Raw genomic sequence first — 72,089 nt, forward strand, 5'->3', positions numbered from 1 at the left:
TTTGTGTGATATGCTTGTTTCCAAAATATATAGCTACAGTACCTTTACATCAGCATGAACACAGTTGTTCATTTTACTCCATATTCAATCTTATTTATGTCTGGCTTTTGATGAAGAGTTACAGTCACTCATTACAATTATGTCATTGTAAATTTCGTTAGTTGTTTGCCGAATCAGGTATCCGCAAACAAAGAAAACGTGTGAGAGCTATCCATAAATAATTTAATGGACAAAATTATTGCTGGTTTATTCGTTCTGTGATTTTAGATAAATATTGACTAATCTAGCTTAAGGAATTATCGCATGGGGATCTAGCTTAAGGATTTATCGCAAGGGGACACCAGAAGATTAAGTGTATGCCATTATCAAGCAAATATTACACACGGTCATTAGTTTAACTAATACCAATCAAGGATTATATTTATATAGGTATCCATTCTTTAATATTAGTTCCAATGATGTTTTTAAGCATTATCGGATCATACTTCCTATATGTAACCGGTACAAGTTTCTGTGCCAACTGTGGTCACTATCTTGACCCAGATCGATCTTTTTTCTGTAATACAGATTACTCAATAATATAACCGTTTGCATCTTCATAATAGGGTTACAGAATGAACACTTTTACAGGGGGTAGCTAGAAGGTGTGATGGGAGGATACCTTTTTCAGGGCAATGGAGGATGGTGATCAACTTGATGTATGTTTCAGCACAACTAATCATTAAAACCGAGGTCATAGGCTTACTGTGGATGATTTACAAAGGATGTCTATCATGTTTATGACATATCATTTTTGATATCACAAATAGAAAGAATTTGTATTTTGATCAAAAGAATTATAATAAACAAACTCAAACCTATCTTAAAAATTTTGATTATTTCTGATAACTACTGAATGGGTTGGCACAATTCATCAATTTTTAGTGATTTGTAAATGCTCCCATTACCTGTAAAACCATAAATATGCGCCAACTCTTGTGGACTGCACGGACGACTTAGCTGCTGTGGGCGTATGTTTCGTTGCCTGGCAACCTATCTTTATTATATTCATATATTCATTTCTCATCAAACTATAAACAATTTAGATTTAACATTAACTGATAGTATCTTAAAAATATATATATATATATATATATATATATATATATATATATATATATATATATATACCTTTCATTAAACATCAGACTATTTCTTAACAGTATTTACATTTGTGGGCCGAGAAAAATGACAATATATTTTCAATGAATTTACATAATTTTAACACATGTAGTTCGTTACCCTTAACATGCAATAACTCATTCATTTTACGTGTGGATGGAAATTGGAAATAATATCTCTTTACATATTGAGACCTGTAGTCCGCAAAAAATGGACACTCTAACAAATAATGTAATTCGTCTCCTACGACGGACGTATATTTAGTCTACATAGATGACATTTCCTTTCCCGTCTTGGTATATTGGTATATGATAAAGGCAATCTATGAATTCTACATCGCAATTTTGGGGGCAGATTTAACATGTAATCTTCTAATTCAAACTGTTTCTTAAATATTCTATAATTGATCCATTTACTACTTTCTGATTTTTTGGTATTCCAATTCTGCACAAACTCATCTTTTAGCTTTTCTAATAACGTTTGCTTCAACCATTTGCGATTAACATTTTGACCCTGTTGGTGCCATATTAAAGACCAGCATTATCTAGGATCGTTATTAATCCAACCAAAATTATTATATGCAGTACTAATAAACAACATGCTGTATGTAAACTTGTTAGGGGTTCCAGTGATAATTTTATGCCAGTATGAAACCATTTTACGTATATATCGATCGGAAAGACCCCAAGTTCGCCATATACCATTACATTAGGAGTAGAGTATTTTTACGCCTAAAACTAGTTTACAAAATTTCAATTGTGATCTCTGTAATAAAGTTATATCTCATTACCCCACACCTCGCTTCCAATCAAATCTGCTTTTTTGACATTCAAGTTAGAATATCGAAAAACAAATCGACATTCGCCAATTAAAAAAAAACAAGGAGAAAGAGCATTCTTTATATGAATCCACTGCTTAGGCATCCTCATTTATGATATCTTTAGTTCGTTTTAGAAAATGTATTTAATCAAATGTGTTTTGGCGACATTCTGTAGATATACATCCATCTAATCTGCTTTTTTGAGATTCAAGTTTAAATATCAAAAAACGAGTAGCTCGTTTTTCGACATTCGCCAATATCAAAAACCAAGGAGAAAGAGCATTTTTATACACCCACATTTTTATGTGGACGTATATTGTCGTCGCCCCTGTCCGTCCGTCCGTCCGTCCGTCCGTCCGTCGGTCCGCCCGTCCGTCCGTCCGTCCACATTAATTGTTTGTGAACAGTCTACAGGTCACAATTTTTATCCGATTTCAGTGAAACTTGAAATATAGGTTTATCATGCTAAGATCTCGGTTCCTTTCGATATTGGCATGTATCGGACTGTAACTTCATGGATTATGGCCCCTGATTGTACGAAAAATCACGTTTTTAGCTTGTGAACACTGTAGAGGTCACAATTTTTATCCGATTTGGTTTAAACTTAAAATGTATGCATGTAACCCAAAGATCTCGGTTTCTTTCGATATACGCGCATATCGGAACGTAACTTCCTGAATTATGGCCCCTAATTGTACGAAAAATCGCGTTTTTAGCTTGTGGACCCTATAGAGGTCATAATTTTTATCTGATTTAAAAAAAACCCGTTAAACCCTAAGGACGGCTGAGTTCGAATTTCGTGAAAATCGGCCCAAAACTGACAGACAAACTGGCCGCCGTTCGTTCTCAAATAGCGTAATAATATGGTATATCAAGGTTGTGGACCCTATAGAGGTCACAATATTTATCCGATTTTGTTGAAACTTAAAATGTAAGTTTATAACCCAAAGATCGCGGTTTCTTTCGATATTCGCGCATATCGGACCTTAACTTATAGAATTATGGCCCCTCATTGTACGAAAAATTGCGTTTTTAGCTTGTGGACCCTATAGAGGTCATAATTTTTATCCGATTTAAAAAACCGTTTAATTATATCACCGTTACACCCTAAGGACGGCTGAGTTCGAATTTCGTGAAAATCGGCCCAAAACTGACAGACAAAATGGCCAACGTTCGTTCTCAAATAGCGTAAAAATATGGTATATCAAGGTTGTGGACCCTATAGAGGTCACAATTTTTATCCGATTTTGTTGAAACTTGAAATGTAAGTTTATAACCCAAAGATCTCAGTTCCTTTCAATATTTGCGCATATTGAATTGTAATTTCCTGAATTATGGCCCTTGATTGTAGGAAAAATCACTTTCTTTTTAGCTTGTTCTCTATCCATCTCTCGAAAATGTGGGCGTATCCTGCCTTGCAGCCGCTGGTTTTATGTGAATCCACTGCTCAGACATCCTTATTTATATCTTTAGTACGTTTTAGGAAACTTATTTAATCAAATGTATTTCGGAAACATTTTGTAGATATTCATCCATTATATCTGCTTTTTCGAGATTCAAGTCTGAATATCGAAAAACGTTGAGATTCACCAATATAAAATAAAACAAGGAGACATCAAATCTGCTTTTTTGAGATCCAAGTTTGAATATTTTCGACATTCGCCAGTATCAAAAATCAAGGAGAAAGGGCATTTTTTATGTGAATCCACTGCTTAGGCATCCTCATTTATGATATCTTTAGTTCGTTTTAGGTAACTTATTTACTCAAATGTGTTTTAGAACAAAGATTTAATCAAATGTGTTTTGGAGATATTCTGTAGATATACATCCATTATATATGCTTTTTCGAGATTCAAGTCTAAATATCGAAGAGCGAGTAACTTGTTTTTCGACATTCGCCAATATCAAAACACAAGGAGAAAAATCATTTTTTTATGCGAATCAACTGCTCAGACATCGTCATTGATGATATCTTTACTTCGTTTTACAAAACGTATTTAATCAAATGTGTTTTGGAGACATTCTGTAGATATACATCCATTAAATCTGCTTTTTCCAGATTCAAGTTTGAATATTGAAAAACGAGTAGCTTGTTGTTCGACGTTCGCCAATATCAAACAACAAGCAGAAAGAGCTTTTTTTATGTGAATATCTTTATAATATCTTTAGTTCGTTTTAGAAAACATATTTAAACAAATGTGTTTTGGAAGTATTCTGTAGATATACGTCCATCAAATCTGCTTTTTTGTGATTCAAGTTTGAATCTCTCGTTTTTCGAGATTTGCCAATATCGAAAAACGAGAAAGTTGTTTTTCGTTATTCGCCAATATCGAAAAACGAAAATCGAGCTAACTTCACACTGCAACAATTTTTATACGTCCACATTTTCATTGTCGTCGTCCTTGGAGGTCCGGACGTCCGTCCGTTTACATTTTGTTTGTGGACACTGTGATCCGATTTTGTCGAAACTTGAAATATAAGTTCATCTTCAAAAGATCTCAATTCCTTTCGGTATAAGGATGCATCGGACAATAACTTTATGGATTATGGACCCTGATTGTACGAAAAATCACGTTTTTAGATTGTGGACGCTCCTGAAGTTACATTTTTTTTTAGCAGATTTTAAAAAGCTTCTAATGTATCACCGTTAGATCCTAATGACGGTTGAGTTTATAACCCAAAGATCTAGGCCTGCAGCCAAAATTTCTAGCTTGCTTAGAAACACAATTCCGCTACAAGGTCCTCCCTAATAAACAAACTATAGGAAAGCTTATAACACCAGGAACACAAATCCAGAGAATTCCAAGCAAAATGTTTGCACTAAATCGATTTAGGGCCAGATGGATATTGTGATAATTTTCAAGTAAATGCTATATTTATACTAACAATTGTGAAGTTGACATAACATTGGCGAAAACACCCAATGCTTTCATCCTTGGCAAAGAATATGCTATTGGTTAAATTTTGATTTAAACCAAAATGCAGAAACCATAATGGACAAGGGAACATACAGAATTTTGGAAATCCATTAGGAGGCAGACCACCATTAGTTCGTCTATTTATAGCAATTCTCTCTCTCTCTCTCTCTCTCTCTCTCTCTCTTTTCTCCCCTTTTGCATGCCAATTTTTGTTGATTTTTTGGTCTAGTATGGACGAAGAGGGTTTGAATAAACATTTTCTGCCAGGTTTTGGTAAATATTCATGATTTTGAGGCGGAAGGATAACAGGGTTATCAGGTTGGCTACGGCGATATATACGGTAACTAGTTTCATGTTTTTAGTATGCTTCTTCAAGTTTGTGTATCTCAAAATTTTGGTGGTCAACCTCATACAAATTTTAGTGCAAAGACATGACCATTTGTTCCTCTGTCTGTAGTGAAAAGCATTCAGCCCAACGAAAATTTGGGGAAAAGTTGGAGGTGGGCAAAGAGGCCAGAATTAACATTGAAGTCAATGGGGAAATTCATGGTGGTCTGCCTCCATTAAAGTTAATAGGAGTTATCTCCCTTTCTGTCAAATGTCTGCAATTGATAACAATATTTCAGGTGCGTGTTGACTGCTGATGTTGTAGGACGCACAAGACCATGCGTGAGCACACAAGCCCAATATTTATATCGTTAATGGGGTCTCAGGGGACTGCAAGGGTTGGTGAGCGGGTGTTTACCCAGAAATTATGGGCGGGGCGCCTAGTCTGATGAGCAAGGAGATGTGTTTGACATTGGTTGAGCAATATGTCTCTGAAGTAATGGAGACCAGACTCTGTCCGTAGTTTTGTAAATCGCATTGAAACCACGTGATTTTTTCCACTAAAACATAAACCCACGCCCACATACCCATTCAATTAGACCCTACATTATTTTTACTACAGGTAGCTGTAAACCTCTAGTTCAGATATTTAAAGATACATTATGGGAGATTCGGTAACGAGATGGCAGTTCTCACTATAATAGTTAAAAACTAGATAATCTAAAGGCAATTTGGTGAAAATTTCATTCAAATTGATTCACTATGAACCGAGAACTGAGCGACTGAAATTCCCATAAGCCTCGGCCATCATTACTAAAGTCAGTACGATAAACAGCATAGTCTCGATTATCCATTTAATCGTTTAATAGAGAAGGAAAGTTATGCAGTAAATCGGCTTACAATCCACTAAAGATCGCAGGCTAGCGCTGCCATCTAGAGTTGATTATGGCCTGGATAGGTTAATTAATGTCTAATTAATAATATAGATAACATTTCAGGCCTAAAGAAAGACCTGAAATAGGCAGATTTAGCTCTTGCATAATGCATGTTTAAGGCCGAATTACAAACATTTAAACTGAAACCGTATCAGTTATGATTGTGTGATTTGCTAACAAATATACATATAAGACAAAAACTAATTATTTAGTGAAGTAAAACAATTATTGAAAATCAAAATTACATATTTTTACTCTTCACTTTAAATGTCATCAAAGTTAGTTGTTATCATCATCACTGTCACTACATGTATAAACACCAAATTCGGTTTCTTTAATTCTTTAACAGTCTTTTTGTTTCATTTTCACATTTACTACACTTACACAGATTGGATATGTACATGTATAAGACAACCCCGGTGTGTTTTTGCCCTGTCAGTGGTATGGGATGGGGGGTGGGCTGGAAGGACAATACCCAGTCGTTCGGATGAGAGGGAAAACAATAGTTTAAACAAGATTTGATTCAACAAACTGAATCGGATTGAACAACAGGTAAGGGGCTGCATGGGTGTAGGGGGCCAATCTCAGTTGTGAGTTGGGAGGGGGCTGAGGAGCCTATTTGCCCGAAAAATTTCTTTGTCGCCGAATTTTCTGAATGAATCAATCATTAACTAGACGCTGTCCATCATAGCCCCCCCCCCACTTCCTACACCACTGACAAGGGAAACAACGATGGAAAGTTTGGGGAACTGTCTAGGTCAACACGGGGATCAAACCCCGGACCTCCTGATTAGTGATCCACGGACAAGGGGAACCACGCTGGACTAGGGTTAAACCCTGGGCCGCCCGGTAAGTGAGCCAGTCCTTTAATGAGTCACCGCGGCCCCATTGCACACGGATGATGACACTTGCATACTAGCTGTATACGTATAATGCCCACCCACTCACCCCAACAACTATAATATATGACGTATGCTCATCTTCATTATTTATACGGGTTAGTGTAGCACAGTAAGACATTAAACTCCATTTTAGTCCGGTGGCTGAAGGGGGGGGGGGGGAATCGCCACCCGAGCTGTGCATTTATGAGGCCAAGTTTTTTCTAGACCAGTTTTTTGCGTTGTTTCCGAATCTGTGTGGGGATCGGGCGTTTGAGGGGGCGTTTTCGAGATATATGGGGTCCAATGTCTACAATTGGGGGACATAAATGATTATCATGTTATATATTAATAAAACATAAATTTCTAGGACTGTCCATCTATAAAGAAGTGTGTATGATGCCCTTGGACAACTGTTTTAATTTGTGGCGAAGTGGGGTGTTGTGGTTGCAGGTTTGCGTGTGTGGAGGGGGGGGGGGGTAAAATTGGCGAGAAATGAGCTCACGTTGATTTAAATGATGATTTTCTCAGAACTTGATGAAACATCTGTAAATATGTTTATAAGACTCCCATTGTGTGTGGGGGTGGGCGCCGGGGTGGGTGCCCGAAGTGGGGGGGGGGGGGGCAACATGTGTTTTTGTGGAAAGAAATCGTTTGGTTCAAAATTGACCTTACAAGTTTAAAAGTGGTTTCTCGTTGGCCTTTTCGTTCAGTACCTATTTCGTCATTCAATATATTAAATTATAAAGGTACTTCTCAAGAGATCTGGAAATGTAAATTAAAAACACATTAAATCAGAGACATGTTTAGATATTAGTTTATTCTTAGTCTTTATCAGAAGATTCAAAATCAGGGGTCATAATATGAGCGGGATAAATATCTTCTTGGTTGCTGACCAACAGCTCGCATATATCATTTGCATATGCTTCAGATTCCAGCCATGCAGCAAAAGACCACTACGGCAAGGTGGTAATAAAGAAAGGTCTGTTATTTTTTTCACCCAGAAAATCTTTCTTCTAGAGTCATCTACTGATGTATGTCGCCTTCCGCGATATTGTCTACCTTTGCCCGTTTCATTATCGATCAGAATGTGTATATTTGGATCATTGTTTGCGAGGAGAATGATTGGGATGTCTATTTCGCCCAAGCAAGACCGCAAAATAAAATTTGTTTCAGCGCCTCCATTAATTTACAATGCGAAGAGGAGTAGGTGAGCTATTTTGGTGTCCTCTTGGTTTGTTTCAGTTCTAGAATATTCTCGACACCTTCAATACTAATCTTGATATATTTTTTTTTATCCAATCAAGATTAGTATGGAAGTGTCAAGAATATCTTGGCCTCATGCTTTCAGTGGTAACTAGTTTCTAACAATTTTAAAGAGCTGGGACAAACAAATGATTGCTGGTTTAGAAACAAATGTTTGTACCATGTACGACGAAAGGCGACTTGCGTCAAAAGATGACACTAGAAGAAAGATTTCTGGAGGAATTTTAATTGTGATGAAAAATATCAAACCTTTCTTTTTTTATTACCATCTTGCCTGAGTAGTCTTTTGCTGCACATTAAACGCAACACTTATGTTGCAACAATATGGAGACAGGATGCAAAACCAATGATTGAACAAGATGATCCTGCGATACAAGGCTGGAATGAAGATTTACAATGTGAATGGATATCTGAAGCATATCCAAAGGATATATGCGAGGTGTTGATTAGCCATCCAGAAGATATCTATCCTGCTCATATTATGAACTTTGATTTTGAATCTTCTGACGAAGACTAAGAATAAACTAATATGTAAACATGTCTCTGATTACATTTCCAGATCTCTTGAAAAGTACCATTATAATTTAATATTTGGAATAACGAACTTTGTACTCAACGAAAAGGCAAACTGGTTAAAAGACAAATGTATATTTCTTTTGGTTATTCTTATACTTTCGATGACCTACACTACATGAAGATATGGCCAGTTGTACTGGGAGGTCGCGTCAGGAGTCATACGAGCGGCTTTTGACCCTATGACATCAGACATTGATTAATCAATCAGCGTTGACGTTTCTGGGGGTTTACCCACAGTTCCGTGCAGAGCACGCCAAGAATTGGGCCATACTATATACCGGAAAACACAGGAAAACACCGGAAAACAACCGGAAAACACCAGAAAAACACTAAATACCGGAAAACATCCTAAATACCGGAAAACATCCTAAATAGCGGAAAACACCCTAAATAGGTAACCCGGAGCCTGGTCCTCTGTGTGCGGTTTTGGACCAGGTGAGCGCCGATGAAGGAAGGTCAAGGTCATTACGATTTTCGTTTTACAAATACCCCCCCCCCCCCCAAAAAAAAAGAAAAAAAAATTCCGATTTTTTTCTCCAAAATTTTGTTGATGCCTATTATGTTTTGAATGTTTTAACAGACGCAATCAGTCTACCTCCATCATTGACCATATTTTATTTTGTATTTTAATTTTAGTTTTCAGTAAATTTCAGTAGATTTCAGTGTTTCAGTATTTCAGTAGATTAAACACTGCCCTCGGAGGGCCCCATTATATGTCGGTTGCGCCGGTCTCCTGATTCTTACCAGTAACGCTGGCATCAGGGTGGTACGAATTAGTGGAAGGCACGACTAGGCCAACTCCTCCCTAGGTAACAAAAAATCGCATCATAAAACAGCAAGTATTATCAAAAGCGAGTTAATAAATCTCTGAATAGTTCGAGTTGAAGTTCCAGGTTTAACCGCCATGTGTCCTCATCACCAAACGAAATGGATGCCACGCAATTCTCGGACAGGCTGTAATCTAAAAAGTGTCTACCCTTTCCAAGAGCTATCCATCTCGTTGGAAGGGCTAAAAATCTACTTGTTTCTGAGCTTACTTTCATTCCAGGGTCAAATATAATCACTTGAACCATAATAATATTCAACATATTCCATCATATTCCGAGGGCCGCACACAGGTTTTTTTTCTGGATTACTTTTCGAGCTTTTTTCCCCGACTTGTTGACTAGTTTTCCTTGAGAAAACCCCAACTTTCGCCCAATTGTCCATGAGAAAACTACATATTCTATCTTACTGCATTGACGGGAAGTGGTAAGCTGGACGTCTGTGAAAAGGGTTGATCGATAAATGTTCAAGGAAGCAATTGTTGTTTTTGTTTGTGAAATAGAGGACTCTAGCCGATGGGGCTACTTTCCCCCCCCCGAGAACCTTAGGCAACCAATTTGTTTTATGTACTACTATCGTAATAAAACATTACTATGTTAACCACTTCCTGGTGGCTGAAGACTTACACCGAATGCGTCTTCGGATAAAAATGTCCCCGAGAAAATGTTTTTCAGACAATCGATATTCGAGATGTCTTCTGTTTCACAAATTATGCTGCACTGTGTAAGAACTTGCATCCTTTGATCTGAAGATTGTAGAAGGAAAAGTATCATTTGCACTATTTCAAAGTAAACCTGCATTTTCGTATATCATCCCGTAATTTGTGATTAATGACAATGACTGTGGAAATAATATGGGTTGAGGAACGGAAGATCTATGTTCGTCACGTGACTGGACAATTCCACCCCCGTCCCACCCTGACGATGATCCCTCCCAGAACGGCCGGGCGCGGCGCGCTCTCGGGCACAGTTTACTCTTTTAAGTTTTCCGGTAGCTATTTAGTAACCCGGTGTTTGGTCCTGGTGTGTGGTTTTGGACCAGGTGAGCGCTGATGAAATAAGTTCATTAACATACAAGCGAGCGATCGCCTACGGTCAAAGAAAAATTTCTTTTCAGATTTTTTTTAACAATTTCTTCTCCCAAATTTCTCTCAAAAAACAATTCAAATTCTTTTTCCAGTATTTTTCTCTGTAAAATTATTTTCTACGGACTGTTTTTTTTTGTTAAACCAATTTTTCGGAAAAATTCGAATTTTTTTTTGGAAAAAAAAAAAAAGGAATTTTTTTGGGGGTGGGGGGCTATTTGTAAAACGAACATGGTAATGACCTTGACCTTCCTTCATCGGCGCTCACTTGGTCCAAAACCGCACACAGAGGACCAGGCTCCGGGTTACCTATTTAGGGTGTTTTCCGGTATTTAGTGTTTTCCGGTATTTTCCGGTATTCAGTATAAAATGTTGTTTTCCGGTGTTTTCCGGTTGTTTTCCGGTGTTTTCCGGTTGTTTTCCGGTATATAGTATTGCCGCCAAAAATTCGCCGTAATAGACCGCTTCATTGGCCAATTTTGAACCAAGTGGTTTCTGTCCCCAGAATTACACCCGCTCACCCCGCCCCCCCCCCCCATATAATGGGAATCTTGCACCCATATATAGAGGTGTGCAGTGGAATTAAAAAGCAATGTTTTTACCAATCTCAAAGAAAATCATCATTCTCCGCCAATTTTACCACCCCCACCCTCCATACACGCTCACCTGCTACCCCCACCCCACCTCCCCACAAATCAAAACAGTTGTCCAAGGGCATCGTACACACTTCTTTAAAGATGGACAGTCTTGGAAATTTATGTTTTATTAATATATAGCATGATAATCATTTATGTCAACATAATGACATTGCCCCCCCAATTGTAGATAGACATTGGACGAACTATATCTTAAAAACGCCCCCTCAAACGCCTGATCACCACCCAGATTCGGAATCTACACAAAAGACTGGTCTAGAAAAACTTGGTCTCATAAATTCACAGCTCGGGTGGCGATCCCCCCCACCCTTCAGCCACCGGTCTATTTGGAGGTGGTTTAATTTTAACCAATAGCATATTCTTTGCATAGGATCAAGGCATTGGGTGTTTTCGCCAATATTTAATTTTGTGTCAACTTTACAACTGTTAGTATAAATATAGCATTTACTTCATAATAATCACAATTTTCATCTACCCCGAAATCGAGTTATTACAAACTTTTTGCTTGGAACTCCCCGGATTTGTGTTCCTGGTGTTATAAGCTTTCCATAAATGTATAGTTTGTTTATTTAGGGAGGGCCTTGTATGGGAACTTTAGGCTAGAAATTTTGGCTGCAGGCCTATCTAGGCTCCTTTCGATATCCGCGCATATCGAACCGTAACTTCCTGGATTTTAACCCTTGATTGTATGAAAAATCGTGGTTTTAGTTTGTAGTCCCTCTTGAGGTCACAGTTTTTAATCGATTTTAAAAACTGTTCGAACCTATTGAATTCCGTGAAAATCGGACTGAAATTGTCTGACAAAATGACTTGTTCTCTGTCCACCTCTTACAAAATGCGGGCGTATCTTGCATGACTGAAGTAACAATTTAAATTAAAAGATCCTAGAAAAGCTTTGTGACGAATTGGAGAAGGAACTTTTCCTGATAAATATGACAATAATAATAACATTTTACATTTCAGGTAGAAGTGTTTCACCACCAGCCAAGTTTTCCACAATTAAATATAGCCATTTTAGGTCGATCGAATCACTTTATTGGATCATGTATTTCTTCATTTTCTTCTTTCGTTAGTCGAGACAGAAAGAAACACAACCTGCCATCATCCTACTGGGGTTATACCCAATCACATGATATACATTCAGAACTGTAATATGACAATATTTCTATTTTACTCGGCGTTTTGGTAATTATTCAAAGTATGATTTTTTCTGAATAAGAAAAATGTGAAAATTCAGTGGTTCAAACCTGATGAGAAAGGAATATTCATAGTGGTAGAGTGGTTCATACTCTAAAATTTTTACAACAAATAGACAATATTTCAGGTTTATTTTAACATTATATGATAAGACTTACCATAAAAACTTCATTCATCGACAATGAAGTCTGACCACGTTGGATTTTTGAGGATATAACCATTTGGAATTTTTTTTTTATATAAATGGCTCAAAATCTGACAGAGTTATGTTCCTTGGTCACATTAAAATTATAACCCACGCCCCTGTAACGAATATTCCTTTATCACAATCGGAAATCAACGTTTATTTCCTTATGAGAAGTAACGGAATACACTCAATGAAGCGATTGAATTTGACATCTGTACGCATGCGCAAACGTTTAGTCATTTTAACAATACACCCACGCCTCCAAATGCCTTAATATTAACTGTTTATAATGCTACAGTGGCGATTAAAATACACGTTTAGCTGGATATGAAAAGTAGTTTTATTTCTGTATACCCACAGACATCCGTCTGTTTATAATGGAGAGCGAGAGAGAGAGAGAGAGAGAGAGAGAGAGAGAGACTTTATTTTAGTCCCATAGATAAATAAATATATTATGCAGTATTGTTTGTTATGACCCCCCCCCCCCCCCCAACACATTGCCTGATAAAGTACAAGGAAAATATTCTATAATTATTACGAATACAATGAAGATAGAGCTTCGGGGAGATTTGATGGGGATTTGAATTCGAATAGTGGGGAGGTGTAATTTTTAATTTCGAAAATAACCGATTTACAAAACGGTCCAGCTTTTTCGCCGAGATCTGCCAGCGGTTATTGCATGTGTGCCGAATTTAGAATCAAATTTATCGACGCGCTCACATATTATTCTTTGGACTGTACATTCTGATGGAATGTAATTAGATTTCAGTCCGCAGCTATCAAATATGCAGGTTATAACCGCTGCTACGTTATCATTCGAAAAGTTTAGATTGTTTAAGTTCCATGACCAAGCTACGGCATTCTGAGGTGTATCTTTGATTTTCGACATCATATAAAATTACTTCGTTCTTCTTAAAAGGTTTGGACTACCAACCAGTTTTTTTTACCTGATATTTTTTTTTATTTTCATTATTAGCATCGACAGATGTCTGAGTCTTTCTATTGATTAAATTAATTTCACTAGTGTCTGCTGATGGGAGCCTCATTCGCTATCCCAGGAAAAAATGGGGTGTCAAGAAAATCGTCGTTTGATTTTATAGATTTTTTGGACTCGGCAGCATTTTTACCAAACTTCCTAATCTTTGTCTTTAGTCTGACCTGTTTATTTTGAATGTCTTTGTCACACAGTCGTCATGTAAAGCAGTTATAATAGACCGATGCTCCGTAGTTTTCGGGAATTTATTAACAATGCCTAGTAGTTTAGTTACAGTGCTCAAATCAGGGGTACTTGTCCAATCCAATGCTGGATAACAAATCATCGGTGGACGCCAACTTGCAGGACTCAGTCTCAGATCTAGAAAAAAAGTCCGTCGATCAACACTTAAGGCCACAAAATAATTAAATAAGATACTATGAAAATAATCTACACCAAGTTACTGAAAAGTGTCTGGTAAATAAAGACTACAAATAAAAATTTTGTTTAGGTTATTTTCCAGTCTCAAATAGTTTTGCTTATTTACAGTAGAGCTAGAAAATATGTATTTTCTAAACCCACGAGAGTGGCACGTAAACGAAGGTTGTAACCACTAAATAAAAGTAAGTCCTAAAGTGTTGCAATGAGCTTATCTTGCCGCGCTCATGAGTTTGAAAGTTAGAAAAGAAACGAAGCTATTGCAGCTAGCTCTGTACCGAAATCGCCAAAATCAAAAATTAAATCCACGAATGCAATCGAAATTTCTGCCCGGGTTTGCTATTAAATAACCACGAAAGTCGAAGCGCGTAATGAGTGTATTTTAATTCGGCTTTATATACCAATACATGTTCGTGGAAAGCTATTTGTGATGTAGATTTGCTGCGACCCCCGAATCTACTTGCGCGGTATTAAGCTTTGCCCACTTCAGAAAATCTCCTCGATGATGCAGTCAGGCAGATAACTGGGTCAGTTTTTATAAAGACAATCATTTGAGGCCGTAAACCAGTGCAAGATTTACCTACATGCATAGGCTTAGCCATCCTCGGTTACCCAGTGTACTCATTCCGTTCTACTCCACTATACTCTGGGTTAATCTATGGGGGAGACACGTTTTCAAGTTATCCGCCCTTGATGAGTGTGCTATTTTTATCGACCAATCCCATAAATTGTTATTTGAAAAGGAAGTTGGCAAAGGGAAGTAACTCTCATCGGACAATGTTAGGAATTGGCCTATTCTAAATGCGTAATTATTAACAACCAATTACATATTATGTTAATGAAGACCAGGCGTTCATATAATAATGTAGGGTCATTAGTTTCATTTTATGTCCACGTGATATCGTAGACATGTTATTGTGAATTTGTTCGTTTCTAGAGTTGTGCGTCCACTTCCACCTGAGGTGATATGGTAGACAATTACTGTGAATCAAATTGCCAAGTATAAGTTCAATAAACATAACAGAATGACATATTTCAGACAAAGAACGAATAGTAATAATAATAACAAAAGTCAAACATATAGATGTTATACATATTGTAATACAATATCATTTGGGATCTAAATTTTATTATTGTATTTTGAATTCATATTTTAATTTATATTTTTCATTTGTAACTCATTTTGGACATGTGACAGATTAATTGTAAAATTTAATCTGCATCAGGTGTGAGGGTTATGGCATAGTATTATGTAAGATATAATGGGTTGTCAAACTCATTTGCTCGGTTTGTCTTTAGACAAGTATATGATGTAAGATTTAAGCTTAACAAGTATTCTTAACAAGTATTCTTAACAAGTATTAACACCTATTGTCTTGTGTAAGATGTGTGATTCTTAATAATTAGTTTTCATTGTTCTGATTACCGACGCTTATTTACTCGGCTTGCTATAAAAACAGACACTAAGTCATTAGCCTTCCATTGTTCTAAATCAACTATAGAGTCCCAGCTGTCAATCAGTCTCTATGTGCCTACGAGTTATCCAATAAGCTTAATTGTTTATATAACATGTAAACCAATCAGGATTGTCTGTCGAGATCACGTGACAGATACCCCTGCATGTTACAAAAGGGCATACTTTGAGAGGAGAGGGCTTGTCTACGATATCACCTTAGGTGGAAGTGGACGTAAAACTCCAGAAACAAACGCACGAACGAGGAGAGGGCAGAGGGGTCCTGTGAGGCCTAGGAAGCAGCTATAGATAGACGTTACTATACCCCACCAAATGATGTTCATATGTAGAATTGTACCTGTAAATATGTTATCCAGTATTAAAATATCTTTTTAATAAATAAGAGTTATGTATTGTATCACAATATTTGAAATCAACAACACATACTACAGATTTTGATAATTAAATATAAATAAATTAGAAATATATACATTATTTACATAAATCATTCAGTAAATGGACATGAATATGGTTATCTACCCTTATAAAAACGAAGGCGAAACGATTGGTTTCTAAACTGTTTTCTGATTGGTTGGTAGACTGTAGCTACATTATAGGCCAGGGCAGATAATTTGAAACCGTGTAAAACCTATGGATTAACCCAGGGAGTAGAACAGAATGAGTACACTGGGTAACCGAGGATGAGGCTTAGCATGTTTATAACCCAAAGATCTTGCTTGGTTCCTTTCGATATTTGCGCATATCGGACCGTAACTTCCTGGATAATGGCTCCTTGTTGTACGAAGAATCACGTTTTTAGCTTTAAATTTATCACCGTTACACTTTAATGACAGTAGAGTTCCGATTTCGTGAAAATCGGACCAAAACTGCCACAGAAAATGGCGGCTCCTTGTACGCAAATGGTGTAAAAGTATGTCACACCAAGGTTGTGGGTCCTCTAGAAGTCATAATTGTTATCAGATTTTGCTGAAATTTAAAATATATGTTTATGTCCCAAAAAAGTTCGGTTCCTTTCGCTAGTTACGCATATCAGACCGTAACTTCCTGGATTATGGCCCATGATTGTACGAAAAATCGTGTTTTTTAGCTTGTGGATTCTCTAGAGGTTACAGGTTTTTATTATCCGATTTTAAAAACCGTTTAAATATATCGACATTCCACCATAATGGAGTCTGGATTCAATTTTCGGGAAAATCGAAACGAAGCTGCCCGACAAAATTGTGTAAAATTATGTAATACGAAGGTTATGGTCCCTTCGGAGGTCACAATTTTTATCCAATTTTGATGAAACTTAAAATAAGTCTTTATATCTCAAAGATCTCAGTCCTTTGCGCATTTCAGACCATAACATTCTGGATTTTTGCCCCTGATTGTACGAAAAATCGCTTTTGTTTTCAGCTTGTTCGCTATCCACCTCTGGCAAAATGTGGGCGTATCTTGCCTGGCAACCGCTGGTTATCCGATTTTAAAAACCGTTAAAATAAATCACCACTATGACGGTTGAGGTAGAATTTCGTAAAAATCAAACCTAAACTTTTCGACAAAATGGCCCCTCCCTTGTACTTCACATGTTGGATGTGGGGAGTTTTTCCACATCTAGCCAGCGACTCATAGAACTGCATGGTACTACATATTTGATTTGGTGCACGCGACCAAACGTCCGAGTACCCTGGACGAAATCTGGAAGAAAACCCGTAGAAACCAGTAACCCAAAAATCTGGTGGAAAAAAAAATTGGTGCAAATATTCTCAAATGGGTAAATACATTTTAATACCATTACCAAATGACGTGACGCCAAATTGAATGACAACGTTATTTTGGCAAAAAGTTGTCTGAAGACACTGCCTATATCTACCTCAAATGATAATGAAATCATCTATATTTTGCATACTGTATTAACAATAGAATTAACTTTTTAATGATACCAAACATGTCAACTTTATTTTTATTGATGACACGGAATACCCTTGGGAAGTTTACCCATTTTGTTTAGTGAAAATACCACGACGTCCAAATGCGTACCGTCTTTCCGTTGAGCAGTCACCTAAAAATAGCTCGGGTTGTCTCATTTTGCGTCAGAATGAGATCATTTGGCAGCCAATGAGACGAGGATTCCCGCAAGACAACGCAACTTCCGTACGGAAATTGATTCTGCTATGTTGATTGACTGTGGGTTAGAGGCTACATGAGATGCGCGCGCAGCTAACTGATCATTAGCGTGCAGCTTTTTGAATGGAAAGGACGTGTTCCTTTCTTCTCACAAATAATTTGAATTTTTTCAAGTTTTTGAATCGTTTTAGGTTGCCACTGGCTCTCTTTAACGCTATTAAATATTGATTGATCCACGTGGTCGACTCTCCTACATGGATTCCAACTCCAACATGGTCAAGCCCATCAACTTCAAGGGGAAAACGAAAACGGCAGAATTTGACTTGGCTTCTAATATTTTTGATAAATCAAAGGCAAAGAGGGCTAGAAATGGGGTAAAATCCCCGAATGACACACAAACCGCTTCTGAAGGGGGGAAATTATCCTCAACCTCTCGAGATTCAAGTCCCACACTCGGCAAATCTCGACAGATTCCGGTACCCTACATCTAATCTCGGCTGTATGACAGTAAGTGATATGTGCCTACGCCCATACATTTGCGATGCGGCTACCGGTTTACTTTAAACAGGAAAACGTGTCGCTTTTACAAAATTGCGTCTTTTGTAGAGTGTATATACCTAAATGAGCAGAGATATTGTCTCAAGGCTGCTGGTTTGATCAAATTCCCTGGTAATTCCCCAAACCCAATACCAAACGTGACGTTTGTTGATATAATACACTCTCCACAGAAATCTCCATGGGGGCAGCCATTTTTCATTCGGAACCTTTCAAATAGTTCAGATATGGCGGAAATGGTCACACAGCCGAGATTAGATGCGTAGAATCTGTCGAGGTTTGCCGAATGTCAAGTCCCAGTCAAGTTGGGATAGCGAAGAACGCTATGTGTAGTTCTATGAATAGCAACAAAACGGTTACTAGGCCTAGTGAGGCTAGTGTTGGCCATAGAGCTATATATAGAAACTAGAGTCCGCACTGATCACGTGACAGCGTGCTGACATGGGGCCTTGTCCGCCATGTTAGTTCCGGGGAGTTGACGCTGACGACCATTAGATCTTTTAAATCGTGTTTTATAATCAATATGCCAGAAAGTTGCTGCTGTTTTGGCTGCTCAAACACCCGAAAAGCGGTAGTGGAATAGCGTTTCACAGGTTAGATTGATTTATCAACTGTACCTATCAAAAATCGGTCTATTCTTCTACTTCTAGCACTGGGTTAGGGTCAAGCTCATTCCAATGTAAACGTCAATAGGCCTACTCAATAACAATCGAATTAATGTCATTAATTTGATGTGAAGACCTAATCTAAAAGTCATTTTAAAATAAAAGAAACCCTTTTTAACTACTAAATCTTTATAAGAAACTTAAAATTATAATAAATTTTCATGTCATAATATTTTTCTAAACACAAACAAGTTCGCCTAATGAAGAATGAAATGGGGTTTAACGTCCTAGCGGGATAATGAAGACGGTCATACACCATACAGTGTGCTCTAAGGGGAATTTTGCCCGGACAGCAATTGAATTCCAACAGGCAAGGGTTCTTTACGTGCACGCCAAGGTGTAGGCCTACACAGGACCTCGGTTTTTCGTCCCATCCGAACGAGACGCTGTCTCTGCAATGCTCCCCGAAAACAAACACACTCATTACTCAACCGCAACCTCACACAATGGGCGCCTACCACCCCCCCCCCCCGCACACACACACACACACACAATTTGACACATTTAACACCTTTTTTAAAAAAAATATAATATTAAATTATACAGCCACCATATCTTCTAACTCGTAGGCCTATGTGTCATAGAGTCAACTGGCGGGGTTTCGATTCCCCGGTTGTACGTGACAAGGAGTAGGGTCGCCTGTCCAACCTCGTGGGTTTTCTCCAGGTCCTCCGGTTTACTCTCACTGCTAAAGACCCCTACGCGCAAGCGAATTATTGAAATAAAAAAATTAAACCAGGGCAATTCCACGGTAACGGACGTACATTTTGAACTCGCCATATTTTTATTACTTCCAATATTTTCTAACCATGAATAATTAACTGTTTGAGTTTTATATAGCATTAAAGACATATGATTTCAGTATCAATTGACATATAATTTAATTTGTTCATGAACACTGGAAATAAATATTGGCTCTTCAAAGTATAGGTACGGACATACAGAAATGAACAGCCACCATGATTTGCCTGCATGAACATAGTTTCAAAACTCTGTGAATTGTCTTGTGGAATTTAAAAGTTGTAATCCTTTTAAGAAAAGGCACTAATACTACATGTTTACTGCATAATCACTTCTCACATTTGGATTCTTGTAACCCAGTAAATTAGAAATTATTGTGGTAACGGACGTACATATTTTCTGGTAGCTGATGTAACCCATTACATTAGATATGTAAACTTACAAATAATCGGACTTATAGATAATAATAATAGTTAACTCATTTGAATTAATGGAGCAGTTACTTTCCTAAAAACATTACTCCTTGAATGAAATATTGTGACCCTAAAATTTTGGCAACGGACGTACATTTTTACCCTAAAATTTTGGTAACGGACGTACATACATCTATGAAACCCTAAGTAATTCAGAGAATTTTGGCAAATGATTTCTTTTTACGGTCATAGTAACAAGAATGAATTAGCTTTAAATATGAGTTTTTGAACAGTTCCATCAATAAATATGAATAAGAGAGATAAAATGGAAATATTTGGTAACATGAAATACTGTGAAAAGTAACGGACGTACATCTATAAAAACCCACGTTATTCTAAGAATTTTTGCAAATCTTTTCTTTTTACAGTCATTATAGTAAGAATGGGTTATTATAGCTTTAGATATGAAGTTTTAAATAATTCCACATAAAAATATGAATGAGAGAAAAAAAAATGTAAATATTTGGTAATGGACATACATTCTCGTAGTGATATTTTTCAATGTTGGTTACCTTCACAAAAATGTATTACTTTTATATTTTAATGTATAAATATCATGTTTATATACATTGTCAGATAACTAATGCCAAATCATTCATTATGAGCCAGAATAATCAAACAAACACAAAGTAAGAAAATACAATAGAATTATAAATTCGACATTTACAACGTAAACCTTGACACAAGACCAAATAAAAAAAAATTGGAAGAGTCTCCACCCAAATTGAGATTTTTCTTCAAAATATGGATTATTTCCCACCATAAGACACTATTTTTGTCCACTTATCAACTAATTAAATTGTTCACCTAATTGTATTACTTTAGCGTGGAATTGCCCACCATATGCCATACGTTAGTCCCGAAATGACCTATTTGTGTCGAGTGGACGTTAAACCCCATTTCATTTCATAAATATTTTTTTCATTCTGCAAACATATTTCCTTTATTGTTGTTGTTGTTCTTAAACTATTCATTTCTCTACAGGCCATTAATTTCTCTTCACTTTTTCAGTTCCACAAATTTCTAAAAATAATTAACAAATAAATAAATACCGGTAAATAGAAATACAACATTTTACGCAGGCTATTAATTTTTCTTCACTTTTTATTCCCTAATTTCCTAAAATAAAATAATTAACAAATAAATAAAAATACCGGTTGGCTACATATAATTCTGCGGGCTATTGATTTCTGTTCACTTTTATTGTAAAAAAAACCCCATTCATTTCTCTACACTCTTTATTAATTAGTTCCATAAATTTCTAAAACAATTTAACAAATTTACTGTATAGGAATAATTATTGTGTACATTGCACTAATTTAAAAGATCAATATTTTAATAAAAATTAAAAGAGAAAGCGAAGGTAAGTACAACTAGGTAGACGTAGAGAAACTGCGGTCGAGATCGCTGACATGTCAAATTAAAATGTTCTATAACCTTTACTGTGGAAAGTGGAGCCCGGAGATAAGTCGGTCCATTGATCTTTATTATTATTTTTATTAAACAATAAAAATTTGGGTGAGAAAATTTAAAAATTTAATATTTGTGCACATTTTAAAACAGTTTGACACAGATTGATTGATGCGATAACATAGTGAACATCCGGGGATTTACGTTCATGTCAAATTAAAATGTTCTATAACCTTTACTGTGGAAAGTGGAGCCCGGAGATAAGTCGGTCCATTGATCTTTATTATTATTTTTATTAAACAATAAAAATTTTGGTGAGAAAATTTAAAAATTTAATATTTGTGCACATTTTAAAACAGTTTGACACAGATTGATTGATGCGATAACATAGTGAACATCCGGGTATTTACGTTCATACTCCCCGGAACTAACATGGCGGCCGTCGCTCCATCCCGGCACAAACCTTTAACGTTGTAGTCATGGGGGTCACGTGATCAGTGCGGACTCGAGTTTCTATAATAACTCTATGGTGTTAGCCAAACTGTCGACGACACCAAATTGAACACTGTTACGACAGAATCAACTACAAAAGCTGTTTTGGACACGGTCCGTACAGAAATGTGTAATTTTCAAAAACAAAGCTTGTCAGAATTAAAGCAGTTCATTTTAGACAGCTTACAATCAGACGATGTACGACAATCAAATGTTGGTCGCTCATCATGTAAACAAGGTCAAGGCTGTGATGTGTATGACAGCGAAAATAGTCGACAAGATGAACTTAAAACACGCAGAAAGCGTAAACACGAACGCAGAGAGATCTTTAAAAATGTTGTTTTCGATTCGGATTTAGATGAGGATGATATTATTCCTTCTGCACAACATGTGCGACATGATAATGACAACGATGATGTCATTGACCAAATTGATGACTTGTTGGCGGACGATAATAGTGTAAAGGGAGATAATCTCGAAATCAACAAAGATGAAACAGAGTCTTTTGAAACTGTTCTTGAACAAGAATACACTATAAAAGAAGTCGTGGGGGCAAACTTAAACCCAAAATTGATTTCTATTGTTAATCAATTGTTTGTAAAGGTACTGCCCGAGGAAAATCTTAAGGAAATAACAGAGAAATATCCTAAGCCAGCAAATATGGAGGTTAACATGCCTTTAGTAAATAAGGAAATTTGGTCGGTGTTGAAAACTAACACGAAAACTACAGACCTGAAGTCTCAGAAAATTCAAAATAAAGTGGTTAAAACTTCTTACTCACTTGCAGAGCTGATTGCTTTTTTAATGGAATTGAAGAAAAAGGCGAAATATTCTCCAGATGACATGTCAAAGGCTATCAGAATGGCAATGGATAGTATGACTATGTTGGCACAGGCAAATCGTGAATTAAATCAAAAGAGAAAAGACACTTTGAGATCAGATTTGTCATATCCCTCTAAATTGTTGTGCAATCCTCCAACTGGATATGTTGAAAATTCTGTTTTCTATTTGGAGAAGAGCTGGGCAAGAAAGTTAAAGAACTGAAGGAAGCTAACAGTGCATCTCAGCCTTCAACCTCAGGGTCTACTTCTGCTTATAAATACGGAAATAACTATAATAATTATCGGTACCAGCCTTACAAAAGAAGTACTAAGGGTTACTCAAATAATGGAAAGCCTTTTTTGTCCCAGGGCTTCCGGAAAACGGGCCAAACAAGATATCAGAAATCTTGGAAAAGCAGCCACTACAAAGACAAAAACCTACATGTAACTCAAACAAAGAGTTAGAATCTGACCTTTTGGTGAGTGAAATTCGGAGTAAGTCTGATTCCTGGGAAAATTTTACTAATATTATATCTGCAAACCTGCCTTTATTAGAATCCTTTTTTCAAGCAGGTCAACTGAAAAAACGAGTAGAATCTTGGAAGAATTTCACAACAGATCGAAATATCCTTCAGATTGTCTGTGGTTTAAATCTGCAATTTGATTTAAAACCTAAGCAAGATTTCATTGAATATCCATACAAATTTCATGAAAATAAAATAAATGCAATTTCATTAGAAATTTCAAAATTTTTAGAAAAGGGTATTATTGAAAAATGTAATCATGTTGAGGGTGAATATATTTCAAATATTTTTACCAGAGATAAGAAAAATGGAAAGCTTAGAATTATTTTAGACCTCAAGGATTTAAATGAAAATATAACATACCATCATTTTAAGATGGAAACTCTTGAAATAGCTCTTAATCTTATTTCAAAAAATTGCTATATGGCCTCAATAGATTTTAAGGAAGCTTATTTTTCGGTTAATGTAGCTATATCAGACAGAAAATATTTGAGATTTATTTGGGATGCTCAATTGTTTCAGTTTACCTGCTTACCAAATGGACTTTCCTTTTTCTAATCTTCGGGCAAAAGGACATATAAATTCGGCATTCATTGATGATAGTTTACTTCTTGGATTCAGTCTTTCTGCTTGTCAGCAAAATGTCATAGACACAGTTAATTTGGCGATTTCTGCTGGGTTTACTATCAATTATGATAAGTCAGTATTTAAACCAGTACAGGTTATTCAATATTTAGGTTTTATCATTAATTCAAAACAAATGACTGTAAAATTAACTCAAGAAAAGACTGTTAAGATACTATCAAACTGTACTTCTATAATAAGTAAAAAACAGGTTACAATTAGAGAGTTTGCAGCTGTAATTGGTCTGCTTGTATCAGCTTTTCCTGGGGTACCCTATGGCAAATTATGCTATAAAAGGTGTGATAACTTTAAATCTAGTGCTTTAAAATCAAAATTTGGGAATTTCGATGCTAAAATAATACTTCCAGATTATTGTATTGAGGATCTAAATTGGTGGATTAATCATATTAAGTGTCAAGAAAAATCTCTAATCATTAAAAATAATGAATTTACTTTACAATCTGATGTTTCTAAAACTGGATATGTCATTGTTTTCAATGGACATGAAACTAAAGGGTTTTGGAATGACCTAGAATCTAACAAACATATTAATGAACTTGAATTGCTTGCAGCAAAATTTGGAGTTTTTACATTTATGAAAGAATTTTAAAATGTCAATATTTTACTTCAAATTGATAACACCACAGCTGTTAGTTACATAAATTTTCAGGGTGGTAGAATTAATCATTTAAATGATATTGTCAGAGACATATGTACTGCTGTTTTGTATTGATCGGAATATTGAAATATCAGCTTCTTATTTACCAGGTATTTTAAATGTGGATGCAGATAGATTAAGTCGTGACGATCCAAATAAAGATAATTTAGAATGGGAATTAGATTCTGACATGTTTAATATGATATGTTGCAATTGGGGTACACCAGAGGTTGATTTATTTGCCTCACATATAAATTATAAATTGTCTAGATATTTTTCTTTTAAACCTGATCCATTTGCAGAAAAAATTGATGCTTTTACGGTGTCATGGAAAAGCATTTCTTTTTATGCATTTCCTCCTTTTGCTGTGATTGGCCGTGTTCTTAAGAAAGTTGAGACAGACCGTGCCACAGAAATATTTATTGTGCCATGGTGGAACACACAAGCATGGTTTAGTAAAATGATCCACATGCCAATTGATTACCCTTTTATTTTACCTAGGGTAGAGAAAAGACTTCATCATCATGCCAAAAATCCAAGGACAGATTTGCCAAAGATGTGTTTGTTAGCAGTGAGGATAACAGGATTTTCTTCTCAAAGTACAATATTTCACAGCAAACTAAAGACATTCTCCAATCATCATGGAGAAAATCAACAATGGTTCAATACAGATCGTATATCGACAAATGGTTTAGGTACTGTAATAAATGGAAAGTGGATGCCTTTCAACCATCTGTAGAAAATATTCTGGAATTCCTAACCTATCTTTTTAAGTCTGGATTGAAATACAGTGCAATTAACACAGCCCGAAGTGCATTGTCTTCATTTATTACAATTAACAATCAACCTGTGGGTTCTTTGCCTATCGTGACAAGATTTTTAAAAGGTGTTTTTAATATTAGACCTGCTTTACCAAGAAATAAGTGTTCATGGGATGTAAATATTGTTCTATCGTACTTAAAAAAAGTTGTCTCCTGTGAAGAAAATCTCGTTAAAACTTCTGACTTTTAAATTAATTATGTTATTTAGTTTGTTATCAGCAAGTCGAATTCAGACTTTGCAGTTATTGGATATAAGAAATATCCGAATGGGAAAAGGTTCAGTTCAGTTTATAATTGGTGATAAATTAAAGCAAACTAGACCCGGATTTCATCAAGAACCTATCAGAATAAAAGCTTATGTTCCTGATAGACGTTTGTGTTTAATGACAGTGTTAAAAGAATATATGGATAGAACAAAAGATATTCGTTCATCTAATCAATTATTTTTAAGCTTCATAAAGCCTTACAAACCAGTTGGCAGGGAAACCATTTCCAGGTGGATTAAGACAGTTTTAAAATCAGCTGGAATTGATATAAAACGATTTGTTCCTTATAGTGTTCGATCAGCAGCATCGAGTGCTGCACTAAGAGCATGTGTTCCTATTCAATCAATAATTAAAACTGCAGGTTGGTCAAGAGATACCACATTCAGAAAATATTATAAAAAAAATTTGTCTGCAGAAGGAATTTTTAGTGCAAAAATTCTGGAAAATTTACATACCGATAATGACTGATTACAAAACTTTAAGCTTGTTTATTCCTTAGATTAAAGATCTAAGATCTGATATAAAATAATTACTACTATGGTTTAATGTGTTTAATAATAAATGCTTAAAAAATTTACAACTGTCTGTGTTTGATTACAACTTTGAAGTCTCATGTAGCCTCTAACCCACAGTCAATCAACATAGCAGAATTTAAAAATTAAACGAAACTTACCTGGAAGTTGAAGTTTGATTGTAATTCTGCTATGTTGTTGACGGGGTTAGAGGTAACATGCCCTCCCTGTTGGGTCACTCCTTAGGCTTGTGCTAGAGTAAAATGTTCCCTAACTTCCCTGTCCCCCTTTTTTCTACATTGTATTATGTTTGGAATCAAACACACTTTAAAGAATGATCAGTTAGCTGCGCGCGCATCTCATGTTACCTCTAACCCCGTCAACAACATAGCAGAATTACAATCAAACTTCAACTTCCAGGTAAGTTTCGTTTAATTTTTAAATTCTACACTAGACGACACATTGAAGAGTCAAAGATTGCGAAGCGAAATTTTACACAGTTTTGGTGCTGCGGCTCGTAATTTTTTTGAAGAGGTATGTATTTTATAATATCTTCTTAATTTATATACACTGAATTAATTAATAAAAAACCTATTAGTCAGTATAAAACGCGATCTAAATAGACCGATGAGCGTCAAAACGGTACTAGTTCTAAGCGGCCTTGTCAAGCGTGTTTTGTCACGTGACGCACTGTCAATAGTTTTATTGAGCAGCCCGCTATTCTTCCGAGTTTTAGATACAAAACGCAATTTATACCCATCATGAAATACATCATTAAAACGTCAATTAAATTATCTATAAGTAGAAATTGGTAAAGTTTTATAAAATTGTTGATGGTTGTAGAACGAACGAGTTGAAGATGTATTTACGGCAAAAGAAATAACACCGATTCGATAACGTCAAATACGTTGTTGTTACGTATAATGTTGTTATTGAACTTATTGTTTGTTTACATATTATTCGCTTTCATTTTCTGCAAATATTTGTAACTGTAACCAATATTGTAACTTAAGTAAAACATTGATGATCATGGAAGAAGGAATTTTAAAAAATTATATTATCAAAAACTTGCAAATGTAGTTTATTATGTACGCGACCTTAGGCATACCTTATAAAAATAATTTTAAAATTTTTTCTCACGAACTAGGCCTAACCTTCATTTAACAGAAAATTATCTTACTAGTTAGATAATAAATTCTACTAAAAAATATAATTATTTAACTAAGTTAATCAATATTTTTCCTTTACACAGATGGTGAAATTAAAAAGGAAAAAACCCAAAGATTACATAGGAAGTTTTGCTGATGCTGTTGGCATTACTTTAATAAATTTAAAAAGTTGTGAGTTTCCTGCAGTTCCTGATCTAATTAATGGTGTGGTTTTAGACCTGTATAGAGAGGTTTGTGAGAAGGAAAGGATAAACAGTCATACAACTTACAACTTTGGACAGGTTGGAGAAAAAAGTTAGCCAACATACTCGACAATGTACACCCAAGTGAAATTCAGAAGTTTATTGAAGATCTGCACAGTAAGCGAGACAATTTGAGACGTAGACGAAAAGATGCAGAAAGGATCCACTTAGATAACTCTAAATTTTGTTTCTCTTCATTAAATTAGGTAACTTACGATATTAATGGTACTGGTGCAGAGGAAACTACTTTTTCTATAGTCAATAACTTGATAGTGAAATTACAAAAAAGAAGAAATACATATCAAAACTTAACAACAAATCTGCAAAATTGAAGAAATCTTTTATCTACCTAAAAATCAAGTATAGACCAAGAAATGTAAATGACCGGGAAGAAAGAAAAAATGACAAACTCAAGAAACTCAAAAAACAAGTATTGAATTTACAAAAAGAAATAAGATCTTTACAAGTAAATAACAGAAAATTACAAACCAAATGCGTATTTTGGAAGAGAAAATACAAAAGAGTTCTATCAAACGAAAGTCAAGAGAAGAGGTTAAACAAGCTCGAACAAGAAATCACATCAATCAACACCCGTTATGCTTTGGAGGAGAGTGAAGTACATGTACCTCCATGTACGTTGACTGAACAGGGGATATTTTCAGATGATTCCCGACGATGCATTCTTGAGCTTTTGTCGTACGAAGTGGCTACAGATAAAATTCCCGGAGTTATTGAAAGTGTCCTGAAACATATTGTCCACACACCAATAGAAAAAAGTAATTTACCTCAAAGACAAACTGTTCTTAATGTTTCTGATGAAGGCCAGTACTTGGTGAAAAAGATGTATGCTGATTTAATAAATTCATCTGAACATTTTGGTATTCACAAAGATGGAACATCGAGAAAAAAAAAAGATTTTGGGAAACTCACTTACACTGTCAAATTCAGATGTGCTGCCCCTTGGCTTTCGACATGTTGCCACTGAAACTGCTCAAATTATAACAAGCACCACTCAAACAGAATTATCGGAAGTTGCATCATGTGGACAGACTGTTGTGACAGATATTGTAAGAAAGCTCTCTTATGTTATGTCTGACAGGGCAGCCAATGAAAAGTTGTCTAATCACCAAATTACAGAGTGGAAAGATGACTTGTTAAAAGAGTATGATGGTGAGGAAGACAGGAGTACAATCTACTCATTTTATTGTATGGTTCATGTTCTTCTGGGCTACCATTCCTATGCAGTGAAACATCTAAACCGTATTCAGAAAGAATTAGAAGATAAGGGAATTAAACTTGGAAGAGACCAGACAGTTTTATACAGACGAGAAATCGCAGGAGTGCGGACTGTTCGATTTATTTCTGATTTATTGGGGCCTGTTCCTGATGAGAAGAATGATTTAAGAGAACGATGGTTAGCATACTGTAGAATCCACAACATCAAGTCTTTAATTGGAAGTTATAAAGACAACAGATTTAATTGTCTCTTTGAAACATCTGCCCAAGTGCTATTCCACAGGAAAGACATACTTAACTTCTTTAGTGATCTTCAAACTACAAACTTGAAGGTAAAGTCGGCAAATCTCGATCTGTTGGATGGTAAAATAGTTGCTATAATAACTTCGTTGGCTTCAGTTTATTTCAAGATCAGTGGTCCATACTGGGATGCTATGACTAGTGGACACTGCAACTACCTCTCATTACATGAGTATGTTCAACCAATGTACCAGAAAATAATGTTATGGGTGAAAGATCCACTGAGCATCTTGAATGTAAATGATGATCCTTTGTTTGAAGATTTTCCTGACAAAAGTCTGTCATGTTCCTGACATCAATGCAACAGCCATCCGAAATAGAATTTTTCCTTAAGTGTACAAGTGGTATTTGTGAAGGTATGCTTGAATGTTGCAACAACCAGCTTTCAGATTTTCTATCTGGTGGTATGAGTAGACCTGTCGAGAAGAAAAAGGAACAGTTAGTATCGGGAGCACCGCTGCATAATTTGATTTGTGAAAGGCACTTTGGAATGCTGGATGCCAGCCAATCAAGACGCAGAAATGCAACTTTCCACTACCACACAAGTTTATTACTGCTTAAATCAAACAGTAAGCGTCTGAGTGACTGGCTAGATAAGAAGACTGCTGATGAAAGAAGGGCGCTCTTCAGAGAAGCAAGATGCGAGGGTTTGAAGCTTTGTAAAACTCATAAAAAAGTTGAAACTACTACAAACACAGAGATGGAACAAAATCTTATTAAAGAAGCTGCGAAACAGAAACGAAAAAGGCCAACAATTTCAAAAGACTGCAAGAAGCCATTTGAAAATGATGATGATGAAAGTGACAACTATGAAAAAGATGAATACAGCAGGGGCGTGCTGGCCCCGATGGGGCCCGTCGGTCGCCGAAGGCGCGCCGCTGATAGGGGGGTCTGGGTGGGTTCTCCCCCCGGACAATTTTTGAAATTTGACAACGGGAAACGCGTTTTGCAAGCACTTCTGGGAGAAATCTAGGTATCATATTTTCCAAATTTATGCTGCTATTTTGACGATAAGACATACTACTGTACTACACAAGACACTCATGACAGGTCTGCTTAATATAATGCTAATACAATTTATTTCTATCCAAATAATAAATTTCATCTTATACATATGGAGGCATGAAAACATGTATCAAAGACCATTTCACCTTAAGGTGACAGACATTTGCACGTCAGCATATGTTTTACTAATCGTTGTGTATGTATGATTTTTCGCGTGCGAACTCTCAATTTTTTGAGGGGATTCCGCGTGAAAATTAGAGCTCTCGGGGGGGGGGGGGGCTCTTATACGGGTGGACTTATTGTTTAATGGGGGCTTGGGAGGACACCGTCCTCCTAAACTCCCTGCCAGCACGCCCCTGGAATACAGTAATGATATACTTGCTGATGGAGACAACATAGATAGCGATGATTGGATTGCTGTGGCTTTCGACAATGGATGGTTCCCAGGTACGAACTTTTAACATTTGCTTTTCTTGTTTTACTATAATGGCATTAAGTTAAGACAAGAGTAAAGATCAAAGAGAGGGATAGAAATGGGGTTTAATTTCCAATCGACACTAACTAGGGCATTTCGGGACTAACATGGTTCAATTTTATTTCAATAACTTGCTTGCGTTTAGGGGTTATGTAGAAGCGGGGATTCAATCAATACCATGCCCTTACAATTTCATGTGCACCTGTGAACCTTTCGCCCCCCCCCCCCCAATACAGACAAAGCTGCACGCATTCATAGGAATATATCTGAATTCACTTACGTTTGAAAAATTTATTATCTTATATCTTTTTAGGAATGGTAACCAGTGTCTGCCATGAGAATGTAATAGTTGACTTTCTTCAACCAACATCACTGCCATGCCAGTTTAAAAGACCAACACCCAAAGATGAAGTTGAAATAAAAAGAATTTATGTTTTTGCTGGACCGCTTCTTCCTCCAGTACCAACAAGTGGTGGTCGACTGTTTTCACTTCCTCAAACTGAAGCTGTTGAATTATCATACACAAAGTTCAAAGCAAAGTAAGTAATTTATTTTATTACTAAAAACAAAACGTAAATTTTAAATATCTGTATTAAAAACTAAATAGCAAAAGAGGATCTTTAGGTGGTGAACTGAAAGATAAAGAAAAGTACATAGTAAATTCAAAACATGTTACATATAAATTATTTTATTGAAATATTATTAAGAAAAGTGCATAGTATTTAGTATTAGTAAATTTCAAAAAAATGTTACATATAAATTATTTTCTTGTTTTTCATTTTCAGGCACTGGTGAAGTTGAAAGGTCTGTCAACTCCTTGTTATTTTACTCCAGAAATGTATATAGCCTAATTTATTTCATTATATTTTGAGTGATCCTGTCTGATGAATATTTTAGAAACTTATAATAAGACTGGTCAGTTTCACATATTATATAATTTAAATACAACATACCTGGTTGAATAGTGCTTCTGTAGAGCTTTAATTTGATATGCAACATGAAATAGTTCCCTTCAAGTTTCAAAATTTGTTGTTGTGCCACGCCCCCCCCCCCCCCCCCCCGTGCGACACATCATTTATGAAATAAGCTTTTAAAGATAATAAAAAATGTCAATTTCAGTTATTTTTGACATGTAAACCCTTATTGATCTCTTTCGGATGATGTTTTGATCAATAAATATGTATTTTTATGACTGCCAATCATCCAGATTATGTTATCTTAAAAACAAAGATGGGTGCCACGCCCCTTTTTGCAAATTGATTTATCAGAAATCAGGAATATGAATATTTTATAATTAATTTTACTTCAGGAACCTTAGTTATCCATTTAATATCAATTTTATTGAAAAATAAAACATTTGTACAGTGCTTTATTTATTAAATGTTTGTTATTAATGTTAATTAAGGGATCACCGAAGTCAATATTTCTTACTTTAGCCACGCCCCTTTTTACACGTCCGTATATGGAATCTCTAATTAAAAAAAAATTGAATTTTTCAGAAAATTTTACCTAGGTAGCATATTTTCATCACCAATGGTCAAAATCTAGACACACAATATTAGATTTAAACTATGGACCAAATTTCAACAAAAACACACGGAAAATTACGTGTTTTCCCTTCTTTAATTACAGTATCATTTTTGTACAAAATATCAAAATCTGACATCTTAATATTATCAAAACTTTTTAAATAATTTTTCAATTTACATAATTCAAAAAGAATTGAGATCCTTGAAGCAGCCCCTAAATAAATACATACATTAAAATGCTGTTAATCAAAGTTGAAATTTTGATGTGGTAATGCTAATTTTAATGAAAAATTGAACATGTAAATTTGTTTAACAGACCAAATAATGTTTAGTAGTTAATTTAAGATTAAAATTAAATAAGATAGGTGTTTAAAATTCAACTGTACAGGGAATAAAATATATTCATTATCACTATTAATAGGTTTATAAATAATGTGATATGACTAGCTAGGTATGTTTAAATGTAGACAATTTGGGGGATTATTGCAAAATCAGTAAATACGAGTTTAATTGGAGGTTAAGGTGAGAATAAGACACCTTTGCGAAAGGTGGATAAAGATATACGGTAGATATTATCCGTATATAATTTATGTCATTTTGTGTAATTAAATTTTGCTTTAAAAACGTAATATTATAAACATTAAATATATATTTGCTAAATGTTATTGTTTCCGCGTATGTTGTTAAAATATGTAACTGAAAGCTAAGTCTATGTTAATATAAATATATACTATGTTCTGAGTGAATGAACTGCAGTCATTTGATTGGGAAATAGTTCTAAATATAATATAATATAATATAATATAATATAATATAATATAATATAATATAATATAATGTGAGAGCTCCGCTTGTGTCAAGTTCATTCTGATATGAAATGTTTATAAAAACGAAATACAAAATTGTAAATGATTATAGGTCAAAGGGTCAGATTAATTTTTTTGGCATAATTATAAAACAAAAAAGGAAATTATAAATTGTAGATTACTGAATTAAAGTCAAGAGATGAAGGTTAGTTTATAGATTTATAACTTTAAAAAAAATACTGTTTTAGAATTCTGATGATTAAAGAGACAATCAAAGTTTATTAACAATTAAATGAACGTTTAATTTTAATTAAGAGTAAGAGTAAATAATAAGTTCTAGGAATAATAATGTTAGACTACTATTTTTAAATTTACAGTTTTGAATTTGGAATATTTAGTTCTTGGTCTGATGGCAATGACATGTTTTGATTTGACCGATAAAATGTCTAACCAGTCATCAAAAGAAGTGCTGATTGGAAATTCTCACAAGCCGGGACCTGGTGATTAACTTAGAGAATCCTTACTAATAAGAAAAAGAAAGTTTCATTATCGAGACTTTGGTAGCTGAAACAGAGCAATCGAAATCCAAGATGATGAATTGCACAATTTAAAGTGGAAACTGAACTTTATAAATTAAAAGTGCAAACTGAACTTTATAAATAGAAAGTGCAGTGTTCTAGTGTTTAGGGATGAGAGAGAGAGAGAGAGAGAGAGAGAGGGGGGGGGGTGTTAACGTCCATTCGACACAAACTAGGTCATTTCGGGACTAACATATGGTTCAATTTTATTTCAATAGTTCGCTTGCGCGTAGCGGTCTTTAGCAGTGGGGGGGGGGGGGAAACAGGTACAACCGGGGAATCGAAACTACGCCAGTTGACTCAATAACAGACCTTATGATACAGCGCACGCGTGCTAACCATTCGGCCATCCATCCAGCCCCCCCCCCCCGACTTTGAAGGGAAGTGATGCGTTTATTTGTTTTTTTCTTTGATACTTTTATTCTTGAAACAGATTGAAGCGGATTGTTGATCATATGTAATCTTGTATGTTAATCGTATAGTAATCGTATATATTTATGTGCATGTTGCATGAATAATCATATAATAATATGGTTTAGTAAATGGAAGTTTTTAAGGGTCTCCTACCTGATAATCTCTTACAAGGGGAGGTAATGAAAGAATATCGAAGGCGAGATTTGTGCTACATGCATGAATACTTATATAATCCTATAGATGTTGATATGGTCGCTGTAAAGGTTTCAAGGGATCTTTTACTTTATACTAAGCAAAAATTCTTAAGAAAGGGAGGAATGTAAGACTATTGTAGATTTTTTGCGCTTTACGTTAATAGCATTATATTAACTATGGCGCGTTAAGGGTAGGGGAGAAAGACATGTTAATTTTAAGTATTGTAATGTAACCTATGCTTGTAATCTATGTATCCAGGCTTGACATAAAAATGTAGAAACGAATTGATGCATTGTTATTTCTGGAAGATGAACGTCTTAACAGCTGAGATGAAGAAAATACACAACGTGAAAAAGGGTCCTTGACATAAGAAACAAATATAACCAGAGACAATACTAGACGATCACAAGGCTATTAATATATGTAGCAGAGAAGAGAATATGCGTCACACGTAGGATGTTGGGAATTTTTGCTACTGTTGTCTTTCCACATCTAACCAGCGGTGCATAGCACGCATATCGCTACAAATTATATTTCTTCCATCTGGGCTATTCCCTGATAATTCTGAACTAGTTCAAATTATTTAAGCCTTTATTCTTAATATTCCTGAAACCTTTTAACTGTTCTTTATTTCAAAATAATGCTTTTGTTTTTTTCATTCTTAGCTATACACAATCCATGATCATTGTTAAGACAACTGGCCAGACATGTATGTAATTATGTTAAATGAATGATTTTATTAGAATTACACTTGCCAAAACAGTGACCTGGTTATTATCCTTGTAATCTCCCTTGATATGAACGCATTTTTGCAGTGCGATCGACCAGTCCAATATACTTATTGAGTGTTTAAAAAGACCTGATCGAATGCCATATGCTTGGGCACACTATTTCTGATTCTCTGCTCGACTGGGGCGTTTATTTGGCGCATTGAATCTCTGGTCGTCCCGACAGCGACCAATTTGCAAGGTAAATCGTGCACATGGCTTTGTTTACAAATGTTATGTCCCGGCACTTGACCCGGGGCTGTGACATATTCAATTTTATCGAGTGCATACATATTTTATACTGAACAATGTACATGCCATAGCCATAACATAGCCGGGTGTTACTTAGATGGAGAAACATTAAATCAGTAATATATTAAATAAATAAAACGGTACTTATAAATGATCATCTTCACCCTTGAACCCCTCACAGAATAACTGGTCAGGGTCATCTAATAGCGATCATTCAGCAAACAAAGCTTTTTAATCACTCCATTTGTCTATATATGTCTCATAATTCCAATTCATTTTGTATTTGTATTTTTCAAGTTTTATGTAGTATCTTATTTCTCTTTTGATACCGTCTGGGGATACTGTTTGTTTTAATAGTTTATTTTTATAAATTTAGTTTTTTATGATTAGCAAGAGTAGGTTAATTTGATTATTGCAGGGTTTTAATTTCCCGAATATTATATCCACTGGAGATAAGGTTAGGTCGGAATTCAGGATCGAATTAAACCAATTAAGAAAATTTTTCATAATTTTTTAGTTTTTTCACACTCGACAAATATGTGAGTGATAGTTTCTACATAATTTTTACAAAATGTACATTTATCATTTTCTTGTATACCTATTTTTTTAGATATTGATTAGTACTACCAGGTATATTGTAACCAGATAAGTTTGGTGTCTTTAGTTATTTTACCAGCTAAAGAATTGATATTTTGCCACAAATCACCTATATTTTCATGAAATGTGATTGATTCCCATTTGATTTCGCTTTTTGTTATTTTTTTGAAGCTGGGCAACAAACAGTTGATAAAAATCTTTTGAAATAACTTTTTTTACCCATGATAGTTTGGATGTGTTTTGGGCTGCCATGGTAGTAGCCGCAGTAACCAATATTTTGATGGTTTTCGAGAAACGTTTTAATAGACTTTAAAATTCCTAAAAATTTGGTAAAAGAGGGATTGAAATTAATTTTTTTGTTGAATTGGGCTAAATTAATTAGATTCCCTTCCCCATCTAAGAAGTATAGATAAATATTATTCCTTTTTCATACCACTCTTTGTAGTAGATAGGATTTCTGGAAATTGTAATTTTGTTATTGTTTTCTGGCTAGCATGGATAAAGTCGTAGAGAGCTTTGAAAACGTCTTTCCAGAATTGGTTAGTAGTTTCATTTATTAGTTTTTTTACAAGTTCACCACCGCACGATGTCATTTTCTCTAGGCTTATAGGCAAGATATCTTTTATAAGTTTTGACCAGTTAGAGTTTTCTGTAAGGAGTTTTTTGTATCCATGACAATTTAAAAAATTTTATGAAACAGTTTACATTTAGCATTCTTAATCCACCGTTTTCATACTCCTGTACTATTAATTTTCTCGAGATTCTATCTGTTTTGCCATTTCAGATATAATTTAAAATCATGGTCTCAATTTGCTTAGTAACTTCCTGGCTTGGAGTAGGTAAACTACTAAAGAGATGTACCAGTTTTGATATTAGGATATTTTTCACTACTGTTATTTTCCCTATTACTGTTAGGAATCTTTGACCACATTACAATTAATCTCTTTATTTCCTCAACTTTAGAAGTATAATTTGTGCTAACTATATCATCGAGATTCCTTGAGAAGGTAATTCCCAAGACCGTATAATTTTCTAGAGATGGTTTTAGACCTGTTTCAGAGATATGATTTAGGTTATCTTCTGTGAACATCCCAATTGGGATGCACAAAGTTTTGTTTAGATTTGGAGTTAAACCAGAGAATTTGCAATACTGATCAAGGAGAGTCAATGCATTTTCTAGAGATTTGATTGATTCATCCAAAAAGATGGTTGTATCATCTGCATATTGTGAGAATTTATATTCGGTATCTTTTATTTTAATCCCTTTTATGAGGGTATTATTTCTAAACATTATACTCATTATTTCGGCACATAGAATAAACAGATATGGAGATATTGGATCACCTTGCCTACATCCTCTTGATATACTAAAGAAAGACGAATAAAATTTGTTTTGGCGCACACAGAGCTGCACATCATTTACATGTAGAATAATATTGATGCATTTTCTGAAGTTTTTTCCAAAATTGAAATGAATCAATGCCTTTTTCATAAATTTCCATGATATACTATCGAAAGCTTTCATAAAATCGACTAAAGATCAGCGTCTGATGTGATGATAAGCAGTGAGAGACAAGTTGAAGTTAATAACGTAAAGAAATCTTACCAAGGCCGATTCACCGTACATTCAGTGACAAATGAAGACTTAAAAAGCTTGATATTAGAACTAAATGGTAACATGGAGAAAAAAAAAGATGGACAGAATGGAAAACTCGATGAGTAGTCTGATATCCGACATAGCCAATCTAAAAGAAGATCTACAAACGACAAATGACTAGGTAAATAATCTTAAAACTCATTGGTTTCTCAAGAGAACAAAATAGCTAAACTGGAAAATGATAGACCAACGACCGAGCAGATCCAAAAAACCTTGGACAAGATAGAGAAGATCGAAGATCGTCTCCTGTTTACAAAATATCGCAGTAGAAAATACAATTTACTGTTCTATGGATTTGCTAAACATGAGGGCGAAAACGTTGAACAAATAATAAGAGACTACTTATCTAATAATATCAAATAAGACGATCAGTATGTAAGGTCAATAATAATAGCTAACGCACATAGAATCCCTAAAAATCCGGCATCACAAACGGCAACAACCAATAGAGCCGAAGCCATTATTTCACTTTATTATTATTACTTTATTTACTTTATTATTTTAAAGAATGCAGGACGGAGGGCCTGACAAGGACAGCTGTCTAGTCATTCGGATGAGACGAAAAACCGAGGTCCTGTGTACACATTGGCGTGCACGTAAAAGATCCCTTGACAGTTGGAATTCGATATAAGAGTAGGCCGTAGTGCCGCTGTCCGGGCAAAATTTCCCTCATAGCACACTGTATGGCGTATGCCCGTCTTCATTAGCCCAGTTCGGAGCAAAACAGTAGGACGTTAAACCCCATTTCATTTCATTTCATTTCATATTTTAAAGAATAAAAATGAACAGTAATACATGTATTAATATTAATAATAATAATAATAAAATCTTGATTCAAGTACTTTGTGGCGAAAAGCCAATGATACAAAATGTATACAATATAAAAAAGAAACAAAAAAAAAAAAAAAAAACAACACGTAATTAATCAATATAAATGAAGAAAACAAACAGCACACATTACAGAAAAATATACAATTTTATGTTTATGTTGGTTATATTGATAATAATTCTTCCCTTTTTTTCATGCCTTTTTTAATATATACACAAAGATTCTTAATATCATTTTCGTTTTTACATTGGAATAACGACTTCAATTTTATTTCGTTTGGTGATGAGTGGCAATATTTCGGCAGAAAGTTCATTCTAATATCTTGCAGGATTGGACAGACAAGAATGAAATGGTACTCGTTCTCAACACATTTTAAATTACAAATTTCACACACACGTCTAGAAACAGGAATACCATGTCTACGGCCTAATTCAATGTTAAGTTTATGCTTTGAACATCTAAAATTTGCTAAATAAAATCTTAGTGATTGGGATAGATTAATATTTAAGTAATTCTCACATACAAAATCTGACTTTATGATAGAATAGAATGTACATTTAGTTGATTGGTTGATGTTTGATTGCCTAGACTGGTATCACGGAGACGTTGTTTGAAGACAAACATGAAATGTGATATACTGCCTACCCCTTGAGCAATCCACACATCCCCAAAACCATACTTATATAAAACATTCCTAACAGAAGTGCACCAGTTTTTTCTATCCAATAAATCTTGTTTAAATAACATTTTATAACATAATTTCGGTAATCTATTATCTTCCATGAGTTGCAGTTTAAGAAAATATTTGATAGGCCTGCACATATAGTTTACATACAATTCATATCTACCACATTCACCTCTAATCATATAATTTGTAGTCTTTTCTCCGGTATATAACAACCATTTGCAAAATTTATTTTGTACAGACTCAATCTGTGGTCTTACTTCAAGCCCCCATAGTTCAGATCCATAATATAGGATAGGTGCTATCATGGAATCAAACAATTTAAAACCTGCTTTACAATTTCTAATCCCATGTTTAGTCAGACATTTCTTTATTACATTGAGTGCTTTTAGAGCTTGTTGGGCAAGATTTGTGCAACATATATTCCATTTTAATCTGCTGGAGAAATAAATTCCTAAATATTTATAGTGAGACATAGATTCTATTTCTGACCCCATAAAAAAAAACTTTTCTTTTTTTGATAACACACCTCCATTCTTGAAAACAACAATATTTGACTTTTCTAAGTTTACAGACACATTCCATTGTTTACAATAATTCTCTAAAACATTTAATCTGTCTTGAAGGTTGCCAATACTGTCAAAAACTAGTGACAAGTCATCAGTAAATAATAGCGAAAATATATTTTCAATCGACTGATGTACAAAAATACCATTTCTACATTCTGATTTTAGTTTTAAAGCAAGCTCATTTATGAACAATCCAAACAAAAATGGACTCAGGATGCAGCCTTGTTTGACCCCAGATTGACATAAGAATTCTCCCGTTACATGGCCATTACACCTGACTTTACTCTTGACATTACTGTAAATACTTTGTAACATTGTAATCATAGGCCCATGCAAATTATGCTCTAACAGTATATAAAATAATTTTTTTCGATTGATTCCGTCGAAGGCGCGCCTGAAATCGATAAAACCAACGTATAGTCGACCTCCTTTACAGTTACTCATATACTTTTGCACAAGACAGTTTAATACAAAAGCATTGTCAATAGTCGAATACCCTTTTCTGAATCCAGCGTGTTCCTCCACGATTAACTGCTGCTCATCGCACCATTTTACCAATCGGCTATGTAAAACTGATGTAAATAGTTTACTTATGGCATCAGAGAGTGATATACCCCTATAATTACTTGGCAGTGTGGGATCCCCCGTTTTATGTTGTGGAACTATGATGCTAGATGACCAAGATTCAGGAAATTTTCCTGTGACAAATATTGAATTAAACAATTTTGTTATAAGAAGCAGTAGTCTATCTTGAGCATATTTATAAAACTCAATAGGTATCATATCCTCACCAGTACTTTTTCTATTTTTCATTTTACTTAAAGCTCTAACAATTTCTAGCTCACTAATATCTTCGTTTAAACAAGAATTATCCACAGTACATAAGTTACAATCAGTATTATGATTATTTACTATCGTATATACATGATTACTAAAATCTAAGTCCAAATCGTCTAGGTTTGGATTTAAAAGTTCTTTAAAATAATTAAACCAATCATCATCACTAATAGAGGGGTGCACGTCTGGACGAGGTTGCAAATAATTCTTAACTTGGGTCCAGAATTTACATGGATCTCTTTCTTGAGATAAATTGACCAATTTGACCTTGAGATTTTCATTAAAGATTTCCTTCTTACAATGACACGCATGTCTGTACCTTGCTTTACAATCAAGATAGTCATCTAGTGCTATAGGACAATTTGTGACACGAAATGATTTCAATAGATTATTCTTCTTATACTTCAATATCTTTAATTCCTTATCAAAACACGGTTGATCTCGATTCAATTTATTCGTTTTATTTGAAACAAAAAGATCAGCCGGGTCACCAACCTCTTTTAATAAGCAATTTAATTTTAAAATAGAATTGTTTATATTCAGATCAATTTCATCAATAATTTCATCTATTTTCCCCCCAATATCCCTACCATCAAATACATCACTATATACCTGTCTATTAGAATGTTTTCACTTGTATTTTCTGCTAGACTTAGGCTTAAAATCACATTCAGTTTCTAGACAACATGAGCCTATGTTGATTTCACATCTGATAGGTGAATGCTTGCTAATATCATTATCAATAACACTAAAAGATTTGACCCGTGACAGACCATCAAAGTTAATAATTGCGTAATCAATTGTGCTTACGCCAGTGTTACTAATATATGTAAAATCACCAGTTGTATCAGGAGGTTGTCTTCCATTTAAGATCACAAAATCATTTTCACAGCAAAAGTTTACGAGGACCTTTCCGAAATTATTAACAATTTTATCTTTATTTGTGCGTACGTCTATATCCACAATCGTTTCACTCCCAAAGTCATAGAATGCCCTGAGTTCCGGAACATGATCACTTTCTTCACTTGGAATAAAGTCTTTGAGTTCACCGGTCCGAGCATTAAAATCTCCAGTAACCAAGACATCACTAACTGGATACTTATTTTTAATCTCACAAACAGCAGCTTCGACTAATTCAATACCACAGTGCACATCTTTATTATTGTAGAATATTGATCTCTCTGGTGGAATATACACAGCACCAATAATTAGATCCTTTTCGCATCCAAGACTTGTTAGAGAAATTTTTATCCATACAGCCTCTTCTCTTACTGTAGTAAATACTTGACTTATATATTCCTTCAACCAAGTTTTAATAAATACAACAACACCCCCAGACACCTTATTTGTTTCACATATTCTGGCACAACTAAACACAAAGTAATCGGTAAATTGTTCACTAAAATCATCTTCCGGTTTATGAAAAGTTTCATTAAAACTTACAATATCGTCTAAATTACTCCTTAATTTAGACTGCAGGCCTTCTATATTCCACGAAACTATCTTTAAACTGGATGATCCTATAAGTGATATCTGTACTGTGATGATGGCTATCTGTTATCAAGACATATAATTCCTTTCTTATCCAAATCATACGTAAATGCCGATTTACCTATGATAAGTTTATCATATTTGAGGAAAGCCTTGACATTTTCATCGTTGCTTTTGGCTTCTTTTAACTTTGGTATTAGAGCCCTTCAAATGTTTCTCACTCGACTGGAGTGAAGTTTATAAAGTTTGTCAATTTCTCTCATCGAACTCGTATCCTGTTAGAAAGCAGGTTGGGTAAAGCCCCGAAAGGAATTACAGTACGGACAGACATTCCTACCGCTCTTAAACCTAAACGTGCTAGGTTAGCTACTGTCGCCTATAATTTTAGAACAAAAGAAAAACTTCAGACCAGAATACGTGAAGCATATAATGACGTTTGGCTAGACGTGAGACGAAGTAGATCAGAACCGTGGGAAAAATACAATGAGTGAGTGTCTTGCATCCTATGTACAATTAGTTTTTTGAGGTCCTGTTTATCTTTTTTTTTCTAAATCCAAAATTACGCTAAAGACACAAATTTAATATTTAATTCTGTCATGTCTTTCATTATTTCGCCGCCTTTTCCATCAGTTTGTTGAATATTTAATTGTAAATCACGAATCTGGGAGTCAGTGTCATTTCTCTTTAAATTTAAATCGTCACTAGATCTACTTCTATCCTTACTAGGTCTAACATTATCAGCCGACTTGAGAATTTCACTGTTTGATTTGTCTGCTATTTTAAACCACGACCTAATTTGACAATCACAATTAAATAAGTCTGCACTGAATCAAAGTTTAATAATATGCACCGCCGAAAATTACCGAATTCACAATATCGATAAAATAAATAACTATCACGCTATTGTCTCAAATAAATAAATTCATAAGTTCAGCGAACGTTTGAAAAAAGAAATGGGGATTAAAATGACTTGGATTACCACGCGCCTTGTTTCCTACCAGGAACGCGGACTTCTCTCTTCGCGCCAAAAAAAAAAAAAACAAACAAAAAAAACCAAAACAATGATGTGACTCGTCATTCTTATTCATATACCGGTATTATTTCATCATCTTGCAACTTCAGTTTGCAACTAAAATTAGATCAGTTACTGGACACGGGTCTTCAACCCTCCAGCACGAAACCAGTCGCATGTCCCAATTTTTCAAAACTGTGAGCCATTTCTATCTAATAAGTTCCAGATTTGATTGACTTCCTGTTCTAAGAATAGCTTTCCATGACGTCATAGCACCGGGACATCCCCCGTGATGACGCTATTGTCTCAAATAAATAAATTCATAAGTTCAGCGAACGTTTGAAAAAAGAAATGGGGATTAAAATGACTTGGATTACCACGCAATTAATTCAATTGCGTTCCAAATAGTCCGTCTGCGGATAATCTACTTGTTTACAGATATAGCCTGTGTCACGCTGGTGTCAATCTAGATATAAATAATAATATTGTTCTCGAGTTTGACATCGGACATGATTGATTTTTTCCGTCGATTGACAAATCCGAGTGCTAGTGATATTTAAGTCACGCGTGTAATTATTGGTAGATCATCATGCCTAGAAAGCGTTCTATTGAAGATGGAGAAAGGGGGTGGTTATTGATTCGGCTAAGAAGCGCAAGCAATCAGGGGTCTGTTTCACGAAATTTTAACTAAGATAAAATCCCAATTTTAGTAATTTGATTGGATAGTATTAGATTGATTTTAGTGCTTAGCCAATCAAAATTAAATTATCTACTAAAATTTGGATTTTATCTTTAGTTACGATTTCGAGAAACAGGGCCCAGGGTATCAGAGACAGTTCAGGCTGAGATGGTCGTTAACAAATGTGAATTTGGGAACAAAGCAGATTAGGTGGGAAGAATTGAAGGGGAAGCTGAATATAGAGACCGGTGAAGAATTGGCAAAGCTGTTATTACATAGGTAAAAATATATTATCACTGAAAACCAATTTCGACCTATTGTTATAAGCTTATTATTTTCCATGGGAAATTTTACCTTGGACGCTACGCTGCAAAAGGCAATATGTGTCTTTGCTTAAGGAAACGAAATCGAATAGGCCTACTAATTATTGACCTTACATCTCCTATCCATACTGGACTAAACCTACGATATGGCTTCTCTGACAAGTTTCTTAGTAAACACTTGTCTGCGATATCACCCTAGATGGAAATGTGCATTACACCTAGAGCCCCCCCCCACCCTTCAGACTGGAGGATAAAGGCAAGGCATGAAGGAAAAACTACTGGGTGAGGCTGACCCCTGAAAGATTGCTAGGACCATTGCCGAAACCGAGCCTGAACTAACTTCATAATAGTCTTCTTGGATTAAAACGATTATACTGTCCATTTCTCTCCAGAAACAATCTCCATATCTTCAGGACACAACAGGCGGGTGTTACGACTATATTCCCTGTACCAAGGCGTCACATTAAAAACAGTCTATGCCATGTGTCATCTGTTTTCCTTGATGAAATCTTTCAAAGGATATTATGACAGAAAAGAATCACTTATGCCCCCGTCAGACCGGGGTCGCGTCCTTACTGCGCTGCTGCGACCGTACGGCGACCAGAAAATGCACAAGGTCGCCGACAAACGTGAACACAACGCGCAAAAAGGTCCCCAAAAATTAAAAGGTCGTGTTCTCATAGCTTTCCAGTTCAGATCGCAAAACCTTGGCGTTTGTTTTGAACATGCTCAAAACAAACGCCGTGACTCGGCGATCATTGGCGACCATGGTGACCACAGCACGATAGCTGGCGTTTCCACCACGCTTATGGCGATCTTAACGCGCTCTAAAACCATTTTCCGTCGCCGTAGCAGCGAAGTAAGGACGCCACCCCGGTCTGACGAGGGTATTACTGGTTGTAAAGAAATACAATTCTCTGGTTAGTTACAACATAAATTCTCAATATCTGAAAGTGACTCGGCGATCATTGGCGACCATGGTGACCACAGCACGATTTTAATTAGACATATTGGCTAAAATTTTATTTACTTGCATTTTTGTTTTACAGGTATTTCTAAAGCATTCTATTTGAGGGTGTTTTTGTTTTTTTTTGGGGTGGGGGGCAGTCTACCGTTTTTGTGTCGGATAATGATTCCTCCTGGCATATCCGACACAAAAACGGTATTTCTAAAGCATTCTATTTAAGGGGGGGTTTTTTTTGTGGGGGGGGGGGGCAGTCTACCGTTTTTGTGTCGGATATGCCAGGAGGAATCTAATAAGTAAATAAAATTCTAGCCAATATGTCTAATTAAAATTAATAATTACACACAAGACATTTTCCTGATCCGTCCCAATCTGATTAAAATACAGATCTATATTTCGTTTTGTGTTTTTATACTACATGAAGGTCGTGTCAGGAGTCGTACGAGCGGCTTTTAACCCTATGACGTCAGACATTGATTAATCAATCAGCGTTGACGTTTCTAGTGGTTTACCATAGTTCCGTGCAAGTCTCCATAACAGACCGTTTCATTGGCTTATCCCCCACTTCAACCAAAACACCGGTAATATAACATTTCTTCCAGATCCTAGTGTAGTAAAGACAAGTAAAACGAAATTTTGAACTATAAAAAACTAAACGAAATAGGATCTGTGTTTTAATCAGATTGGATCCGTCCCAACTGCAGAAATAAATCTTATGAATAATTTATTTAGCTTGATACTACTGACTGAGGGTGTAACGTCAAATAATCAGATCCTATGAAGTATGATCAATCAATACTATTTTTAAAAAAATCATCGAATTTTAAAGATAATCAGAAAGTTTGCTCAATTAGTTAACCAGGCACAGCCAGTGATAATCAGTTTACTCGAGCCGACAACGCCAAAGGGTATCGTGGATTATTTACAAATTAAAAACTGTTCGTCCAATAACTAGACAAATATGTAAATATTTTTAATATGTAAATAATCCACGGGTCCACCTATGTGATTTTTTACTGCGAGCACTTCGCTTTTCCACATAACGCAGGCGGATTCTTTTTCTCCACGGTTTTCTTTTCTATCCGCACTGATTACGCCAAACATCAGTCAGCTGAACCTCCGGTTTTAACCTGTTTTTTTTATTATTTTATTACGGCAAAAGGAGAAGATGACCCGCCCTCTCTTCTCACGACAGCGATTTTATAAGTGTGTTTTAAACTGACTTTTTGATATACAAGGACTTTTTTATTTTGTGATTTTGTGTTTTTACCAATTTTAAGGTGACTTTTGACATACACTGACGTTTTTATTTTGTGTTTTTACCAATTTTCAACGCAGTAAGTGTAAATGATTTAATTAAATCAATTTTTTAAATTAGGTGTGTTGAGATGAAATTTATAACAGCAATGAATTGGAATATTGTAAAATAGTACAATTTGTTGACCAGAATGAAGATAGGAGCATTTTATGTAGTGACATTGTCACTTTCAGATATTGAGAACTTATGTTGTTGTAACTAACCAGAGAATTGTATTTCTTTACAACCAGTAATACCCTCGTCAGACCGGGGTGGCGTCCTTACTTCGCTGCTACGGCGACGGAAAATGGTTTTAGAGCGCGTTAAGATCGCCATAAGTGTGGTGGAAACGCCAGCTATCGTGCTGTGGTCATCATGGTCGCCAATGATCGCCGAGTCACGGCGTTTGTTTTGAGCATGTTCAAAACAAACGCCAAGGTTCTGCGATCTGAACTGGAAAGCTATGAGAACACGACCTTTTTTCAAGTTTTTAATTTTTGGGGACCTTTTTGCGCGTTGTGTTCACGTTTGTCGCCGTACGGTCGCAGCAGCGCAGTAAGGACGCGACCCCGGTCTGGCGGGGGCATAAGTGATTCTTTTCTGTCATAATATCCTTTGAAAGATTTCATCAAGGAAGACTAATATAATAGAAAAGGTTAGCACAGACAGCAGTAGTTAAATCACCCTCATATCACTCCTTTTCAAATTTCCTGGTTTACTGGAAACAGATTTTAAAAATAGTTAATTTAGTTTTTTCAGAAGTTTGAACAGTATTGTTTATAGCCAGGAGTTCTCGATCTTGCCAATGGGTACCGAACTGATGTCCTAGCAATTGGTAAGGACGACAACGTTAATTGCAGCAGATGACACATGGCATAGACTGTTTTTGATGTGACGCCTTGATACAGGGAATAGAGTCGTAACACCCGCCTGTTGTGTCCTGAAGATATGGAGATTGTTTCTGGAGAGAAATGGACAGTATAATCGTTTTAATCCAAGAAGACTATTATGAAGTTAGTTCAGGCTCGGTTTCGGCAATAGTCCTAGCAATCTTTCAGGGGTCAGCCTCACCCAGTAGTTTTTTCCTTCATGCCTTGCCTTTATCCTCCAGTGTTGGTTGATTCGGCGTCCATTTTATTTGATGTGTGCAATGCTTATGTGGTAACCTGTTTAATGGTTTCATTGGTACCGGGAGTGACATAGGTTTAGGGTAACGTGGCACCGGTGAAACCGTAGTCGAAAAAATATTCGATATTAAAAAAAAAACAGTTAAAATCGGTGCTCTTACAAAAATCGTGATTTCACCGTCGGGTGTGACCGGATCAAAACACCTAAAGTATGGTTTGGTAGCTCGATGAATGGGCTATTGTATGACACACTTCCTGTCTGATTCCTGAAAGCCGGTTCAGTGCTGCTTGCAGGTCTAATTATGATTATCAATAGGATTTACAGACATATTATTTGACACAGCAGGTTGAAAATGCCCTGATGAAATAAAATAATACTAACAGGCGGTGGTACTGTAAAATAAGGCAGAACAACATTATTCACATGCGGATTAAAATAAGTGGTGTTTACACCAGTATTGTCTACTTATGAACAGGTAAACAATGATTAAATCTATCATATGGCCTAGAGTAAACCGTATAAGGCCTATCATGCATAGATGAAGGAATATTAACAGATGTAAACAAAGGTAATTATCAGAGCTACAATAAGGCATACTGGTACAATAGGTACTACTTGACATAAACACAGGCAAATTACTTGAAACAGTTATATAGGTAAACTATCTGATATAGAATCTGACAAATTCGATGAAACAACATTAACAGGATTAAATTGTTCAACAGGAGGGGGTGGGGCACTTACACTATTAGCAGACAAGGCAGAATTAGCAAGGAACAGTAGACACATCTTTTCTTTTTTTTCTTTATCAGACTCTTCATCCATGTAAATCTTGAGGCTAACTTCTGTCTGCTCTTCCTCCATTTTCGCTTCCATTAATTCTGATTGTTGCTTTAATTCTGATATTTTCTGTTCTAATTCATGTTTTTTTCTGAGCTAATTCATGTTTTTTTCTGTAACTATGTCACTTTAAGCTTAGCTAAGGCTAACTGTTCTCTTTTCTTCAAACGAACTCAGCTTAAATTGTGACTATCTACACTACCGAATATTGAATTCTCAACAGGCTTTGTTTTCTTCGTTTTATCGTTTTGCCATGAAATTGTCAATTTGTCAAATTGAGTTTTCTCTAATAACTCACTCTCATATAATTGCCGAGACGCTTCTTTCTCTTCCGCGTCCACCAAATCTTTATAAATATTCTCATGACATGGAACAAAATTCTTCCATGTGCTTTCGTGTTTTGAGATCCCACTCGTATACTCAATATTACAAAATGAGTCCTTAGTAGTTATAAGATACTGAATCTCTTCATTTAGCTTTCGTACTTGTGTGAGATATATGTCTCGTTCCGCATAAAGTTCATTCCTCGCGGCATCTGGGAAATTGTCGAAATCCATACTAAGTTCACAAGTAGGCCTAAATGTCAACAAAATAATTAAGCACCAAATCATGAAATACACCATATAGAAAACAACAATTATGTTTGCTTGACAGTCTATTACACACCAATCTTAATGTCGGTCGCTTATAACTTGAAAATTTCATATACCATTTTCACAGTATATTCAAAGTCAAAACAAAGTCAAAGTTCAATGTTTATTAAAATAACCGGTGGGTTCAATAGAAACACAGTGAAATCTAACAGTCAACTATGGTGGCTGATAGTGGCCATGTTAAATCTCGCCCTTTTCATAACGCGACAACACGACATCACGACAGTATTGGCGCAATCATACGACACTTAACTCTGTCGTATCATCGTGTTATTTTTATCCTAACGTCGAGATGTCGACTTATTGGCATAGTCTCTTTCTACAAGTCACAAAAATATAGCTGTACTCATTACACTCATTACATCAGATTAGATACAATAAGACTCGTCAAAAGAGATAATAGGAAAGTGTTGATTAATTATTCGTTTTCTCAAAATAATGAAACATTTTGCGCCCAAAATTGAATTATTGGTATTATATTCAAAAAATCTAGAATTATAATAGCAGGACAAAAGTGAGTCAGCTATGTTAATTCCTTGAATAAGAAGTGGTGTCGGTAGGTATCGAACAAGCATGCATTGCCTCGTGTACGACACCCACCAATACTTATAGATTACTGAAGCGATAGTTTAGAAGCGATTTCAGAAGATTTCCAATTTATTTTATTAGAGTGGGAAGGGGATTATATAAAACCTCAAATCAGATCACAGAAAATCACTGCATTGGTGTAGCACGCCATCCCAATAAGAGCAGGGGAGGTTTTTTTATGAGGTGAAGAAAGCGATTTGCAGCTGTTATTGACCTTATCGCGTATTCACCCGTTTGGCATCACTAATGGGATCGGGGCCTAGATGATTAAAAATAGGCCCAGTATTGCCTTCAGCTATGAACACACTCCGAAAGTCCCCTACGCATCCTCCCCTCTTATTTTGTTTAACAAATAATTTCGGAATCAATAAAATGGCAGGTCCCTATCAATGATGTTTGATACGACTGGAAATTAATGTGTCTAAAATTGATTAAACAACATAGGGTAGTAAATATTACATTTCGAATCCGTATCAATGATACATTTACTCAAAATGTTCCTTCTAATGGATCACCATTTAACTTGAAAACAAGGGAAGCAGCCGATCGAAGAAAAAAAGATTTTAAAAAACAAGTTTCAATATGACAGTCGTGGTTCGGTCATGCATTTACATCCGTGGGTGTCATCCTTTCTTTGAAAGTAATGATTGTGCCAAATTTGAACAAAGTCCATCTAGATTCGCGGCCTGTAGGTAAAGTGTTGACAGATAAAACGAAAAAAAAACAGACCTATAAAAATATATTTTCTAAAACTATTTTAATTTTGAAATTATATTATTTTCATATTTGCCAAGTGTTTTAGCGAATAGTTATAGAAAGGGTCTTGTCGATTAAGACCATAGCGCATGTGCAATGTGCAGTTTTAAACTTCCGAGACGACAAGTCGACAAGTCGATGATACGACAGTTTCGCTTTTTGTCGTGCCGTCGTATCATCGACTTGTTGTGGCGATAAGTCGATGATACGACGGCACGACAAAATTGGGTCGATGACACGACAAAATCACGCGATCTTACGACAGTTTGTTCTGTCGTAAGATCGCGTGATTTTGTCGTAAGATCGTGTGATTTTGTCGTGTCGTCGTATCATCGACTTACAGTGGCGATAAGTCGATGATACGACGGCACGACAAAATCACACGATCTTACGATAAAATCGGGCGATCTTACGACAGAACAAACTGTCGTAAGATCGTCTGATTTTGTCGTATCATCGACCTTATTTTGTCGTGCTGTCGTATCATCGACTTATCGTCACGACAAGTCGATGATACGACGGTACGACAAAACACTAAACTGTCGTATCATCGACTTGTCGACTTGTCGTCTCGGGAGTTTAAAACTGCACATGCGCTATAGTCTTTATCTACAAGACCCTTCTATAAATAAAAAAACAAAACTAACACAGTTATATGGGACAACAATCATTGTTTTATTATACACAAGCACAACGTTTCGATAAGTATTCTCTTATCGTTATCATTGTGCTTGATAACGATAAGAGTATATTTATCGAAACGTTGTGCTTGTGTATAATAAAACAGTGATTGTTGTCCCATATAACTGTGTCAGTTTTGTTATGTTTCCAATTGCTAAATGCCACTAAAGGATTATATTACCTTCTATAAATATTCGCTAAAACACTTAGCACATGTGAAAACAATATAATTTCAAAATTAAAAGAGTTTAAGAAAATATATTTTTATAGGTCTGGGTTTTTTTGTTTTTTTTTTACATTTGATCTGTCAACACTCTACCTACAGGCCGCGAATCTAGATGGAATTTGTTCAAATTTGGCACAATCATTACTTTCAAAGAAAGGGTTGCACTCTCGGAGGTAAATGCATGACCGAAGCACTACTGTCACATTGAAACCTGTTTTTTTTTTAAAATATGTTTTCTTCGATCGACTGTTTCCCTTGTTTCAAGTTAAATGGTGATCTATTGGAAAGAACGTATTGAGTAAATCTACGCTATCACTAATACGGATTCAATATGTAATATTTCTCATTACTACCTATGTTGTTTAATCAATGTTATACATGTTATTTTTCAGTCGTATCAAACATCATTGATATCATTTTATTGATTCTGAAATTATTTGTAAAACAAAATAAGAGACGTGGGGAGGGGGGGGGCGTATGAGGCTTTCATAGTGTGTAATCATCTAGGCCTCGATCCATTGTTTTTGGTGCTTAATATTTTGCGGGGGAGTCGCAGTATCTAGGCAGGTAAGACGTTGGTTCGGTAACCCGAAAGCTGGGTGTTCGATCCCTTCATTGGACGAGAAAGTTCATCCAGATTTTCCGACGAGGTCTTGTCAGTTGTGCTGGACAGAGGGCCTGGCACGTAAAATATCCCTTGGTAGTTGGAATTCGATATAATGGTAGGCCATAGTGCGCTGTCCTGGCAAAATTTCGTTCATAGTATGGCGTATGCCCGTCTTCAATATGACAGTAGTGGTTCGGTCATGTATTTACACCCGAGAGTATCATCTTTTCAGAGGATGGCGTGGCTACGTGGGCAAGACGCTGGCTAGCTAGCCTGGAGGTCGGGTGTTCGATCCCACACTGATAAGAATGACATCGATGCGACTTAATGAGTCCCCAATATTAACATTATTCCTCCGACAAATTTAATTCTAAAAAAAAATTTTTTATGTATTAGAAAAATAAATAAAGACATTTGAAGTATTTGTAGGTAAAAAATATTTCCTATGTAGCGTAAATGGGTATTAAAATGAGTAAAAGGCATCATTCTACCCGAAGCAGTTACGTCTTATATAAACAATGCACGCGCCATTGGTCCAATGATTGACACCGCGTGACGTGATTGCATGTGTTGAAAACAGTCATCTTTTACAGAGATATTAGACGACTTTTTTCACAGATTGGTTCGATCCCTGCATTGGCCGACAAAATTCATCAAGATTTACCGGCGTGGTTCCCCCTTGTCAGTGATGCAGGACGGAGGGCCCGACAATGACAGCTGTCTAGTCGTTCGGATGGGACGAAACACCGAGGTCCCGTGTACACATTGGCGTGCACGTAAAAGATCCCTTGGCAGTTGGATTTCGATATAAGAGCGGGCCGTAGCGCCGCTTCCCGGGCAAAATTCCCTCATAGCACACTGTATGGCGTATGCCCGTCGTCTTTAGCCCAGCTTAGGAGAGAACAGTAGGACGTTTAACCCCATTTCATGCCATCCTGTCTTTGAAAGTAATGATTATGCCAAATTTGAACATCTAGTTCCGCAGTCTGTAGTTATACCAGAGGGTTGACAGATAACACCTTAAAAAAAACAGATCTATGAAAATATATTTTCTAAACCTTTTTTAATTTTGAAATTATATTGTTTTCACGTGTGATAAGTGTTTTAGCGAATAGTTGTAGAAAGGGTCTTGTAGATTAAGACTATAGCGCATGTGCAGTTTTAAACTTCCGAGACGACAAGTCGACAAGTCGATGATACAACAGTTTGGTTTTGTCGTATCATCGACTTGTCGACTTGTCGTCTCGGAAGTTTGAAACTGCACATGCGCTATAGTCTTAATCTACAAGACCCTTTCTGTAACTATATGTATTCGCTGAAACACTTAGCACACGCGAAAACAATATTATTTCAAAATTAAAAGAGTTTTAGAAATATATTTTTATAGGTCTGGTTTTTTCTTTGTTTTTTTTTTACGTTTGATCTGTCAACACTCTACTTATAGGCCGCGAATGTAAACTGACTTTGTTCAAATTTGGCACAATCATTACTTTCAAAGAAAGCATGACACTCTCGAATGTAAATGCATGACCGAATCACTACTGTCATATTGAAATGTGTGTGTTTTTAAATCTTTTTCTTCGATCGCTGCTTTCCTTGTTTCATGTTAAATGATGATCCATTGGAAGGAACATATTGAGTAAATGTACGTTATCACTGATACGGATTCAATATGTAATAATATTTCTCATGTTTAATCAATTTTTGACATATTATTTTCCAGTTGTATCAAACATCATTGATACCATTTTATTGATTCTGGAATTATTTGTAAAACTAAATAAGAGACGTGGGGTGGGGGGGGGGGTATATGAAGCTTTTAGAGTGTATTCATAGTTGAAGATATTACTGGGCCTATTTTTACTCATCTAGGCCCCAATCCCATCAGTGATGTCAAACGGATGCAAGCCTATATGCGATAAGGTCAATAACGGCTGCGAATCGTTTTCTCCACCTCATAAAAAAACTCCTGCATCTATTTGGGTGACGTGGGGGGGGGGGTATGAGGCTTTTAGAGTGTGTTCATAGTTGAAGATTACTGGGCCTATTTTTACTCATCTAGGCCTCAATCCCATTAGTGATGTCAAATGGGAGAGAGAGAGAGAGAGAGAGAGAGGGGGTTTAACGTCCACTCGACACAAATTAGGTCATTTCGGGACTAACATATGGTTTAATTTTATTTCAATAAATCGTTTGCGCGTAGGGGTCTTTAGCAGTGGGAGGAAACCGGAGGACCCGGAGAAAACCCACGAGGTTTGACAGGCGACCCTACACCTTGTCACGTACAACCGGGGATTCAAAACCACGCCAGTTGACTCAATCACAGGCTGCGAATCGTTTTCTCCACCTCATTCAAAAAAACTCCTGCAACTATTGGGGTGACGTGCTGCACTATGATAATGCTGTGATTTTAAAGAATGTGGCCCGATTTGGTTTTTTTACAATCCCCTTCCCACCCTGTCTTCTGAAATCATTTTTAAACTATCGCTCCAGTCATCTATAAATATTGGTGGGTGTCGTACACATGGCAATGAATGCTTACTTGTTCGATACCTCCCGACACCACTTTTTCTTCAAGGAATTAACTTAGCTAACTCACTTTGGTCCTGCTATTGTAATTCTAGATTTTTTAAATATAATACCAAATATAATTCACTTGTGGACACAAAATGTTTCATTATTTTGAGAAAACAAATAATTAATCAACGTTTTCCTACTACCTCTTTTATATTTATCAAATCTACTACTTAGGCCTATATATGATGTAATAAGTACAGCTGTATTTTTGTGACTTGTAGAAAGAGACTAGGACAATAAGTCGACATCTCGACGTTACGATAAAAATAACACGATGATACGACAGAATAAAGTGTCGTATGATTGCGTCAATACTGTCGTGATGTCGTGTTGTCGCGTTATGAAAAGGGCGAGATTTAACATGGCCACTATCAGCCACCATAGTCAACCGATATACATACGACGTACTAAATGTAATACAAAACAGTTTACCGAATGGGTTTAGATGTCCGTATCTAACTCATAATAACAAATTCATTTAACTCACTGAATTCACTAGTTTTCGAGTTGTTTGGGATCACATCCACAAACAAATACTTATCCTGGGTGATTTTAATTTCCACATTGACAAACCCAGTGATCCTATTGTTGCCCAATTTTAATGACTTACTTTTTCCCTATAATCTGGTTCAGCATGTGAATCAAGCTACACATGTAAAGGGACACATTCTTGATTTAATTATCACCAGGAATGATGACCACCTGATTGACTCAGTGGATGTATTGCCCGATATTTTTTCTGCCCACCATCCTGTTAATGGAATAATCAGTCGAAAGCCAGATGCTGAAACTAACTTACAAGTAACATCGCGAAAACTTAGAAACATAAATCTAGCGGACTTTTCTTGCGACCTGTCAGAATGTTTCAATAGTACACTGATTGGAGACCCAACTAAATCTGTTGAGGATTATGATACCTGCATTATCAGTGTATTGGACTGTTTTGCGCCACTGAAAACTTTGAAGCTAACATCCAATCGCCATTGTCCTTGGTACGATTACGCAATTCATAGTGAGCGCATAATTCGTAGAAAAACCGAAAGAGTGTGGCGTAAAACCAAGTTAGAGGTTCATAACCAGATATACAGAGCACAGTCTGCAAAGGTTATATCTATGATCAGATCTGCCAAGAATAGTTACTATAATAATAAATTATCATCTTCACAACCACGTGATTTATTTAAAATTGTTCAGTCACTTACATCCGATACAACCCGACGGCTTCCATCATCAATTGATGAACTTGGGCTTGCCTAGAGGTTTTGTTCTTTTTTCCAAACTAAAGTATCTGATATTAGGAAAGGACTAGATAGTCTGGTTGATTCCGATTCGGAGGTTGATGAAAATCCAAATTTTAGTAATTTAGTAATTTAGTAATACTAGATTGATTTTAGTGCTTAGCCAATAAAAATTGAAGTATCTACTAAACTTTGGATTTTAACTTTAGTTAAGATTTCGAGAAACAGGGCCCTGGTCAAGAAGATTATACTTAAGAGTAAATCTACTACATGTAATTCTGGTCCTCTCCCAACCTGGCTTCTGAAAGAGGAGAAAGTATTGGAGGTTCTGCTTCCAATCATTACTAGCATTGTTAATGATTCTATAACCACTAGTACTGTTCCTGTATGCTTAAAGTCAGCTCTGATCTCACCTTTGTTGAAGAAACCAAACCTTGATCCTCAACTGTGTAAGAGTTACCGACCTGTTTCCAACTTACCATTCATCGGCAAGGTTATTGAAAGAGTTATTGCTTCTCAAATTTCAAATTATCTGCCTGAAAACGATTTACACGAATCACTTCAATATGCTTACAAAGGAGGCCACAGCACAGAGACGGCTCTACTTAAAATTAAAAACGATATTCACCTGGCACTGGATAGGAATCTAGCCGTACACCTAGTACTTTTGGACCTCAGTGCTGCTTTTGATACTATAGATCATAGTATTTTATTTCAAAGGCTGGAATGTTCGGTTGGGATCTGTGGTGCCGCACTGTCATGGATAAAGTCATATCTTCAAGATAGAACACAAAAGGTGCAAATAAACAGGTCTGTCTCAACCCTGTGCTGTTAGGATATGTGTTCCACAAGGATCTGTATAGGGACCTCTATGTACTTGACCTATGGCGCTATAAATAGCTATGTTGGGTTCATATCAATACGTGTTGAATCTTGAGGACTGTATTTATTTATCTGACATAAAGTTTTAACAAAACATCATCCATAAATCGGTATTCTATGCATAACGACAACAATCATGGCAGACGTCCACTTTCGTTCATTGGCCCGCTAAAAAACATGGGGAATTAACTCTAATCTACAGAACAAGGGGACTAGTAAAACAGAACACATGGGCTTTAGAATTATAGTATATAACTCAGTCACACTCCCCCCTGATGACCAGTGGAATTCAAAGTCCTAACTTTACTTATGGAGATGGTCATCACACAGATAAAATAATCACTTGAATACAGTCTGTTTGTGTGCACCGAGCCTTTGAAAACATCACTTTAAACCTTAAAAGCCGTTATACTTATAGTTCTTCACTTTGTACAGTTCAAAATAGAAATGATGAAAAACACATGCACAAACAAACTAATTAAAATAAGTCTTTAATCCACAGTCGTCGTTTCTCGTTAGCTGCTTTTGCCGCCGTTCTCATCTGGCGAACTTGTTCGAATAAATCAGGTGCTATATCGGCATCTGATGGAACTGGTGTTAAATCTGGTCGATTTGGATTAACCTCTGGTAATTGATCTGGATTAACTTCTGGTAATTGATCTGGTATTATCTGATCGGGCACTGGTTCAGTAGATTTAACCTCCATGGGATATAAATTCTGGACAGGTCTGCGTAGTGTACTGTATCTACCATCTTTGTTGTGAACTCGTACTACTGCTCCGCGTATCTGGTTGTCCCTTCCTAATATAAGTTGTTCGATCTTACCCAATTTCCACTGACCTCTTGGGTGATCTTGATCATGAATAATGACTACATCTCCAACTGACGCTATCGAACTTCCTTGTGGCTGCATCCGATGGCTAGATCGTAACTCTAGCAGATATTCATTCTTCCATCGTTTCCAAAAATGGTTGATAGTGTTTCTGAGGTGTATCATTCTTCTGGTTAAATCATTCTGGTTGGTATTAAAATCAGGATCTTCATGGTTAACTGTGCTAACATCTGATAAGTTGGTGACTCTACGACCATACAGAAGGTGAAATGGGGTCAGAGGTTCTTCTGCATCCTCTGTCGAGACGTAAGTGAGGGGTCGAGAGTTTAAAACTGCTTCGGCTTCACAAAGGACGGTTTCCAATTCTTCATAGGTGAGTCGTGCTCCTCCTATTGTCTTTTTAAGACATCTCTTGGTGGACTTAATAAGTCGTTCGAATATTCCACCCCACCATGGGGCCTTCTCAAGGTTGAAGGACCAGTGAATGCCTTTACCCTGGAAGTACTGTATAACATCTGGGTTTGTTAATAACTTTTCAAATTCTCTGGATGCTGACTGGAATGTCTTGGCGTTGTCGGAGATGACTCTTTCTGGAACTCCTCGACGTGACGAAAATCTTCGAAAGCATCTAAGAAAGGTTGTTGTGGCTAAATCAGGAACTAACTCTAAATGAACTGCTCGACTGGAACAACACGTAAATAACCAAATCCATACCTTCCTCAATTTTTTGTCGTTGGTTTTAACAAATAGTGGGCCGGCAAAATCTACTCCAATGTGACTGAAAGGTGGATTCTCTGTGACTCTAAAATCTGGTATTGAGGGGCTTGTGCTTTATCATATGGTTTACCATCATATCTTCGACATGTGACGCAGCTATGGATAATTTTTCTAACAAATTGGCGACCTTTAATTATCCAAAATCGTGCTCTAAGCTCTGTTAACGTGGCCTTGGTTCCGCTATGCATGATTCTAGAGTGGCAATCTCTGACGATAAGCGATGTAAGATAGTGTTTGGAGTCTAATAATACAGGAAATTTGGTATCTACTGGTAAATCTGAATTGGCTAATCTTCCACGACATCTTAATATGAGGTCTTTGTCTATATAAACATCAAACTGTCTTCTCCAATTTTCGAAATTCTTGTGCTGCTTCAACTGTTTCTGGATCTCTCTAATCCAATGGGTTTCTGCTGCTTTAATTTCTTCAAGTGTTAATTTATCACTTCTGGAATGGTAGGTATCGTTGAATGGTTTATTAAGTATTCTTGACTTAAGACGTCTGACAAATCGGAAAACGTAAGCAGTAACTCTGTAAAGTCGATTAAGGTCACTGTAATCTTCATAGGTGATTACTTCTGGTAAATAGTTGGATTCTTGATTAACAATAAGTGCTGTATCATATGTGACTTTATCTTTGGACCTGATTTCTTCAATACATTCAGAAGGTATGTCTTCTGTGTGATATGAATATGTGCTTTCTTCACCATTGTGGAGTAACCATTTTGGTCCCTCAATCCATAGTTGATCATTTAAGAAGTCCTTTGGGTTTTTCCCTCTTGAAGGTATATCAGCTGGATTGTCTAATCCGTGGCAGTGTTTCCATGAAGTGACTGGTATCAAGGTTCGAATCTCGTTGACTCTATTCTGGATGAAAGGCTTCCATTCTTTAGAAAGTTGAACTATCCAATAGTAACTGACCTTAGAATCTGTAAAACATTGGGGTCTTCCAGTGTGACTTCGGTCTCCAGTGCTTGTTGACAAAAGTTCTAGTCGCGGAATGGTTTGGTGGACGAGTGGGGCAACTCTCGTCTTCGAGGCCAAAAACTTGACATAGTTTCCAGTTGTTGTTGTGACTAACATATATACAACTGCTGCATAAGCTCTTCTGGAGGCATCACAAAATCCCACAAGTCTGCACGATAAAACATCTTCTGTGTTTTGGTCAAACTAGCATCTGGGTATGGTTAAGTGCTGAATCTGTGAAAGACTTTGTACTAATTCTAACCATTGGCCTAAATATTCTCCTTCTAGTAATTCATCCCAATCTTTTCTGAGTTTACATAAATCTTGGAACAGTATCTTGAAACGTATCGTTAATGGCGAGATGAATCCAAGAGGGTCAAAAAACTTTGATGCTGTGCTCACGACGTTTCGTTTTGTTGGTTTGGCCTTTTCAGCGAACCGGGCTATATCTTGGAGGTCAAATATAAATTCATCTGTGATGAAGTTCCAGCATACTCCAAGTATCTTTTGTTCTCCCCGTTCTGCTTCAGTTAGTGGTCCAACTGTGCTCTTGGCAAATGACTCATCTTCTTCACAAATAATCTGTTTGACGGGTAATTCTAATGGTAAAGTTACCTTATTTATTTGTGCTTCTTCACTCCGAATTCCTTCCCTTAGTTGACTTGAATTCGTGACAAACTTTCTTAAATTAAATCCCCCTTCTGATGAACAAGATTTTGATTTCTGGAACAACTCGAAGCTTCATCATCATTTTTAGCTCCGGATATAAGATCGTCGACGTAAATGGACCTCATAAATAGTCTGACAAACTCCGAATCAATTTGTTCAAACTTCTCCATGTGGTACTTTAGAGTTGCGTTAAGAAGAAACGGGCTCGATGATATTCCAAAAACAACTCCTTCTCTATATCATCTATCCACAAAATTCTCTGTACATCTCGATCCTTTTCTTTCATCGAAATCATTAAAAATGCTTTTTCAATATCAGCTGTGATGGCGACTCTGAATGTTCTAAATCTAAGAATTATATCAAATATTTTCTGGTTGAGAGGTGGTCCGGAATACAGACAATCGTTGAGGGAAGGGGTTGATTCTGTCTTAGCTGATCCATCATTAACAATACGAACTTTGGTTGTACTCTTTTCTCTTCTTATAACAGGGTGATGTGGCAGATAATGGACGTGTCCTACTTCTCCAGAACTATGATCAATTTCTTCCAATATTCCAGCTTTAATTTGTTCTCTAATAACTGCGTCATATTCTCTGAATAAAGCTTTGTCTGTTCGTAATCTCTTTAATAAGTTGGTCAATTTCTTCTTGCACATAAGGAAATTGTCAGGTAAAATTGGATGCGGTGTCATCCATGGTAAATGAACTTCGTATCTGTTTTTACTAAAGTTAATATTTTCGGCTAACTCATCATAGACTGTCTTATTCTGTAATCCAAGAGATTCTATATCCCAAAATTTCTTCAACTGATCATCTAAACTAACATGTAGAGTAGTGACTAAAATGTGATCCGATGGCTGCATACTTCCTGTCATTGGTCCAGATAATACCCAACCTAGTTTTGTTTCCATTGCTGTAGGACCTGCAGACTCCCCCCGTATTACACGACCGGTTACAATATTCCAATACTGGTCAGATCCTATCAAGATATCAACCTCTGTATCTGTGTTACTCGTGATATAATCAGCCAGTTTAAGATGAGCAAAACGTGGGTAGTCAGCTTTAACTTCATCAAAATTCTGTCCCTTCAGTGGTTGGCATATCATAGGTACTACAAATGCAGTAATCTGGATATCGTTTCCAAAGGAGTTCTTCATCATAAATTTCACGACATCAATATCTTGGTAAGATTCTTCAGATGATCCAAATGTCTTAATTAAGACTGAGGTTTGGCCGATTGGTCTTAACTTCAACAGTTCTTTCAGACGTGTGGTTATGTAGGTACGTTGGCTAGCTGTGTCTAAAATACTTCGATAGTTAAATGTCTTGTCTGCACTATCAATATTGTACACATCTGCTCGAGCGGTCTGTAGTAGAACTGAACATGAACTTTCTGCAGTGTACATAGTCGTAGTTGTCTTCTGACTAGTTTCATTGGCGTCAGGCCTGGGTGCTGGATACGAACTTCTGTGCGCTGTGGGGCATATACTAATATGGTGTCGTAGATTACAATGTGGGCAACTTCTCCTTTCAGGACAGTTTCTTCCTAAGTGTTTTCTTCGTAGGCAAAGGTAACATCTTCCCTGTTTCTTCAGTATTTCTCTCCTGGCGTCGATATTAGAAACAGTTTTACAGGAGTTTGAAGAGTGTTGCTGCAAACAGTAAGTGCATCCTGGTGGAGCTTCTCTGTTATCTGAATAAAGGGCTGTGGTTGTAGAAGGTTTCCATTGGGACTGTGAACGATAATTTGAAGGGTTACTCTGGGTGTGCTGAGTCTTGTGGTGGGCGTCTATAATTCGTCGAAGAAGTTGTAAGTGTTCTCTCACGTGCTTCTATTTCTTGTTCCATGATTTGTAGAACTTTAGGCAAATCCCAGTCATCATTAAGCTTCCAAAATTCGTTGATGGAACTCCCAGTGAATTAAGGCTTCTAATGTTTGATTCCAATGTATCGTAGAATTGTCTGAGAGATCGTAGATTCTGTAGATCTGTAATTGCTTTGGTATTCAATAGAAGATTCATATGTCTGTTAATTATCTGTTGCCGATTACCAAACTGCTTTTTTAAAATAGAAATTGCTTCTTCATAATTGACAGCTGTGAGGGCTAAACCTGAAATAGAATGAGCAGCAGATCCTTCCAAAAGAGAGTTCAAATAGTTGAACTTGTCGATGTTAGTTAACTGTGTTATTGTGAATCGCGGACTCAAAAGCATCCCAAAATGCTTGCCATTTAAACATTTCTCCATTAAAGGGTTTCAATGTAAGCTTTGGTAATTTGATGTGGATTCCTGGGTTTCTGATTTGAGAGCCTGTGTGATTGATAGATTGTGATTGTGTAAATTCATTGGTACCATTAGTTGGCGGTGGCGAAGGGATAGTTTCATTTGATGCCGGCTGTACAACCGAATGAATGGACTTCAATGAAATATCGCTTTTTCTATCTGAAACTGCAATTCTAATTTCTTCTAACTTGGATTCTAATTTCACAATGGTTAATTCTGTAGTTTCTCTAAAAATGTCAGCTTTTTCAATCTCAGATGCAAAATCATCATCTTCCTTTAAACCATCTAAAATGTCTTCATCCAAATCTCTTAATATGGCAATCTTTTCCTTCAAATTCGATATATTTTGTGTGATTTTTTCTTTTAATGTGGGCAAATTCGGGTTTTCTTTATCTTCTGTAGAAATCAACAATATGTCATTCGCCGAAGACAAAAGTCGCTTCGTCGAAGTTCTGTGGGCCTCACGCTTTTTTAATATTATTTTCTTTCCAGTTTCTCGAGACATCATGAAATATTCTGTGGGGCATCAATCATCAAAAGAGTAGGTTCAAAATCAAAAAATTCAATACCTTGGGGGCTCGGTTCTTTGTGGCTGATGCAGTCGTGCGTGACGAAAATTCTAGAAATCAGGGAAAATCAAAACATCAATATCCGTCTCGTCGGACCATGTACTTGACCTATGGCGCTATAAATAGCTATGTTGGGTTCATATCAATACGTGCTGAATCTTGAGGACTGTATTTATTTATCTGACATAAAGTTTCAACAAAACATCATCCATAAATCGGTATTCGGCGCTATTGCACTTTCGTACCTCTACCAGTTCCCGTGGTCGTAGGAACTTGAAATTATTAGAGGATGTTAAGGGGGACTAGCAATGACCACACACCAAATTTCAGCCGAATCGATCAATAACTTTTTTATTCTACCGACCTTTTAATTTCTAACGAGAGAGAACTTCATCTGTTTGACGCCATTTGCTTTGTTTACTATTTAGACTCGAATAACAAGACACTAAGACGGAAACCGACACACTGCACTAGCTGCCTATCTCTGCAGTTCATAAAAATTAATATAATTTTCGTATACTTTAATTTTTGCGCGAAGCCACCATGTTCTATAAAATACTATTTGGTGTTGATCAGTGGATTGGCCTTTAGGTGTGAATATTGCCGTGACCTTGATTTTGACCTTGAGTCTTAACTTCCCATCCATATCAGGGCCTTTGCGTTTATGATTGCCGTGGCCTTATTTCTTACTGTATTTTCTAAGTTAATGTTCGAGGTGAAAGCAGAGACGACGTCCTTCAGAAAAGATAATTGGGTCAAAGTCGTAAGTCAAGGTCATGTTACAGAAAACTAAACTCAAACTTTTCAAAGTCATTTTTTGGACATTTGACCTTGACTTACGACCTTGACCCCGTAACCGTTTTCGAGGGCTATCACCTTGGCTTGAATCATGGACGTTTACCTTGGTTCTGTCACACACTGCTCGGTCAGAAAAGGGTCAAACGGAGAGGGGCCCGTGTCCGAAAGGAAGTCAATGGGCGTGGTCAATGTGAAAGGTCGTGGTGACCTCCACTAGTCACCGTTGACCATCCGTGACCTTGACCCTGACCTAGTGTCCGAACTTCCCATCCATCTCGGGCCCTTTGCGTTTATGCGTGCCGTGACCTTATTTCTTACTGTATTATAAAAGTTAATGTTCGAGGTGAAAGCAGAGACGGCGTCATTCAGAAAAGATAATTGGGTCAAAGTCGTAGGTCAAGGTCATGTTACAGAAAACTAAACTGACTTTGAAAAGTTTGAGTTCAGTTTTCTGTAACATGACCTTGACCTACGACTTTGACCCATTTATCTTTTCTGAAGGACGTTGTCTCTGCTTTCACCTCAAGCATTAACTTTGATAATACAGTAAGAAATAGGGTCACGGGAAGCATAAACGAAAAGGGCCCGAGATGGATGGGAAGTTTGGACTCAAGGTCGAAGTCGAGGACACGGATGGTTAAAGGTGACTAGTGGAGGTCACCACGAACTTTCACATTGACCACGCCCATTGACTTCCTTTCGGGCACGGGTCCCTCTGCGTTTGACCGTTTACTGACCGAGCAGTGTGCGACAGGACCAAGATAAACGCCCATGATTCAAGCCAAGTTGATAGCCTTCGAAAATGGTTACGGGGTCAAGGTTGTAAGTCAAGGTCAAATGTCCCAAAACTGACTTTGAAAAGTTTGAGTTTAGTTTTCTGTAACATGACCTTGACCTACGACTTTGACCTTTTTAACTTTTCTGAAGGACGTTGTCTCTGCTTTCACCTCAAGCATTAACTTTGATAATACAGTAAGAAATAGGGTCACGACAAGCATAAACGAAAAGGGCCCGAGATGGATGGGAAGTTTGGACTCAAGGTCAAAGTCAAGGTCACGGATGATTAAGAGTGACTAGTGGAGGTTCACCACGACCTTTCACATTGACCACGCCCATTGACTTCCTTTCGGACACGGGCCCTTTGCGTTTGACCCTTTTCTGACCGAACAGTGTGCGACAGGACCAAAGTAAACGTCGATGGTTCAAGCCAAGGTGATAGCCTTCGAAAATGGTTACGAGGTCAAGGTCTTAAGTCAAGGTCAAATGTCCCAAAACTGACTTTGAAAAGTCCGAGTTTAGTTTTCTGTAAGATGACCTTGACCTACGACTTTGACCCAATTATCTTTTCTGGAGGACGTCGTCTCTGCTTTCACCTCGAACATTAACTTTAATAATACAGTTAGAAATAAGGCCACCTCAAGCATAAACGCAAAGGGCCCGAGATGGATGGGACGTTTGGACTCAAGGTCAGAGTCAAGGTTACGGATGGTTAACGGTGACTAGTGGAGGTCACCACGACCTTTCACATTGACCACGCCCATTGACTTCCTTTCGGACACGGACCCTCTGCGTTTGACCGTTTACTGACCGAGCAGTGTGCGACAGGACCAAGTTAAACGTTCATGATTCAAGCCAATGTGATAGCCTTCGAAAATGGTTACGGGGTCAAGGTCGTAAGTCAAGGTCAAATGTCCCAAAAATGACTTTGAAAAGTTTGAGTTTAGTTTTCTGTAACATGACCTTGACCTACGACTTTGACCCAATCATCTTTTCTGAAGGACGTCATCTCTGCTTTCACCTCGTATATTAACTTTGATAATACAGTAAGAAATAAGGCCACGACAAGCATAAACGCAAAGGCCCCGATATGGATGGGAAGTTTGGCCTCAAGGTCAAAATCAAGGTCACGGCAATATTTACACCTAAAGGCCAATCCACTGATCAACACCAAATAGTATTTTATAGAAAATGGTGGCTTCGCGCAAAAATTAAAGTATACGAAAATTATATTAATTTTTATGAACTGCAGTGTTAGGCAGCTAGTGCAGTGTGTCGGTTTCCGTCTAAGTGTCTTGTTATTCGAGTCGGTTTCCGTCTTAGTGTCTTGTTATTCCAGTCTAATTAATAAACAAAGCAAATGGCGTCAAACGGATGAAGTTCTCTCTCGTTAGAAATTAAAAGGTCGGTAAAATAAAAAGTTATTTATCGATTTGGCTGAAATTTGGTGTGTGGTCATTGCTAGTCACCCTTAACATCCTCTGAAAATTTCAAGTGCCTATGACCACGGGAACTGGTAGAGGTACGAAAGTGCAATAGCGCCTCGGTATTCTATGCATAACGACAACAATCATGCAGACGTCCACATTCGTTCATTGGCCTGCTAAAAAACAAGGGGAATTAACTCTAATCTACAGAACAAGGGGACTAGTAAAACAGAACACAGGGGCTTTAGAATTATAGTATATAACTCAGTCACACTCTACTTTTTCTTCTATACATTCTTCCGATTGGCCAAATCATAAGAAGACATGGGGTACAAAACCACGGCTTTGCTGATGACACCCAAATATATGACTATTTTCAACACAACAATTATCTTGCTTCCAAGGATTCTATCAGTAGACTTGAGTCTTGTCTTAATGACATTCGAGGATGGATGACCAGAAATAGACTAAAACTTAACAATGACAAATCCGAATTTCTTATCATATCATCAAAATCACAATCCAGTAAATTGTTTAAAGCGGATTCCTCTTTATCTCCCAAGAAGCAGGCTAAAAATCTGGGCTATTTTACTGATGAATTTATGTCCCCAGTTCCCCAAATCAATAGTATCATACGAAAAATGCATCATCAAATGAGAACTATTTCGAGAATACGCTATAATCTTAATACTGGTGCTTGCCAGAGTGTTGTTAGAGCATTGGTAACATCGCACATGGACTATGCAAATTTTCTTCTATTAGGAGCAACAGAAACAGCTTTAAACAGACTACAAATAGCGCAAAACAATGCTGCACGTCTTATAACTAAAACACAAAAATTTGATCATATATCAGCTAAGTTACAGAAACTCCATTGGCTTCAAGTTCGAGCGAGGGTTCAATTTAAAGCTCTTGTGAATGTGTTTAAATCAATTTATTCTGACACCGCACCCAGTTATTTAAAAGAACTCTTTGATTTCTATACTCCCCAGCAACCAACCTTCGTTCTTCAAGTGATCGTAGCATATTCAGGATCCCCAAATATAATAAGCGTTCTTGTGAATATGCTTTCTCCGCCAGAGCTGCTAAAATGTAGAATGATCTTCCAAAAACTCTTCGAGAGTCCTCTTCTATCCAGAGCTTTAAGACTAACTTAAAAACATACTTATTTCAAAAATGTTTTTGAACTGTTTTGTTGTGAATGCACTTAGAAATACTCATGTGTATTGAAGCGCTATATAAATCGAACAATAATAATAATAATAATAACTAGACCTGCAAGCAGCACTGAACCGGCTTTCAGGAATCAGACAGGAAGTGTGTCATACAATAGCCCATTCATCGAGCTACCAAACCATACTTTAGGTGTTTTGATCCGGTCACACCCGACGGTGAAATCACGATTTTTGCAAGAGCACCTATTTTTACTGGGTTTTTTTAATATCGAATATTTTTTCGACTACTTCCTGTTTACGGATCATTGTCGGGATAGATTTAACACGTTGTATGGGAACTTAACTTCCTGTACCAGAAGTTTCAGAAAGATCCATTAGACAGTTTTTAAAAGAAAGGAAAATCAGAAGATTTTTAACGATATTTAGCAAATAGAACTGCGATGCAGTAATGATGGGTTTCACCAGTGCCACGTTACCCTAAACATATGTCACTTCCAGTACCAATGAAACCATTAAACAGGTTTCCACATAAGCATTGCACACATCAAATAAAATGGACGTCGAATCAACCAAATCCAGCAATATCAATTCATTTTTACATTTGTTACATGCACAGTCAATGGGGAAATCATTGATGATCTATACCCTTATGTAAATAATAGTTTCGGACATGGGCAAGTGCCCAGGAGCAAACACACACTGGGAGTCAATCCCAATGACGTCAATCCACACTGTCACACCGGATCCATACGCAACAAGAACTACTTGTTTGAATCGAATTCGAAGCCGTCAATGTACATAATTACTATCTGTGGCCCAATGGATCTTTATGCTGTTTAATATTATTGTCATGTTAACAAGTTCTATGACAATCACGTCCATATACTCCATAAGTATTTAGAAATTAGACAGACTTTTGCGTCTCACTGTCATGAGAACGTTCACAAGATTCCACAAAAGTGATCCAAGACAATAAGGCATCTGGGTCTTACTGATTTTAACAACATATATAAACTCTAATAAATAAGATCAGATGATAAATGTAGGTTAGTCTATAGTAATCACAAGACGAGGCGAAGGGCACTATATAACCATATTTCATTGTGGGGGAACAATACCGGTATCTAATTTTTTCATAAAAATATATTTCTACTGAACATAAACATATGTACTCCTATGTAATGAATTAATTATGTCTTCTATATAAATTATAATACAACAATAGCTATATATACATTGTATAAATAATTTCATACTATGCACTGGAATACAAGTAAAGTCTAAAATCAAAAAAATATCTTTATTAATAATAATGTACATGATTGGATGATGGACAGGATTTAAGACGATTCCATTTTTGTCTAAAACAAGACTTTTAGGAATATGCTCGTTTAGGAATAGGCTCATAGATATTGGGATGGAAAATTCATCTGCATACAACATAATTAAACACAACAGTAGCAACTCTGTAACGGCTATTCAAGAGTTATGATCTAAAAATGCAGAATTAATGTTATAGCGTTCTAATTTGTGACCCAAAACCCCCACCCCCCTCTTTAATTTGATCCAATTCGTTAGGGTGGGGTGTGGCGGGGGGTCTACTGGAAATTGGGCAAAAATATTTTGGTACAGACACTTTCACAATTTGACATGATCTTGCAATGCATACCAGTGTCTGGATTTAAAGATAATGATAGGTTTCCAGGCAACACTACATTGATGTAGTGATTAGGGCAAAAAGTTATTAAGTATTTATCAGTAATAATTGAAATTTGATTCGATTATTCCCTACTACCTGTATAGGCCTGCAGCTAAAAATTTTAGCTTGCTTAGAAGCGCAATTCCAATCTACTAAACAAACTATACATTTTTGGAAAACTAATGTGATAATTGTCAAGTAAATGCTATATTTATACTAACAACTGTGAAGTTGACATAAAATTAAATATTCACGAAAACACCCAATGCCTTCATCCTGGTCAAAGAATATGGTATTGGTTAAAGTTTGATTTAAACCAAAATGTAGAAAACATAATGGACAATGGAAAATACAGAATTTTGGAAATCCATCAACGGTAATGGAGTTATTTCCTTTTCTGTCAAATGTCTGCAATTGATAACAGTATTTCAGGTGCCTGTTGACTGCACATGCTGTATGACGCACAAGACCATGTGTGAGCACACAATTACAATATTTATATTGTTAATGGGGTTCCAGGGGCCTGCAAGGGATGGTGAACTGATGTTTACCCAGACATTATGGGCGGGGTACCTAGTCTGATGAGCAAGGAGATGTGTTTGACATTGGTTGAGCAATATGTCGATGAAGTAATGGAGACCAGACTCTGTCCGTAGTTTTGTAAATCCATTGAAACCACGTGATTTTTTTCCACTAAAATATAAACCCACGCCCACATACCCTTTCAATTAGACCTTACATTATTTTTACTACAGGTAGCTGTAAACCTCTAGTTCAGATATTTACGGCCAAATTACAAACATTTAAACTAAAACCTTATCTTTAATTGTGTAATTTGCTAACAAATATAGATATAAGACTAGAACTAATTATTTATTGAGGTAAAACAATTATTGAAAATCAAAATTACACAGTCTTCACTTTAAATGTCATCAAATTTAGTCGTCATCATCTTCGCTGTCAGTACATGTATTAACATCAAATTCGGTTTTGTTTCATTTTCACATTTACTAGACTTACACAGATTACTGTCTGTTCCAAGAGATACTCTGACTCTCAAATTCCTTGCCATTTCTTCAGTTTTTAATTTAAACGGCCAAAAATTGGTGACATACCTGAAATTGTCATCCCGTTGCTCGCTTCGTCAAGCCCTAATGCCTAAAAGTTCCATAAGATCCACTCTCCTCTGGAAAATTTCACATATTTCGACATTGTTTCTTTCTCAAAACATCAACATTACGAGTGCGTCTGCGTAATGGGAGACTTGCATTTCGCGTAAAGGGTAGACAGGTATCTCCTAATCGGGTAAATTCGCCCGTTTCTTTTGCGGCAGTAATACTTAGGTTTCAGACTGTGGATCATGTTTTTTGGTCGGATTAATATTATGTTCTGTTTTAACCCGCTTATTTTGCAGAAACTGCGCATTAAGCCACTCGGTTTTTGGGAGTAAGGTCTAGAGATATGACATTTTTATAAACACTTTATTAGTTTTCCAATGTATATAGGTTCTGATCAGCTGTATATAAATATTCAAAATATATTTGTCCAGATTATTTCCCTTTGGCCTTGCAGTTTTTAGCCTATAAACTAAATAATAATTATCCGATTGACACAGAATCAACGGCATGCTATACATGTTGGCACTATCTATAATAATAATTAATACAAAATATTATCTTATCGCAAATTAGCTGATATATATCTGGATAGTCCTCGTAAATATGCAGAGCAAGGCAGGTATCGATTTTCGTATCGTTTTTCCCGCAAATATTATTTAACTTTTTTATTTTATAATATTTGTATTCTAAACATTTATCTACACGTAGGGTTGATATATAACATCAACCAAATATCCATGAATCATTTTGAATTTTTGCTATTTCTGAGAAATAGGCAGTTTTGTGGGAGTCACTTTTCAAAAGAATAAAATATTGTTCTATTTTAGTGACATTTGCTCGATTTGATACTGCAACTGTTCATTATTGTAACATTCTTGTCATTAGAAATGGCATCATTATGGCAAAATTGGTACTTTTAGCCCTTATTAAACAAACTTTAATTTTAAATATACCTGTTTGTTCATAATTAAATTTTAAAACTTTAATTCCACATATCGAAAAGCACAAACCACTGCAAACATATGAATATATCAAAAGATAGTTTGTAACTTTATGCAATTGTCCAAAGTACCTTTTTACGTTGTTTAAGTTTTCCATAATATTCTGAGCTCTTTCTAAACGCCCTTTTTGCAACATAAATACCGTTATTTTAATATTCCTTACAGTTCACTGCTGGATCTTAGATATTCATAATATTGTTATTTGACAACAGTTCAGATTTATTTCAGATATTCAGCTAGAAAAGACAAAAAAGCGAATCTTCGAAAATATAACCCCTTCAATAATTGATTATTGTTATCTACAGTTTATTATTTGAAGATGAAAATTACGCGAGATGTCAAGGAATGAACCAAACTATTATGAAGTTATTTTGAGAAACAGAATTATTTACTCCCCGCAGTGTTCCTTTTGAATAGATCTAATCCCACTTAACACTGCTGTAATGGAAGCAAATATCTGTTCCAAATTATGACTGGTCAATAGTCCGATTAACAACCAACAGCTAACTGCGTAACAATTTCATTAAGCTTTAAACAGAGCTCCAAATTGGACCAAATATGTTTACATAACGTTAAGTCATGACTCAAGAAATTTACGCCCAATTAACCAGTACATAGCCAAAATTGCAGAAAAACTTATTGCGTGACAAACGAGGCTGTCAAAATGGATACAATATAAACAATACTGTTTGGGGACGAATAATACTTTCACCGTTTTTAATACCTTAAATCACTGTCCAAAGTTTCAGGGAAGACCCCAGATTCAACGAAGCGCTGTGATGTTGCTGTACTTGGGATAGATTTGATTGAACGGGAAGAATAGACACACTCCAGCAAAAGCTAAAGTATCAGAAGTCAATCCAGCAATGGCCAGAAAGGGATTTCTTGAGACAATAGCTTCAGGAATATGTGTTCTGCGTTGCATAACCTTGATTGAAGATATGAAATGAAATGATGTAATTGATGTTTAATGGCACGCCAGCATCAACCTGGCGCAATCTGGTTAATAATAAAACACAGATCCTATTCCGTTTCGTTTTTATAGTTCAAAAAAACGAAACGAAATATAGATCTGTATTTTAATCAGATTGAACCGGGCGATAATACGCCAGACATAATTATTATATAAATATCGTTTTACTTTTGTTGTAGGCTTCACGAGAAATTAGGTTACATATACATTTAGTCTAATCATTGCTCCAGCCTAAATTCAACTTTAAATTGTCTAAAGGCAAAGTCGTAAGCAAGGGAATAACTTATATTAACTATGCAATCCGCGATTACTTTTGCATATTATGGACCAAGTTATTGTGTACGCCTATAGCCCCCTTCAAAATTTCCATCACATGCAGTTCAGGATAAAATTTGTACGCAGTTTATATGAATATCAAAACGCTACAGCCCTCGGGGGCCAATTAAATATTCAACTCAGTTGGACAAACTGCGGTGGTCTTGGATTCAGTAAAAATAAAAGTTATATACTACTGGGCCGAAACAACTTCCTTGACGTCCAAGTAGACCGAAACGACTC

General features: G+C 36.2%; 2 protein-coding genes and 1 long non-coding RNA gene across 3 annotated transcripts; all 3 read left to right on the forward strand.

The window, feature by feature from the left end:
• The first annotated feature begins 22,034 nt into the window (after positions 1-22,034).
• LOC126818834 (uncharacterized) lies at positions 22,035-26,345 on the forward strand. The gene is made up of 2 exons (XM_050546470.2): positions 22,035-23,460; positions 25,289-26,345. The coding sequence occupies exon 1, from the start codon at positions 22,287-22,289 to the stop codon at positions 23,202-23,204; it is 918 nt and encodes a 305-aa protein (XP_050402427.1). The 5' UTR covers positions 22,035-22,286; the 3' UTR covers positions 23,205-23,460; positions 25,289-26,345.
• Positions 26,346-28,639: 2,294 nt separating this feature from the next.
• Positions 28,640-30,563, forward strand: LOC130012518 (uncharacterized). Its single transcript, XM_056100634.1, has one exon. It carries the CDS (start codon positions 28,688-28,690, stop codon positions 29,624-29,626), a length of 939 nt encoding a protein of 312 aa, XP_055956609.1. The 5' UTR covers positions 28,640-28,687; the 3' UTR covers positions 29,627-30,563.
• Positions 30,564-30,654: 91 nt separating this feature from the next.
• LOC126818860 (uncharacterized) lies at positions 30,655-31,844 on the forward strand. Its single transcript, XR_007679376.1, has 3 exons — positions 30,655-30,785; positions 31,127-31,352; positions 31,599-31,844. It is a non-coding gene; the product is annotated as an uncharacterized LOC126818860 (long non-coding RNA).
• The last annotated feature ends 40,245 nt before the right edge of the window (positions 31,845-72,089 follow it).

The sequence above is a fragment of the Patella vulgata genome, chromosome 4, assembly GCF_932274485.2.
Source record: "Patella vulgata chromosome 4, xgPatVulg1.2, whole genome shotgun sequence".
Lineage (NCBI taxonomy): Eukaryota > Metazoa > Mollusca > Gastropoda > Patellidae > Patella > Patella vulgata.

Bases quoted from the DNA above. Each gene is read 5' to 3' on its own strand.
- LOC126818834 (XM_050546470.2), top strand. From the start codon at position 22,287: ATGTGTAATTTTCAAAAACAAAGCTTGTCAGAATTAAAGCAGTTCATT.
- LOC130012518 (XM_056100634.1), top strand. From the start codon at position 28,688: ATGGAACATCGAGAAAAAAAAAAGATTTTGGGAAACTCACTTACACTG.